Source organism: Brassica napus, chromosome C2 (assembly GCF_020379485.1).
Source record: "Brassica napus cultivar Da-Ae chromosome C2, Da-Ae, whole genome shotgun sequence".
Taxonomy (NCBI): Eukaryota; Viridiplantae; Streptophyta; class Magnoliopsida; order Brassicales; family Brassicaceae; genus Brassica; species Brassica napus.
Genome location: NC_063445.1, coordinates 20,013,180 through 20,085,268, shown reverse-complemented (window position 1 = coordinate 20,085,268; position 72,089 = coordinate 20,013,180). Strand labels below are relative to the sequence as shown.

General features: G+C 36.4%; 3 protein-coding genes and 1 non-coding gene across 4 annotated transcripts; 2 read left to right on the top strand and 2 right to left on the bottom strand.

The window, feature by feature from the left end:
- The first annotated feature begins 32,410 nt into the window (after positions 1-32,410).
- On the top strand, positions 32,411-32,517 carry LOC125582761. The gene has a single exon (XR_007320215.1). It is a non-coding gene; the product is annotated as a small nucleolar RNA R71 (small nucleolar RNA).
- A 9,462-nt stretch (positions 32,518-41,979) lies between these two features.
- LOC111202908 lies at positions 41,980-48,348 on the bottom strand. Its single transcript, XM_048747956.1, has 7 exons — positions 48,211-48,348; positions 43,537-44,060; positions 43,248-43,451; positions 43,085-43,174; positions 42,901-43,008; positions 42,558-42,806; positions 41,980-42,478 (listed from the first exon to the last, which is right to left on the bottom strand). Exons 3-7 carry the CDS (start codon positions 43,398-43,400, stop codon positions 42,371-42,373), a joined length of 708 nt encoding a protein of 235 aa, XP_048603913.1. The 5' UTR covers positions 43,401-43,451; positions 43,537-44,060; positions 48,211-48,348; the 3' UTR covers positions 41,980-42,370.
- Positions 44,068-48,194, bottom strand: LOC111205806. The gene is made up of 6 exons (XM_022702034.2): positions 47,919-48,194; positions 46,171-47,827; positions 45,456-46,081; positions 45,100-45,384; positions 44,907-45,012; positions 44,068-44,833 (listed from the first exon to the last, which is right to left on the bottom strand). The coding sequence occupies exons 1-6, from the start codon at positions 47,945-47,947 to the stop codon at positions 44,234-44,236; spliced, it is 3,303 nt and encodes a 1,100-aa protein (XP_022557755.2). The 5' UTR covers positions 47,948-48,194; the 3' UTR covers positions 44,068-44,233.
- A 590-nt stretch (positions 48,349-48,938) lies between the features above and the next one.
- On the top strand, positions 48,939-49,762 carry LOC106379962. The gene has a single exon (XM_013819804.3). The coding sequence runs from the start codon at positions 48,966-48,968 to the stop codon at positions 49,491-49,493; it is 528 nt and encodes a 175-aa protein (XP_013675258.1). The 5' UTR covers positions 48,939-48,965; the 3' UTR covers positions 49,494-49,762.
- Positions 49,763-72,089: the final 22,327 nt, after the last annotated feature.

The window sequence follows — 72,089 nt, the reverse complement described above, 5'->3', positions numbered from 1 at the left end:
AGCTTCTAAACCGTCGTGCTTCCAAAAATGTTCTGCTTCCAAAAATGTTCTGCTTCCAAAACATCCGTCTGATCAATCTAAGACATCTTCTAACTATGGTCGAGCAACTTATTCGACTCATGGTTCACTCACGATCGCTTCTTAGCTCACCTCGTACTTCAAAACTTCTCGATTGATCCTTATCGCCCGCGACTCGACCACCAAGTTGATGCTCGACCAATCTTCGATTTTCTTCGAATCATGTCAAGTTTTATGTAATCAAAACTCAACATTCTTACAAATATGTCGACTCCCAAAAGCTTGACTTCGGATTCTGACTTTTACTCTCTCGACCATTTTATCCCGAAGGGCGGGGTATTACAGTAAGTGATCAGGTTAGAGTTAGCATTAAGAGCCGGGATGAACGAAGACACAATAGTGTTGCTTATTTATGTTTAGCCTTGCGATTAACACCCTAGAACCCTAGACAAGCTAGCCGACTACTCAGCCATAACACAAGATGAACAAGACATGATAATTGAATAATGCTGCATATAAATCCAAAGATGAATCAATAGGGTTGAGGATGATCTTCTCTGTCAAGAAGAGGAGCCGTCTCCCTTACAATAGCAATTATCCAATAATAGGTTTAGGTCTCTTGCAAAACTAGCGTAGAAACAAAATAAAGATAAGGATGGCTTTTTATATGGATGTGCCATCGACATCAGAGGAGAGAATAGGTGATTAGGGTAAATCATTGAAAGATATGGAAACTTCCATAAATGTCGGGAACAATCGTCTGGCTGTTCCTGGTGGGATCAACCGACAGACTGCTCCGCTCGATTGTTCCGCGGGGAAAGACTCCAATTCTTGCTCCTTTCTTCACGTTTCTTCCTTCAGCTCTCCAGTCTACTCCAGACCTGAAATGACTCTAAAAAAATGGACTAACTCGATAAAACCTTGAAAACATGTTAAAAAACATATACACAATAATGTCAAAAACACCATATATCAACATGCTCGGTCTGTTGAGCCTTTTCTCTTGGCTTTTCCATGTTTTCTTTTAAAGTTATCCAAACTTCAGCTTGAGCTTCTCCCAACTTGATACGCACCTGAATAAACTCTAAGTTCTCTTATATGATCAAAATGAATATTATATAGATGATCCTATCCACAAGGGCCATGAATTAAAACAATGCAAAATCAAGAGACAGCATTATTCGGGGGAGGGGAGAGTTGCAATCATAGCGGGACGTATTATTTTGCACATCTTTTAAGTTGGATTCAAATTTCAACTTTTCCTATCATAAATAGAATAGATTATGAATTCGAACCTCCTAAAATAGATGTTAAGAGCATGATTAATGGGGTTTTTTATGGTGGGGTTCTTAGCGGAATATAAGAAACGGTTTCTTATATTTCGCTAAAAACCTCATCCTAAGAACCCTTCATTAATCATGCTCTAATACTAATAGCAGAAAACTGTTGAGTTTGGAATCCTGAACAGAGTGCTTATTGTTTCCATCGATTTGGATTATTCGTATTAAATGGATCAAACAATCTAATGAAAGTGCAGGACGAGAATTGAATCCACAATGGTGAATTCACAATCCAGTTGACTACATAATATACTTCTTTTTATCTGCAATTGTTTGTAAAGATCTTGAATAGAGTCCAAATAAAGAGATATGTGATTGTAAATTTATATTGGATTATTTACTCAGAGAATGAAAAGAAAAATAGAAAATGGATAGTGGATTTCTTTTCATTCTATTTTATAAATTTTAATAAATTAATTTTTTTCTGTTTTTAAACTTTTGTTTAGATCAAAAGACAAATGCTCCAACCTCGAGATCACAACATGTAGTATTAGTTTTGTCACAACAGTCACTCGATTCGTAAACCTCTGATATATGGTTAAATTCTTTCTAATTAAGCTAAACATATACTTTTAAGTAGAGTTAAAATAAAATTTGTCCAATCATACTCTACTTTTATTTTAAATAGAATAAATATAAAATACTAATTTTAAAATATTTTTTTGTTTTAAATAAAGTAAAGTTGAAATTAGTTGAAATAAAATACTATAAGTATATAAATTTTAAATAATGGTTATACATTATTCAAATTTTAATCATATTAGAATTTGAATATGACGCTTGTCTAATCCTAATTATCAGTTGTTTCACCCGGAAAAAAAAATGATGACCACCCTATATATATGTATCACTACAAGAAAACAGAAAGGATACCGAGGCAAAAAATTGTCGGAATTTCGTCGGAATAACGTTATTCCGACAAAATACCGACGAAACAAGTCCTCGGAAATAATTCCTCGGAATTTCTTCTTTCCTCAGAAATCCCTCGGAATTTTCCGACGGAATTCCGAGGAAACAAATTTCCGAAGAAATTCCGAGGATCACTAGTTTGTCGGAAATCTCCTCGGAATATACCGAGGGAGAACTTCGTCGGGATATTTCCTCGGAAGTTCATCGATCGATGCGTTTTCGGACATATATCCATCGATCGATCGGAATATAACGAGGGACATCTTCCTCGGAATATACCGAGGGAAACCTATCCTCGGTATATACCGAGGAACATGTCCCTCGGTATATCCCGAGGAACATGTCCCTCGGTATATCCCGAGGAACATGTCCCTCGGTATATTCCGAGGAACCGGTCCCTCGGTATATTCCGAGGATAGGTTTCCCTCGGTATATTCCGAGGAAGATGTCCCTCGGTATATTTCGAACGTTTTTTTATAAACAGATCGATCGATGGATTTATGTCCAAAAACGCATCGATCGATCGAGTAAAAAATATAATTAATTTCCTTGGAATGTAAAAAATATTAATTTTTTTAAAAAAATAAAATTTTTGAAATTTAATTTCGAAAATATAAAATTAAAATTAAAATTGAAATCATATTAATTAATATTCAAAGTTTCACAAATAAAAATAAAACATTCCGTGTTTTTGGAAAGAAAAAAAAACTACGGGTCTGGCACGTCCGGGAACACCTCGTTCGGGTACATCCTCTGCATCATCTCCATCATTTGCTGGTTCAGCCTCCTCTGTGCCTCATAGCCCGCCTGTTGAGCCGCCATCTGGGTCTCCAACAAAGATATGCGATCATCCTTGTCCTTCAACTGAGCCGTAAGTACTTCTGGATCAACAAAGGGCGGTGGTGCAGAAGAAGGAGGAACCGACCGGGTGCGACGACCCAAACCGACCAAACGTCCCTTCTTCTTTGGAACCGACTGAATAGAAAATAGCCAAATTTACAAATTTAAACCAAGAAATAAATGAATTGAACTTTAAAAAAAAAAGAACTTACGGATTCAACGATTTCGTTGATTCGAAACCGGGACAAGTTGGTCGAAGCCGTCGAAGCGTCATCCTAGGTTTGAAGCTGATACACTTTGTCTACCACCTGAGTTTGGACCAGGTCGACCAGGTCGACCACGTCCCTCACAAGACCGTCATCAATCTGGCCGGTCTTCTTGTTGGTATACGCCCTCCTCATTAGGGCGAGATCATCAACCGGCTCGCCATCATTTTCTTCCGCCTTGAAAAAAAACATAAATTAAAGAAACATTAGAAATTAGAAGAAATGCACAATAAATTAAAATTCTGAAACTCAAATAATTGAAGAAAAAGCGGTTGAACTTACCATGCGATCTCCCAGAGTGGCAATAGATTGAGCACCCAAGTTATGCTTGTAGATGCCCTTCCCTTTACGGTCGCTCCTGCGGTTGGTGGAGTTGGTGGAAGAAGTTTCTTTCGTCTCTTCCTTATCCCAATGCGCACACAACTCCTTCCAGACCGTGTCGTTCATCGACTTTGGGACCTTTTAATAAAAAAAAAAAGAAAATAGTTTAATAAATTAAAAAATAGTTTAATAAATTAAAAAATTGTTTAATAAATTAAATCGAACCTTATTGATTTCCCACTTCTTCTTCCACTCGTGGATCTGCTTCCCATAGTTGTCCATAACTTTATGGACGAAGTGGTGATAGATAAAGAGCGTCTCATCGGAATTCCAGTTGAACTCTTGCTAAAAAAAACACAATTAGTAGAAAATTTATATTAAAGATTAAAAATATAAGTAAAAAATTAGAATACGTACCGCAAACTGACGAAACCACAGAACCTGCTTGTCGGTAGGGAAGTGAGTGAAAGTCGGATGTCCCCTGTCGAGGGCCGAGTACATCATACGGTTGATCCATGCGCTGATCCCGTTCCCGGATCGGTTGAACCTAATAAAAAGAACAAACTGTTAATAATGAATCCAAATTTAAAGAAAAAAAAATGTTTAATTACCATGTTTGACCCCGTCCATGTGGATACAGAGTAAGATACGGAAGAAGGTCACGACCGGGCTGTTGAACCAACTCCGCAACACTCATCACTCCCGGAGGACCCGGAGGAGCAGGAGCGGATGCAGCAGCGAGAGCGAGAGGAGCAGGAGCGGGTGCAGCAGAGGGAGATGTAAGGTTGGAGCTGTGGGGCGAAGGAGAATCCTGAAAATGGCTGGAATCCCGAGACTGGCTCCCCGTACCACCACGACCACTACGCTGTCGAGGCCGGGTCTGATCATCATGAGACCTGTAAATTAAAAAAATATATTTAATAAATACAGAAATATATAAATTAATTTTTTTTTTAAATTCCAAATAATTTAATCACAAAAAAAGATTTATAGATATTAAAAATATTTAATAAATATATAAAAATAGTTCTAATAAACAAAAAATAGTTTTAATAAATAAAAAATAGTTTAATAATTACAAAAAATAATTTTAATAATATATATATATATATTAAAAATATTTTTAAATCCCAAATAATAGTTTTTAATTACAAAAAAGTTTCATAGATATTAAAAATTTTGTAAAATCCAAAAAATCAAATTTATATACAAAAAAGATTTTGTAAAATCCAAAAAATCGAATTTATATAGAAAAATTGTTTTATAAAGTACAAAAATCGATTTTATATACAAAAATCGATTTTATAAATACAAAAAAAAATAAAAAAATTCTAAATCAATTCAACAAAACAAATTATTCAACCAAATCACAATTCTAAACCTATTATACAACCAAATCACAATCCTAACCAATCACCCTAACAAAAATCTATCAAAACTACACAAAAACCTAACAAATAGAACCTAAGAGAGTGGGATAGGGTCCTTACATGATTTGTGTAAGAGAAGGGGGAGATCGCCGGAGATATCGTTGGATTTCAGGGGGAAATCACCGGAGAGAAGAGAGGAGTCGCGCAGAGGAAGAAGAGAGAAATGGGGAAGAAGAAGGGGCTCGTGGTTATAAAACCTAGGGTCCGACGGACATTATCCGTCGGAATTCCGTCGGAATTCTAATTTCAATTTTCGCGAAATATTTGCCCGGTAAAATGAAAATATTTCGACGAAATTCCGACGGATAGTAAAATATCCGTCGGAATTTCCTCGGAATTTTCCGAGAAAATACCGAGGAACTAGTGTTTGGGGTTTCAAAACATCAATTTTTTTTGCCGTATTTCATTTCTTATACAATTGTAATGCATACCATTGAGGATTCTTTGTATAGATGAGCATAAACCATGAAATAACAAATTTCAAAACTAATTGAAAGTATTTCCTTTACCGTTAATTAAAAGGTATAAGTGTTTCTCTTATGTTGTGGGATTTCGTTCATACAATCGGAAAAGTGTTAATTATACGGTAAGGAATAAATTTTTGACTTCATAATGAACGTAAGACTCTTAATAAGGGTTATATAGGTGTTATTCAAACCGCAAAACGTTGTTTTCGGTTTAAAAACCCTATTTCCTCGGAATTTCCTCGGATTATTCCGAGGGAATTCCGAGGAAACCCTCTTCTTCCTCGGAATTCCGTCGGAATATTCCAAGGAACTAGTGTTTGGGGTTTCAATACGTCAATTTTTTTTTTATAAATGGATCGAGCGATGTATATATATCCAAAAACGCATCGATCGATCACTAAGATAGACCAAAGCGTAACAATGTGATCGATCGATTAGATTATCCCATCGATCGATCGAGAATCTCAAGCGTTCCTCGGAATGTCCTTGGAAAATCTCGTACGTTTTTTTATAAACGAATCGATCGATGTATATATATCCAAAAACGCATCGATCGATCACTAAGATGGACCAAAGTGTAACAATGTGATCGATCGATTTGACTATCCCATCGATCGATCGAGAATCTCAAACGTTCCTCGGAATGTCCTCGGAAAATCTCGTACGTTTTTTTATAAACGGATCCATCGATGTATATATATCCAAAAACGCATCGATCGATCACTAAGATGGACCAAAGCGTAACAATGTGATCGATCGATTTGACTATCCCATCGATCGATCGAGAATCTCAAACGTTCCTCGGAATGTCCTCGGAAAATCGTGTAAGTTTTTTTTTAAACGCATCGATCGATCCATATTTGTACAAAAACGCATCGATCGATGTGTGTGTGGGAAACATAATTATAAGGCAAAACCCGAACTTTTTGGATCAAAACCTCAGAACTCTTATCCCCTCCGATTTCCCTATAATTCGACCCCCCCCCCCTTTTTCTCTCTCTATAATCATCCGATTTGAACAATTTTGGGCTCTATTCCCCTTGATTTTTCGAGCTCTACCTGATTCCTACACTCGTTTTCACCCTAAGACAGGTATACTCCGCGAATCTCCACATTCTGAAATCGTGTTCTTGAGCAATTTTTTGGGTTTTGTGAATTTCTTATTTCCGTGTTGATTCCTTGATCAAATATGCATGAAACAGATGTTTAAACATGGAATAGAACACAATTGTCTGTGATCAACGAGTTTGGAACAGGATTTGAGATGATTTAGGGATTGAGAACTTTTTTCAATTTGGTTTTTTTTATCACAACTCGATTTCGCCTTTCATTTTCATGTTGCTTTGAGTTCTTAATTGATTATAACCATGTTGAGAGCAATGATTCTATTTTGTAGAGAATGAAGCGCACGAAAACATCAGCAAAGAAGAACACACAAGAAGAGGGTTCGTCTCAGCGAGAGAAGCAAAGGCCAAAGAAGTGGGATAAGTCTGATACCACCCACTACAACAACATGAAGAAGGTAGCCGTTCCGGCTACACAACTAGCATGTCCTGAGACGATGACAATATTGGGAATCAAATCAGACATTGAAGGGCTGTTCCAGAACATGGGTCTAGGCCAACTATGCAACCTCAACGAACCCACTTATCCGGAGTTGGTACGCCAGTTCATAGCATCCGCATACGTCAGCCATCCCGATGATAGCCATCAGGAAGGTTTTCTGGCATTCGTAGTGCAGAAAGTATACTTTGAGGTATCTTTCACAGACCTCTGCGGACTATTTGGATTGAGTGCAGGGGAGAGGACATCTGGTCTTTATTGGACTTCAGAGCTGTTGAACTTCTGGGAAACGATTGGCACAGGGGTTTATAGATCTTCTCAGGCAAAGGAGTCACTTATCCGGAGCCCAGTACTGAGATATGCCACACGCCTCATTGGCTCATTGCTATACGGGACAACCACAGCCGCATCAGTCACGCAATGGGAGTTGTGCCTCCTGTACCAAGGTGTGAGGCATTTGCTACCGGCATTTGGAAACTCTACATTCCCACCTGCTACTGCCTTCAACATGGGAGCGGTGCTGGCCGCAAACTTAGCAGGATACAAGGGGAAAGTAACCAAATCCAAGAGCAGTGCATGTGGATTTGGTGCAGTGATTACTCGGATCCTTACACATGTGGGTGTAGACTGCGAGAACCATCAGGTAGCACTGGACAGATCGAACAACATTGCTTGGAACTACCTGGATGTCATTTCTCTAGTAAGTAAGGAGTTCATAGCTGGTCCCCACTCGAGGATCGATCGGGATGGTCCTTACGTCTACGTATTCCAGGACCGAGCGAAGAAAACACTCTACTGCCACCTGCCTCAGATCGGCCTGACTGCTCTACTTTCAGAGGCTGCAGTTGAGTTCCTACCCCCTGCTACCGCACTAGTAGACAAGCCATCCTTCTTCACGCCAAAATATCAGACCAAAGGCAAGGCCGTGGTTGATGAAGAAGGAGAAGATGAGGCTGCACAAGCCATTCCAGATGATTCACAACCCCATCAGCTACTCCCATCAGACTCCAGCCAGTACAAGCTGCAAGAGCTTCCACCGAACGCCACTTCGCGCCAGCAACAACATTGGAGAGATCAGAGCATAAAGACAAACAACGACATGCTACACAAGATCTGGGCTGCCATTTCACGTATCAGGCCGTGTCGTTGCCAAAAGGATGATGTAGTTCATCGGGTAAACTCTCCATCCAGCTCTGGTTCGGGTTCGAGTGGTACACACAGGGTAAGAAAGAGGTCCAAGAGACCCAAAGATGCAGGAACATCTGGAGCAGGAGACGAGGAGTAGGAGCTATCACTGGCCAGTATTGCCATTTGATTTCCGACCGCGCTATTTTATTTTCTTTTCTATTCTAACGTTTTATGGTCTTATTTTCTGTTAATTTTGAACTTAGTTTTTTTTTTATTTTTTTTTATTTTTTTCTTAATTATGAGTTCGTATTTCTTTTACATGGTTTCTTCATTTTATTTGGTTTTTTTTTGAGTAGTTTTTAATTCGTATTCAGCTTTGCCTTGCTAGATAAACCAAATAACTAATATCCGAGGAAAGAGGTTATATCAAGTGTTCCTCGGAATTTCCTCGGTATTTCTTAAAAAAAAAAAAAAAAAATCAATGGTAGTCTGTTTCCGAGTCATCATCACCAAATGAATCTGAATCTGGATCTTGGTGAAACTCTCCAATCACTGGTTCATCCTCTACGTGAACGACGGCTTCCTCTCCGAAGTCGGTTAAATCGACTACAAGGCCAACTCCAGCTAAATCTTCTGCTGCACTTAAGTTGCCGGATGTGCTTGGTTGTAGTGGGTCTTCCAGCTCAGAACTTCCCTGAACTCGGCCTCTCGGGTTGAGTCTTGTAACAGTAACCCATGGATCATCTCTGTTCCTTACCCGGGGGTACTTGATATAACAAACCTGTAACATTTAGAAAAATTATAAATTAATACACATGATGATGAATCATTCTGAATAATTAACATTTAATTACCTGATCGGCCTGAGAAGCAAGAATGAAAGGATCATAATATTGCAGCTTTCGCCTCGAATTTACTGATGTAACACCAAATGCATCTGTTCTCACACCTCGATCTGGAGTGTTGTCGTGCCAATCACAATAGAAAACAGTACAGCGCAATCCAACCATGCCCAAATACTTGATTTCCAAAATCTCATGTATGTGTCCGTAGTATACATCATCTCCTGATGCAGAACAAACGCCAGCATCATAAGTCGTACTCGAACGTCTCCTCTTCTGAGTTGTGAATGCATATCCTCGAGTACAAAATCTCGGATATGACTTCACAACAAAGTTTGGTCCAACGACCATCTCACGTATCCAATCGTCAAATGTTTCACCTCTGGCCAAACCAGCAGACACCTATTAATAGCACATATATATATGTTATATCAATAAATGTGAATTAGTATAAATATGTGATAAAATATATTTTAATTTGTTTAAAGCACTCACATAAGTAAACATCCATCCAGTAAATTCTCTCTGCTTCATTTCTTCTAGTTCGTCCTCTGTGGCGTATCTATACTCGAACCGCTTTTCTGCCATGAAAATCCTGTATATGATGACAATAATGTAATTAATTAAGATTTAAATTTCAACTTGTTAAAATAAAAATTTGTAAGCTCATTTATTTACCTCTCATATTGAAGAACGTCTTCGCAGTTGGTGAGCAAATATGTTTGCAAATGACTGCGCTCCTGCTCAGTAAGTCGACGGTCCTTTGGTTTTCCGCTAAGTCGTCCAACGTCTGTGAAAATGTCTGGAACCGTAACATGATATGTTGCCCGTTCGCCTCTATCATCATGCCGAGCAGGTCTTCTGTTTTTGGTCTGAACTTCTGCTGGAAAGTAGTACTCGGCAAAGTTTGAAGTTTCTTCATTGATCATCTGTGCGACTATAGAACCTTCCACCCTACTTAAATTTTTCACCATCTTCTTCAAATGGAACATATACCGCTCATACAGATACATCCATCTATACTGCACAGGACCACCAAGTTCCAATTCTCTTGCCAGGTGAATAACAAGATGCTCCATAACATCAAAAAATGAGGGAGGAAATATCTTCTCAAGGTTGCACTGAATCACGGCTATGTTAGTCTTCAAATTTTCAATACCTTCAAGAGTCACTGATCTCGTGCATAAATCGCGGAAGAAACCACTTATCCCTGCAATTGCTTCATGAACATTTCGTGGTAATAGTTCCTTGAAGGCGAACGGAAGGAGGCGCTGCATCATTACATGGCAATCGTGGCTTTTCAAGCCAGTAAACTTTCCTTCCTTTCTGTCGATACAGTTACGCAAATTTGATGCGTAACCGTCTGGAAATTCCACATCGTTTGAAATCCAATCAAAGAACGCATCTTTTCCCTCTGCATCAAGTCGGTATATGGGAAAAGGAGCCCTACCATTCTCATCAACATGAAGTTCTGAACGAGCACATATATCGACTAAATCCAGTCTTGACTTCAAATTATCCTTTGTTTTACCTTGAACATTAAGGATCGTGTTCATGAGATTGTCAAAAAAGTTCTTCTCAATATGCATGACATCTAAATTATGCCTTAGCAGATGATCCTCCCAGTATGGCAGATCCCAGAAAATATTTTTTTTGTGCCAGTTATGTAGTTCTCCAACAGCATCTACCGGAAAACGCTCATGTCCACCGACGTCTGGCGTCCTTTCTGCACCAAAATCTCTTAGTTGTATCTTCAAATCTTTCCCACAAATTTCCGGAGGTGGACTGTCAAACACCCTCTTGTTCTTCGTAAACAAATTCCTACTCCTACGATATGGATGATCAGGTGGTAGGAATCTCCTGTGACAGTCAAACCAACACGTTTTCCTTCCGTGTTTTAGTTGGAAAGCATCAGTGTTATCTTGACAATATGGACATGATAGCCTTCCATGCGTTGTCCATCCAGACAACATACCATATGCTGGAAAATCACTTATTGTCCACATTAGTACTGCCCGCATTTGAAAGTTTTCTTTACACGAAACATCGTATGTTTCAGCACCTTGAGCCCATAGTTGTTGCAACTCATATATTAGTGGCTGAAGAAACACATCAAGTGATCTCTTAGGATGCTCTGGTCCGGGAACGAGAATCGAGAGAAACAAAAACTCTCGTCGCAAGCACAAGTTTGGGGGTAGGTTGTATGGTGTAAGAATGACGGGCCATAGAGAATACTGTCTTCCACTCTTGCCAAACGGACTGAAACCATCAGTACATAATCCAAGGTAGACATTTCTTCTCTCATACGCAAAGTCGGGATACTTTGATTGGAAATGCTTCCACGCTTTTGCATCTGAAGGATGTCTGATCTCACCATCTGTTGAGTGCTCCGCATGCCATCTCATTGGTTGCGCTGTGCGTTCAGACAGATACAACCTCTGCAACCTTTCCGTCAAAGGTAAATACCACATCCTTTTATATGGCACTGGAACTCTTCCACTCGTATCTTTATAACGAGGCTTTCCACAAAATTTGCATGTAACCCGCTGTTCATCCGCCCTCCAATAAATCATGCAGTTGTCGCTGCATACATCTATTACCTGATACGATAAACCAAGACCAGCTACGAGTTTCTGAACCTCGTAGTATGAACCAGGAGCTACATTATCCTCGGGTAGAATACCTTTTACAAAATCAGCAATCGCATCCACACAGTCTTCAGCCAAATTATAATCTGTTTTAATGCCCATCAATCTTGTAGCAGATGATAAAGCTGAATGACCATCTCTGCAACCTTCGTACAATGGTTGCTTTCCAGCATCCAACATATCATAAAATCTCCTAGCTTGTGCATTGGGTAAATCTTCCCCTCTAAAATGATCATTTACCATCTGCTCAGTACCTACACCATAATCTACATCCGTTCTAATTGGTTCTTCTAATCTAACCGCTGGCTGAGGTTCGCTAGTACTACCATGTTCATAATCAGTTTCCCCATGATGATACCAAATTTTGTAACTTCGTGTAAACCCACTCAAATATAGATGAGTCCAAACATCCCACTCTTTAATAACCTTTCTATTTTTACAATTAGAGCAAGGACATCTTAACATACCTGTTTTTGCTTCCGGTTGTCGGTGAACTAACCCCATGAATTCGGTTATACCTCGTTGGTATTCTTCCGTAAGCAATCTCGTGTTCGGATCCAAATGAGGTCGATCGATCCAAGAACGAAAATAATTTGAAGAAGACATATTTTTTATGAATCAAATTCGTGTGTAAATAGAGTAAGAGGGAGGATGAAGATATGGAGTGAATGAAGAGGAAGAGGAGTGCTTGTATTTATAGTTTAAATCCTGTCGACAGACCGAGGAAATTCCGACGGAATTCCGACGGAAAAGGCTAGTTCGTCGGAATTTCCTCGGAATTTCCTCGGAATTTTGTAAAATCCCCCAACGGCTCTCCAACGGCTATAATATTTCCTCGGAATTCATCGGTTTTTTCCGAGGAACACATTTTTCCTCGGAATTTCCTCGGAATATTCCGACGGATTGATATTTCCTCGGAATTCCGTCGGTATATTCCGAGGAAATTCCGAGGAAACCCAATTTTGTGTTTCCTCGGAAATTCCTCGGGATATTCCAAGGATTTCATTTTCCGTCGGAATGTCCGTCAGAATACCCGCTGTTTTCTTGTAGTGTATATATATATTGTGTTTTGAACATATCAAGTTAAATAAATATTTTAAAAATATTTTTATTCACCAACATACACTGGGTGGATTGAATATTAATTGCAATACATACATTAGCACGAATCATATATAACTATTAGTCAAACCCCTAAAATACTTTTAAAATATATTAATATTTTCGGGTTTTGTATATTTATAGTATATTGTATTGAAAAAAAGAGATAATTTTTTTAACAACTAAAATAAACATTTCTCTGTATATATGTACTGTGTATCCTGTATTTATATTGTACTCTTAACATCCAAAAACTATTAATATATATTTTTTTCCAAGATATTATAGTTATATCTGAGAAGTACTGAAATGGTTGTGAATTCGTCGGGACAAAGGGGCTAACGTTAACTATTAATATATATTTTTTTCCAAGATATTATAGTTATATCTGAGAAGTACTGATCATGGTTGTGAATTCGTCGGGACAAATGGGTTAACGTAATGATGTTACATGAATATATCCATAACAAAAAAATAAATATAGTTCAAATAGAAGGATAACATTATCACATTTCCATTCACATCTCTTTTTCATCATACCAAACATTTAATATCGGCCTCTCCAAGACTCCAACCGAAAGCTACATAGATAGACATACACACAACACGTATATGGCACACACATGTACGTGTGTTCATGCAATTAGGACATTTATCCGTTAAATTTAATTTTATTCATTATTCGTTTCTATTTGATTAGAAATTTTTTGATATTAACAAACTTCCAAATTAAACCAAATACCAAAATTTAATTTTCACTAAAATCTAAATAAAATCACAAATATTAAAATTTTGATAAGCAGTATCCCCTCAGCTACAAAACATGTATAAAACACATGTATATCTTGATTAAATTTAGAGTTTTAAATGTATAAATTTATATAATAATTATTCTAACATATAATTTAATAATTTGTATTCACATTATTAATTATAAATGTATCAAATCATAATTATAAGTTTTGTCATATTATTATTGTTAACTGAGTTTAAAATTTACAAAATATGTAGTTTCACTGTTTCTTTTAATTTTTTATATCATGTAAAATAAATATTTTAAAGAAAAAATTTGCATAGAATTTTCTAAATTATTTGTATTAAAATAAATGAAATATTTGTAAATATCCGCAAATATCCATATATTTTTGGATATCTATAAATTTTCGAAACAAAACATTTCAAAAAGTTAAATATCTGTAACATACGAAGCAAATCACTGATACCGAAAATTATGTTAGTATTCATTATATGCCCACCTCTACATGCAATGTATACCTGATCTCCCAAGAAATTAAAAGAAAATCTAAAGAAAGAATGGGTAAACATTTGGGACTGGAAATTCGATATTGGCCGGGCAATTTAAAAAGGTATAATAGAGTTTAATGACAAGAAGTTGATATATCGAGGCATGACAAGTTACAGTGTGTGCTGCTCTTCCAGAAAGGCCACAAGATGCCCCCAGATATACAATACAGTATATGAATGAGAGGATCACCATCTTACCAAAGTAGATATCAGTCCTCTTATTGTATAAGTTGTTGTCTTCCTCTGATCTAGTTATGTTGTTTCAACAACCAAACTAGTAAGTAGTGGCGGAGCCATAGTGTTGGCACATGGGTCAACTGACCCAGGTGGATTTTCTGTTAAAACAAAAATTTACTGGTATAATTCTATTACAATTATGTAACTTTTGGTAATTTTAGCTAGAATACCCTTGTAAAATATGTTACTTTTTAGAGATTGATCCTTTCAAATGAATTTTCTAGCTCCGCCACGCTAATAAGATTATGAAGTATCCTCTCAAGCTTAGCAACAACTCAACCGCAACCTATATTCACCAAATCTTCACCTTCATCCTAAACCATCGATTTGTCCTTTAACCGATAAGAAGTGAAAAAAGTGGGTGGGCTAATAAAGTAAACGAAAGGACAAAAAGAAAAGCAAGACACGAAGAAGTGTATAAAGAAAAGAAACAAAACAAAACCCACTTGGGTAGCCCTACCTCGAACCATGTATTCATCATCTCACCAAGTCACCTCCTCTTCTTTGCTTGTTCTATTTCTATATTCTTTTTTTTTTGTTCAAGTTCTATTTCTATATTCATATCTCTGTTTAATTGTATTTGCTATATTCCCATCTGTATTTTGATTTTAAAAATGGTAATAAGTCGGTTAGATTAAGCAGAACTTACAGCAATTATATTTTAAATTAGATGGAAATATAGGTTTCATTGAAACTAACAAAACTTCGTGAATTCAGTTATTTATTAAAATCAGATATAAATTTGCATTTAGAGTTTTTTTTTTTTCTTAATGTTTTATTTCAAGAAAAGTAACTTCAAAAGTTATTCAAATAGAATATAATATTTTCTTATTTGGGTAAAAATAAAAAGTAACTTTTTTTTGGATTTTTCAAAAAAAATAAATTAATCAATCTGTTGATTTCTTTGTATTCGATAGGCCTGAGCATTTTAACGTGGACCCGAAGATCCGAACCGGAACCGATCCAAAAATACTCGATCCGGAACCGGACCGATAATTTACAAGTACCTTTTGGGTCTAAATTTTTTTTACCCGAAAGAACTGGAACCGATCCGAATAGACCCGGACCTGAAAAGAACCGATCAGAATAGACCCGACCCGATAAGAACCGATATGTACCCGACTTAAAAACATGTATATCTAAAACTATGATGTTTTTGTGTTCTATTTTATATATATTATTTTATGATTTAGTTGAAATATCTTTTGTTAACAACATTTGTTATTATTTTTTAATATTTTTAAAGTAATATAAAGCTTTAAAATGTAAAATTTAGAGTTTAAAAATGTTTTATTTTAATTATTAATAGTTTCATTTAAGTTGTTTTGTAAAATTTTAGATATATATGACAAATATTCAACTAAAGTTGATGGAATTGGGTATATCATGTTATTTTCAGATCCTAAATACCCGAACCCGACCCGGACCCGATATGGACCCAAAAAATTACGGGTATTTTATGGGTATTTTAATTATAGACCCGAACTGACCCGAATCCGAACCAAAAATTTCTAAGTACCTATTGGTTCTAAATATTTAGGATCCGAAAAAACCCGAATCCGAAAGGAACCGACCCAAATCCGACCCGAAGACCCGAACGCCCAGGCCTGGTATTCGATCAGTTGATTCTTCATACCAAAGAAAAAAAGAAAAAGAAAGGGAAAAAGCGTGCCGACGTTGAAAACAGAAGTTTCGTAGACATGTTAAATAAAAAGATGTGTTCCATTGATTCTAGAAATGAGATTATTATTCGCGTCATCACCAAATAAATACCCTAGCAAATGCAAAAGTCTTTTTTTTCTGAAAATTCAAATAATTTTATACGAAGATAAATTATATTACGAAAAAATTGTCCTTTATATCCAAACGCCGTTGTGATTAATTTTGTTTGCTTATAAATTTAGCGAGCCAAGTTTAAAAAAAAAATTAGCTAGCCATAAAGAAAAATCATTTAGCGAGACATATATTATATTGTTATAAACCAAGATCCGGTGGAAACCCATATTTGAATGCTCATATTTTTATGTTTTTGTATTTCCTAGTTCATATTTTATTAGGGTTTCATACTTATGTAATTCCCTATAAAAAAAGCTACTTATTGTCTAATAAGATACAAACTTTCCTCTTATTTTCATAACATATATATATATATATCCTTTAGTCTTCTTTTTTCTTGCCAACAAACAATGTATATCCTTTAGTCAAAAAGACATTATATTATATATATATATATATAAATACAACGACCAATTCAAAGACGTTTGTTAATAATCTGCGCCTTGCGTGGAATAAAATTATATATAAATTACATTTACGTATTATATATTTTTTACTTATTATAAAATAATAACTATATATTAAATAATAAAAAAATTCAGTAACTATTACATATATAATTAAATTGGTGCGAATATATAAATAAGTTTTATTAATCCAAACAAATATTTTTTCTATTTTATATGGTATGTAAATGATACTCTCTCTGCTTCTTATTACTTGATGTTTTACTCTACTGCACAAATATTAAGAAAAACTATTTTTTATCAAAAGTATCACTATATTACAATATAAAATTAGTTTATTTAATTATAAATAAAAATAAAAAATATAATTGGTTACACAGTTTTTGATAAAGTTAAAATTACATAGATTTGTGCAAACTTCATCTATTATAAAACAACAAAACTTCTCTAAAACATCAAGTATATTGAAACAGAGAGAATATTAACATAGATATATAGTGCATTTTTAATATTGATATCTGTTAAATAATATTTTATGCTCATATTGTTTTTGATCATTTGTAGTTTGTTTATAACAAAAAATTTAATTCACTGATAACAAACTTTTTGTGAATGTTTAATAGTTTTAGTAATTTATAATTTTGAAAAAAAAAATCCAATGCAAATTTTAAAATCTAAATATTAAATTGTCAAAATTTGTTCAAAGCTTTTATCAAAAAATTTCAAAGCAAATTTTGAAAATAAAATATTTATATATTTTATATGGTATATAATTTATTTTAAACGATACTAATATATTTATTTTTCTTTTCTTTTTATATATATAAATTGTATACATATATATATATATATATATATTAATATTTATTAAATGAGATTTCCAACTTATATAATTTTGTAATAATTTTATCTTGCCATAACAGAAATTTTTAAAAATGGATCACAAAAATTTCAATGTGTGATTTTTAACAACTCTAGTCATTTATAGTTATTTTTAAAAATACAAAATATAATATAAACGGAAAATTTTAAATTTTTATATATAGTTAGTGAGTTTGTTTAGTTTATTTTAATAAGTTGAAAATTTTTAAAAAATGATAGAGGATAGACTAACTTTTATCAAATCTTTATTATTCAAAATCATTAATTTTCATATATACTTTAGCTATATTAAGCAATTCCGTAATTTTTATTTAAGAAAACAATGAAAAATATTAATAATTAATTTATGGTTAGTTTAATAAAAAGCTTATTATATATTTAGATGATCCAACATATTTTTCTAAAGATTCTAAGAATGATTTTAGTGATGACACGTGTCTACAAAAAATGTTGTAATACTTCTGTTTTAATATACAGGGAATTATGGGGAACGTTTCAGAGCTAATATAGTTGCGTTCTTTTGTTTTTTTTTTTCCGCCGAAGCCGAAATAGTTTAGGTGATGATTAATATGCATCGTCCATGTAAACGATCAGTATCTGTTTGGACAGAAAATAAATCGATGAGAGCTGTCTGTCACTTTCCATGTACAAGCCACAGACGTGAAACCACGATCCCTCGTAGTTTACAAGCTGCTTCTCAAACGCTAATCAACGGCAGATGACGCAACCAAATATATTTACCAAATCTCCATATCAACAACTTATTATTATTACTTTTCTTTCTAAAAAAAACACATATTACTTTTTCTTTTGTCTTTCTTACCATCTAAGTATAAATAAATAAATTCAACTGAAAACTAAAAAATGAAAAATCAGTTGTTGCAAAAAAAATAGTTTTAAAACAAGGAGTATCTTTCTTTGATTTTTATATCTCGTTTTCTTACAATTATTTGTAAGGCAACGGCAGTTCCATTTTACAGACCACACTGAACAATTTTTCTCAACAGTACTTTCTATTTACGAGCTTTTATTATATTTGTCGGAAGTATCTACTTCATAATTTTCGTCCCAAATGTTGAAAAAAAATTAAAATATATTAAACAATCCGAAAATTCGAGAATAAGGCTCCGGTTATGAGTCCATTAACACAAAAGCACCAAATTCAAATTGTTTTCAGTCTAGCTTCGCTCGACCTATAATCTCGGGCGTTCCGCTAAACCGAATCTAATATCCTCGAGCATCAATCTCCGTTCTCGGCCATTGACGAACCCACGGAAAGAAGAGATTCTCTTCATTTCCTTGGATGATGGGTCTTCTCATGACGTCTCCGAAATAGCTAGTTATCGACAAGTTTATCTAAACTTATAATCATCACCCAAAGATGAAGCACGAGATGATCTTGAAGAGAGGGGTCAAGGAACACTAAACATAGGAAAGTACCAATAAGCCGAGTATACATCCTCTCCTCCGACGTCGTTAGCTGCAAGGACATAAATGATAGGAGAACGACCTTAGCCAACAACGACCTGCAAAAAACGGGCCTGAGAAGGCCGTTGTACTAGAACCAAAGCGGCCCAAAAACCTGCATAAAATAATTAGACAATGACACTATCATGAATCTTCAAGCGAAAATTCACAGTACTAGGATGAACCGAAGTCCGATTGGAGTTACCGGTGAATGCAAGGAATCACATACCACGTGATATCACTACCCTTATAGCCAAGTGCCGCCTCCAAGGACCAAAGGACGGTAATCCATAATCTCTCTAGAACGTTGAAGCTGGTTGAAAAAGTTCACTGATGAAATTTGGAAACTACCACCAGAAAAGAGAGAGTCAAATGAATAAAAGATCAAAAACGTTACAATTAAGGAGCCCGTGGATGACACCGGCGAAACATAACATCACAAAACTACACACAACACCGTTAAATTCAACACACACAAAGCCCAGAAGCTAAAAATGTGCCGTCGAATTAAAGAGAGCCTCCAAGGCATTCATGAAGTTGATTGAAATCCGGACAGGCTCACCAAGACACCGAGGACAAACCACGACACCGGTAACCGTCGCCGTACAGGGAGACTAAGAGAAAACATTTCAGAACCCGCAACCTAGAACCGCCATGAGCTTGACCTCCACCTCCAGAGTCGTAGACTTAGCGAACAGACAAAGTGTAAAGCATCCTCTGAAACCTTGAAAAGACGACTCCGCAGAAAGAGACCACGCCTCCTCTGCGCCAAGACTCCATAGTCACCAAAGACCATTGATATTACGTGTATACGAACACCAATTAACCTAATGTGCACACTACCACAATCGAATGGTATGTCGATGTAGCACTTTAGGATCGAATCCACAGAGACCAACTATTACACTTTATCTTTATGGGATCAATATCAAGCTAAAACAATATGGGGGTTTAAAGATTTGAGGGTTTCGTGAGAAACAAGTAACAAGATTAATTAAAGTATTCAGATAACTAAAATGCTAGCCTAGGGTGGTTTGATCGGGTGTTAAGCAAGCGTGAGCCAAACAATTATTCAAGTTCAATTAAAAGCAAGTCTAGAACTCAGATCACTCAAATAGAACAGTCCACTGTCGTGGTACTGCCCCCTATGCTGATCGATCTTGATACCTAAACTCTCGTTTGGATCAAGACGTGACAGCAAGCAATAGAGATCAAGTCCGATATGTTCACAAAAAACTCTAACATCTACTTTCGCTGGTTAGGGATATGATGCTCATTCAAGTTATGTCTAGCAACCTATAACACTTTTGATGAATAGATTAAACCTAGAATCAGGCACTAAGTGGTTAACTTGATGCAAGCCTTAAGAACAACAGTGAATGAAGACAATCGATTTATAACTTATTTATGCCAAGCTCACGGATCTAACACCCTAGACTAAGCAAGTTGACTACTCAGCCATGGAGCAAGAAAACACAGAGACAAAGATATAAAGCAACATGAAATATGACTGAAATAAAGTAATAGGGTTCAGGGGGTTCTTCTCTAAATCGAGAGAGATGGCCTTCTCCCTTTACAAAGTAGCAAAATCTCAAGTCTCCAACTCTAAGGTCTGGTTTCTTCTCCAAGAAATTAGCGTAGAATGATAAAGAGAAACAGAAAATATGATATATCAAAGCCACAGGCGGCTGGGAGAGAAAATAGGGATAATTAGGGCAAATCCCGTAATGATTGTAGTTTCCTTAAAAATCTCTGCCGCTGGAACACTCACTCGGAACAGTCACTCGGGTTGCTCCGCTATCTGACTGTTCTGCGTGAAAACCACCAAATTGCATTTTTTTCTGCCTCTTTTGTTCCAGCTGGTCCATCTCCCATCCAATGCAACTCCAGACCTGTAATGACTCCAAAAGGACTAGAAAGACTCGATAAAGACTTAAAAACCAATTTAAAAACATATATACAAGATGTATAAAACACCATATATCAATTCCCCCAGACTTAGATCCTTGTTTGTCCTCAAACAATGTCAAGTATCAAGAACATGGAGAAAGGTTTGAAAGTGTGGGAACTCTCCTATTCTCAGCAACCATACTTTAACCACGAATCTCTGAACCATACAAGCAGTAAAACTAGGACAACACACCCTTACCGGAACCCCACTGACTGTTGTTCAAAAATCGGCTCCATACTCTTCATGTCAAACCTGAAAAAGCAACACTATCGAGACAGAACTCCCTACATTCATTTTAGAGTAGCGTGAGCTTCTCATCACAGGCATCATTCAGGGTAGACGGTCTAGGTGTGGAACAGGCTATTTAATGGTGGAGTTAAAAGTGTTTAGGGGCTACCATTTCATTGAAGAGGATGCAGGATATCACACAAAATGACAAGAGAGGATAGATCCATTGATGTCCACAGCCTCTACTCGTTTTTGCTCTATCTGGTGCGACTGTTCTGATCACGGAACAGGCAACTGATTGTTCTGCGTTCCACTTTCCTTTTGGTACCCACTCCTTTGCTCGATCTTTCCAGTGGCTCATATTTCTTTGATCTCACCCCCTTCTCCATCACCTTATTTTGGTTTTTTTTTTTTTTTTTTTTTTTTTTTTGAAGACTGATATGGTGATGTGACAAAGAAGGGTGTCATACATGATGGTTCTGAGTGCCACTGGTGGTTCTGATTTCGCAACCATCCTGGTTCTCCACCCCTGCTCTTGCGCAGTTCATTGGTTATGGAGCGGTTGCTCCCTTAATCTGCTTGTTCTCCTTTCTGCCATAATTTCTGGAGCAGTAACGAGTAGGAGGCTGCGTTGATCATTTCCTCTCCGACCTTTTTGCACATATCTGCACATATGACACTGAAAAACAAATGCATGAAGGTGGAATAAAGGCTAAGGTACAGGTGGGAACTAGCTAAAGATGAGTTAGCCACTCAGGATCAGCAAGATGGATAAAAAGGATAAGAAGTCCTGAGTGTGTTCTCGTTTCCCTGATCTAATGCCCATAACAAGAAGAATTTCAGTTAAGATTAGGTTCAAGTAAGGTGGAGTTAAGTCTACCCAGTGTAACCTGATCGGCTGAGAACTTCTGGAGAATCAAGTGAGATATGTCAGCGTGTTCCAGGTCCACATGTGTGTCTTTCGCCACTGCTAAGGTCACTGAACACTACAAGAAAACAGCGGCATACTGAGGGAAAAAATCGTCGGTATGTCGTCGGAATAACGCTATTCCGACGATATACCGACGAAAAAAGTCCTCGGAAATAACTCCTCGGAAATTCATCTTTCCTCGGAAATCCCTCGGAAATTTCCGACGGAATTCCGAGGAAACCCTATTTCCTCGGAATTTCCGAGGACCACAAGTTCGTCGGAAATTCCTCGGAATATTCCGAGGAAGATGTCGTCGGAATATTCCGAGGGATAAACTTCCTCGGAATATTTCCAAAATTAAAAAAAAAATTATAAATTTATTTTTTTAAATTGAAATTCGAAAATATAAAATTAAAATTGAAATAGAAAACATATTTAAAATACAAAAAATAATAAAATAGTTTTTATAAATAAAAAAATGTTTTATAAATACAAAATTAGTTTTAAAAAATATGAAATCATCTTTTTATAAATACAAAATAGTTTTTATAAATAAAAAATAATAATAAAATAGTGTTTATAAATAAAAAAATGTTTTATAAATACAAAATTAGATTTATAAATATAAATACTTTTATAGATATGAAATCATCTTTTTATAAATACAAAATAGTTTTTATAAATACAAAAAATAATAAAATAGTGTTTATAAATAAAAAAATATTTTATAAATACAAAATTAATTTTAAAATATGAAATCATCTTTTATAAATCCAAAAATCGAATTTATATACAAAGAACGGTTTGTATATTTAAAAATAGTTTTTATAAATACAAAAATAAAAAAATAGTGTTTATAAATCAAAAAAATGTTTTATAAATACAAAATTAGTTTTAATAAATATAAATATTTTTATAAATATGAAATCATCTTTTATAAATCCAAAAATCAAATTTATATACAAAAAACGTTTTGTAAAATCGAATTTGTATAGAAAAAACGTTTTGTAAATACAAAAATAATGAACAATTTATAAAAAAAGTTCTAAATCAATTCAACACAACCAAATCACAATTATAAACCTATTACACAATAAATCACAATCCTACCCAATCACCCCAACAAAAATCTATCAAAAACCTTCTAAAATCATCAAATCTACTTAAAAACCTAACAAATAGGACCTAAGAGAGTGGGATAGGGTCCTTACATGATTTGTAAGGGAATGGAAAGGATTCGCCGGAGAGTTCGTCGCGAGAGAAGATGGAGAACGCCAGAAGGAGAGAGAGATCGCCGGAGATGAAGAAGAGAGAAATGGGGAAGAAGATGCGTTTGGAGTTTATAAAACCTTGGGTCCGACGGATATTTTCCGTCGGAATTCCCTCAGTATTTTCAATTTCAATTTTCCCGAAATATTTGGCGGCTTGTTTGCCTGGTTAAATAAAAATATTCCGAAGAAATTCCGACGGCCACTTAAATATCCGTCAGAATTTCCTTGGAATATTTTCATTAATTCGAGGAAAAAGAATATTCTGTGCATGTATTTCTATTAATTTATATTGTTCCTCGGAATTTCCTCGGAATATTCCGAGGAAATACCGAGGAACTAGTGTTTGGGGTTTCAAAACATCAATTTTTTTTGCCGTATTTCATTTCTTATACAATTGTAATGCATACCATTGAAGATTCTTTGTATAGATGAGCATAAACCATGAAATAACAAATTTCAAAACGAATTGTAAGTATTCCTTTTACCGTTCATTAAAGTGTATAAGTGTTTCTCTTATGTTGTGGGGATTTCGTTCATACAATCGGAAAAGTGTTTATTATAGGGTAAGGAACAAATTTTTGACTTCATAATGAACATAAGACACTTAATAAGGGTTATATAGGTGTTATTCAAACCGCAAAAACGTTGTTTTCGGTTTAAAAACCCTATTTCCTCGGAATTTACTCGGAATATTCCGAGGGAATTCCGAGGAAACCCTTTTCTTCCTCGGAATTTCCTCGGAATATTCCGAGGAAATTCCGAGGAACTAGTGTTTGGGGTTTCAAAACGTCAATTTTTTTTTAAACGGATCGATCGATGGATATATGTCCAAAAACGCATCGATCGATCACTAAGATGGACCAAAGCGTAACAATGTGATCGATCGATGAGATTATCCCATCGATCGATCGAGGATATCAAGTGTTCCTCGGAATATTCCGAGGAAATTCCGAGGAACTAGTGTTTGGGGTTTCAAAATCTCGAATGTTTTTTTATAAACGGATCGATCGATGGATATATGTCCAAAAACGCATCGATCGATCACGAAGATGGACCAAAGCGTAACAATGTGATCGATCGATGGGATTATCCCATCGATCGATCGAGGATATCAAGTGTTCCTCGGAATATTCCGAGGAAATTCCGAGGAACTAGTGTTTGGGGTTTCAAAATCTCGAATGTTTTTTTATAAACGGATCGATCGATGGATTTATGTCCAAAAACGCATCGATCGATCACTAAGATGGACCAAAGCGTAACAATGTGATCGATCGATGGGTATATGTCCAAAAACGCATCGATCGATCACTAGTTCGTCGGAATTTCCTCGGAATATTCCGACGGATTGATGTTTCCTCGGAATTCCGTCGGTATATTCCGAGGAAATTCCGAGGAAACCCAAAATTTGGGTTTCCTCGGAATTTCCTCAGAAATTCCTCGGGAAATTCCAAGGATTTCATTTTCCGTCGGAATGTCCGTTAGAATACCGTTGTTTTCTTGTAGTGGAATAAGATAACTAAAGCACAAGGTGGTCAGTGATCAACACAGAATAAGGTCCTAATTCCCACAAAGTTTTGACTGACTCAATAAAAACTGATTCAAATTGACCCAAAAGAAAAACAGAAGAAAGAAACGAGTTAGTAAACAACGAAAACCCTCCCCTAGACTTACTTCACAACGTCTCTGGTGTGAAAATAAATCAGAGAGAAGGAGAAAACAAGAATAAATTTTTTTTTTTTTTTTTTTTGGTTGAGATACTTACTTGAGTGGAGCAGGCGCTCCATGAAAATTCTGGGTGTTCTATCGTCAGATGATCGCCTGGAACAACCGCTCTTTTCAGGGGGTAGGTTGTTCCGTTTCTGCAACCAAGAATTTTTGAAGTATCTCAGATTTTTTTTTTCTTTTTGACCTGAGACTCAATAAACTAAAACGAAAATAAGTAAACAAAAACAAAACCAAGTTATATTTACACGTACCAGTGGGTTGCCTCCCACCAAGCGCTTGGTTTAAGTCTCTAGCTTGACTTGGTGACTGGGATCAGTCGGGTTGAGCAGGAGGACTTGTTCCAAAACAAGCACCACAATCAGACATGTTCAACTTCAAAACTCTGCTCAGCAACCCTTTCACAGCAGCTTCTCCTTTCTCTTTCAGCTCATGTGTGAGCATTACTCTGAATTTAGAGAAAGGTTTAAAGGTACCCTTGCACTTTACCTCATACTCAATGGATTTCTCATCACACAAGCGAGGTATCAAAGTCATCATAGGATCACCCTTGACCCTTTTTTCTAAACTTTCTGTTTCACCCTTGAATTCTCTCTGAATTTAGTAGGATCAGTGTTAGGATCTTCATCAGATAACAGCCTGCTCTCACCCTTATCACCATGCTCCTTCTCTGGAACAACCTTCAGCTTTTCTACATCAAACACTGAGATGCGAGAGGCGTGTGATGAGGAAGATCTGGTGGGTACAGCCTTGTAGAAAACTTTCTTGTTGATGTTGGAGAAGCAGACTCTCTTGGTGGGCATATCGATGGTTGCTCCAACAGTAGCCATGAATGTCCTTCCAAACAATCCTCGTAAATTTGCGTCGAGTTTACGACGAATTTACGTGAAAAACTAAAGTCATCGTTATTTCCTCGTAACGTAACGACAAAACTGTTTCGTCGTAAAGTGGATGTAATTTTACGAGTATTTTACGAGGAAAAACTATTTCCTCGTAAATACGACGTAAACTTTGCGTGGTATTTACGAGGTAATAGTTTACGTGTATTTAGCGAGGAAATTTTTGAATCCACCAACTTTATAGGTGTTACACGTTTTTTTGCCCACCTAATTAATTTTCGTCGTAAATTCATAGCAAAATTACAACTACCAGATTCGAATTTTCCTATAAATATGGATGTTTGAACATCATTTTAAACACACCAACAACAAAAAACGTGAAAGAAAAAAAATGGCTGGCTCCGGGACTATTTACGAGTTGCGGAAGTGGATGTATATGCATAGAGATGCTAACGGGAGAGTGACGAAAGAATACCTTGCGGGTCTGGAGACATTTATGCATCAAGCAGATTCAACACCGCTCGCCCAAGAAAGTGGTAAGATGTTCTGTCCTTGTCGGAAATGCAACAATTCGAAACTGGCAAATCGTGAAAATGTTTGGAAGCATTTAATAAATAGAGGTTTCACGGCAAATTACTATATCTGGTTTCAACATGGAGAAGGTTTTAATTATGATCAGAATGAAGCAAGTAGTAGTAATAGCAATTTTCAGGAAAAAGAACCGGTTGATCATCATTTGCATAATGAACATAGTTACCATCAGGAGGAGATGGTAGATTATGATAGGGTTCATGATATGGTTGCTGATGCATTCGTAGCTCATGATGAAGATGAAGAACCTAATATAGATGCAAAAAAGTTTTACGAAATGTTAAACGCGGCGAATCAACCACTTTACAGTGGTTGTAGAGAAGGTCTCTCTAAATTGTCGTTAGCTGCTAGAATGATGAATATTAAAACTGATCACAATCTACTTGAAAGTTGCATGAACGAATGGGCGGACTTGTTTAAAGAGTACTTGCCGGAAGACAATGTGTCTGCTGATTCTTATTATGAGATTCAGAAACTGGTTTATAGTCTTGGGTTGCCTTCGGAGATGATAGATGTTTGCATCGACAACTGCATGATCTATTGGGGAGATGATGAGAAGCTAGAAGAATGTCGATTCTGCAAGAAGCCACGATTCAAGCCGCAAGGACGGGGACGTAATAGGGTACCGTACCAAAGAATGTGGTACCTACCAATTACAGATAGATTGAAAAGATTGTATCAATCAGAGCAGACTGCTGGAAAGATGAGATGGCATGCCGAGCATACTCAGACGGATGGTGAGATGACTCATCCATCATATGCAAGAGCCTGGACACATTTCAACAAAGTACATCCAGATTTCGCTAGCACTATCCATGTGTATCTCGGATTATGCACAGATGGATTTAGTACGTTCGGAATGTCAGGGAGACAATATTCATTGTGGCCAGTCTTTCTTACTCCATACAACCTGCCACCGGAGATGTGCATGCAACGGGAGTTACTATTCTTGACCATATTAATACCTGGTCCGAACCATCCAAAAAGGTCCCTGGATGTTTTCCTACAACCACTGATAAAAGAGTTGAAGGATTTGTGGTCAACAGGGGTGAGGACGTATGACTGTTCAACGAAGATGAATTTTACGATGCGAGCGATGCTTTTGTGGACCATAAGTGATTTTCCTGCCTATGGGATGTTGTCTGGATGGACTACACATGGGAGATTAGCTTGTCCATATTGTAATGGAACGACAGATGCGTTTCAACTGAAGAATGGTAGGAAGACAAGTTGGTTTGATTGTCACCGTCGATTTCTTCCCATTGGCCATCCTTACCGAAGAAACAAGAATTTGTTTAGGCACAAAAGGGTTGTGAGAGACACTCCTCCTCCATATCTAACTGGAGAACAAATTGAAACGCAAATCGACTTCTACGGAGCTAACGAAACAGTTCGTTGGGGTGGTAATTGGCATGTCCCTCGTAATATGCCAGATTCTTACGGTGTTCATCACAACTGGCACAAGAAGAGTATATTTTGGGAGTTGCCATATTGGAAGGATCTTCTTCTGCGCCACAACCTCGATGTGATGCATATAGAGAAGAATTTCTTTGAGAACATCATGAATACAATATTGAATGTCCCAGGGAAGACAAAAGACAACATAAAATCAAGGTTGGACTTGCCGGATATTTGCTCAAGAAGCGAGTTACATATTAAAAGCAATGGACAAGTTCCCATTCCGATATTCAGATTATCTTCAGAAAAAAAGTCGGTGTTGTTCAACTGGGTGGCATCAGAAGTGAAGTTCCCCGATGGGTATGTTTCGAATCTCTCTAGATGTGTTGAAAAGGGTCAAAAGTTCTCCGGGATGAAGAGTCATGATTGTCATGTATTTATGCAACGACTACTGCCCTTTGCATTTGCGGAGCTACTTCCAACAAACGTACATGAAGCACTTGCAGATACGTAGTGTATTATATCACAATAATTTACAAAATAATATATGACTAACAATGTGTTTAATTTTTTTTTGAATATAAAAGGCATTGGAGCATTTTTCAGGGATCTGAGCTTACGCACTCTTAAAGAAGAAGTTGTGGAACAGCTTCAGGAGAACATTCCCATCTTATTGTGCAACTTGGAGAAGATATTTCCTCCCGGATTTTTTGACGTCATGGAGCATCTAGCTGTCCACCTCCCATATGAGGCATTGCTTCGTGGACCTGTACATTACGGATGGATGTATCAGTATGAGCGAGCCATGAAATATTTGAAGGGAAAAGCAAAGAACCTCGCCAAAGTTGAAGGTTCTATAATTGCTGGAAGTTTGACGGAAGAAGTTTCTCACTTCACATCGTACTACTTTGCGTCAAAAGTACGTACACGGAGAAGAGCTCCAAGAAGATATGATGATGGTGGTGTTGCGCCAACATATGCAGTTGCTGGTGTTCCAGACATCTTTAGCCAGATTGGGCGACTCGGTGGGAAGTCTAAAGAGGTTTGGTGGTCGAGTGAACAAGACGCTCATAGTGCACACACCTATATTCTACTCAATTGCGAAGATCCATTGATTCGTTATTTTGAAAGGTAACATATATTGACACTTCGAAACACATATAAGTATAATTAATTGTATAATTGCGAGAGATTCATTCCTATAAAATGTGATTTTACAGCCTATTTGTTTCTCAAGTCGAAGAAACATTTCCTGGTATATCCACAAGTGGTATGTTGCATTAATTTTTTTTTTAATTCGTTTAAATTTCTTTTATAACATTAAAAAATAATTTATATTTTAAATTTGTATTTTCCAGGTGGGGGGTTGACGGATGTCTTGCATCGGACGTAACCGACACGATCAAGGGTTACTTCTCCATGCCACATCCAAACTGGAGTAAGACGCCTCACTACGTCAGAAAGACGTGGTTCAAAATTTACGCAAGTTTCTATTAATTAATTATATATACTTTAATTTTTTCATGATTTATATATATACTTTCTAAAAAACTAATTGTTAATTTATTTTTCCAACAGCAAAAATATACTTGGGCCTTGGGGATCACTGAGAGGGTGAAGAAGAAGTTTAACGCGAAGGCGAAAGTTCGCTTGTTGGACACGGTCTCCAACTGGAAGGGTGACTGGATCGTGAAGGGGTATGAGCGTGGCAAACCCGCTGAGCTCACCACGGATGTGTGGGATGGCCTCATCCGTTATTGGCGCCTTCCTGATTCCATTAGAATCGCCCAGGCTTGCTATAACTCCCGTAACACGGTCGATGAGCACGGGAACGGGCCGATGCTTCACACTACGGGCCAAAAACCCCACGCCGGTGTCCGTTTGGAAATGGTAATTAAATATTTTATTAAATAATTTTTTTAATATATATATTAATTTATTCTAACTTTCTTAACTGTTTTTTAGGCCAAAGAGACGGGACATCTCCCTTCTCTTATGGAACTTTACGAGAGGACCCACAAGAACAAGGCGGGCGTATTTGTAGATGGCAAGTCCGAGCAAATCTACAACGACGTAGTTGCTCGGGTTGAAGACTGCCAGACTCAGCTGACCCAGCAGTCTACCGACGGATTACCCGTCACCTTATCCACACTTGACGTGGATAAGATTTACGAGGAGGTAAATTTTCAAAAAAATTAATTTTTTATTATTCATTTAATTTAACTTTAAATTTTTACTTACAATATTTATTTTTGTTTTTAAGGTTGTCCCTAAAAAAAAGGGACGGACGTTGGGTATTGGTTCCGTCAACGATGTTCCGAGAGCGACATCGTCTTATGGTCAGCGACGGGATGATGAAGTCACTGAGCTGCGTAGAGAGTCCGCTCAGCTGCGTAACGAGTTGACCGCGACAAAATCTCGTATGGGTGGAGTCGAGGGTTTCTTGGATGTTATTGCGGCCACAAATCCGGAATGGGAGTCCATGTTGAGGAACATGCGACAACAACATCCCATTCAAGGCGAGTCATCCGACGTACATAACGAGGCGGATGTTACGAGGAGGAGTGATGAATTCTACCGGGCGATGAACGACCCTTAGTTTTTTTTTTGGTTGTTGTATTATATAAATTCAAAACTTATTTATATATAAAATATTTTCATTTTGATTTATTTTTATTTTAAATTTTAATTTATTATTAAATTAAATAATTTTAATTATTTTTTAATTATATTTTTAAATTCTGTAAAAATAATAAAAACGAAGTAAATTCGTAGCTAATGTACGACCTCTTTACGTGGAAACCTTACGAAGAAATGACGAGAAACAATTAACGACTATTTTACGAGGAAACATTTGCGAGGAAATAACGAGGAAAAGTTTACGAGTATTTTACGAGGAAATCGTTTCGTGGTTGTTACGTGTATTTTGCGAGGAAACTCTTTCAAGGTATTTACGTGTAGGTTACGAGGAACTCATTTCGAGGTATTTACGAGGAATTGTAGCGACGTCTTTGCGTGGAATATTGACGTGGTCTTTACGACGAATCGCCCTACTTCGTCTTTACGACGAAATATATTCCTCGCTAAGTTACGACGAATTAGCGAGGAAATATGTGTTACGACGGACGAGTAACGAGCAAACGCGCTTCCTCGCTATTTCGTCGTAAAGCCTCTTTTACGACGAAATAACGAGGAAAACCGCCCTCGTTAAGGTGATGTTTTCTTGTAGTGAGGCATCTCATGATCCTTGTTCATCTCAACAACTTGAAACTCAGCAGGAACAATGCATTCCCCTACTTGAACATGAAGGCTGCGGATGGTTCCATATGGGACTGCTCTAGAAGAGTTTGCAAAGGTCAGGGTCAGCTGAGAGCACTCAACATCAGCAATACCCAAATCGTCTACAATAGCCTTTGAGACGAGATTCACACAAGAACCAGAGTCACAAAGAGCATCCTTGAAGGTTGTTCCTGCGATGGAACATGGGAAAACAAACTTTCCAGGATCATCAACCTTAGGCAATACCTTCAGTGCTGGTGTAGACAGAGCTTTGGCATAGAGGACCTTGATCTCCTCTTGAGTCTCTCTACAGTTTCTAAAAAACTTGAGCAATGGACGAATCTGCAGAGCATCTTCAAATGCAAGTTCTTTAGGAAGCCTTTTCACCATCTTGTTAAAACCTATCAGCTGCTCTTCACTAATGGGATCCATCAGATGTCTAGGTGGAATTGGATAGGGAACCTTGGGAACATAGACTCGAGATGGTGGAGTCTCAGCAGGTTCGCTAGGAGCAGTCACTCCAGAGCTAGCAGACTGCTCTGCTCTCTCTTCTGCGCCTGGAGCAGTCTCAGCGAACGGCTGCTCTATTGCATTACAGTGCTCAGTCCTAGGATTTTTATCAGTTCTTTCAGGGAGCTTCTCTTGTTGCCTCTTGACACTCTCAACTGTTTGAGCAAGCTGAACATCGATCTTTCTTATATGGATCGCAGTCATACTTGTTATTCAGCTCAGTGAACATGTTGCCCATCTTGGTGTCTATTTCCGTGGTTACCTGATTCAACGCCTTGGCCTGAACCTGCTGACCCTGCAACAGTTGTTGCATCATCATACCCAGACCCTTCAGCTCATCTGGTTGACTGTTCCCATTAGCTGGAACAGCTTGCTGATTGCTCTGCGGTTGTCGCTTGTTCTGGTTCTGAATATGCCCGGCCGTAGCTTGCTCCATGTTGAAGACGTGCCCTTGGCTATTTTTCAGTAGCTGGTCAACCTTGGCAGTCAGCTCATCTATTTTTTGGGTGTCAGAACTGTTCCCTTTCTTGGAGCAATCACTCTCCTCTTTCTTATTAGCTGAGCTAGCAGCCATGTTCTCAATCAGCTTAAACGCTCCATGAGTGGTTTGAGTCATGAAGTCTCCATTGCTCGCAGAGTTTAGAGCACCTTGGTATTTCCAGTCCACTCCATCATAGAAAATGTCCAGGAGGTAATCATCATCAAATCCATGGTGAGGACATTCTCTGCGATAGTCATTGAAGCGCTCCCATGTGTCGCAGAAAGGCTCATCAGTGAACTGTCTGAAGGAGGTGATCTTGTTCCTCAATGCAGCTGTTCTCGCCTTAGAGTAGAAATGGCTGAGTAACGCTGATCGGACCTGTTCCTATGAAGTGAGAGAGCCGGTAGGGAGAGAGTTCAACCATCGTGCAGCTTTTCCATCAAGAGAGAATGGGAATAACATGCACGTGATGTAGTCTGGGGGAACACCATTCACGCGAGTGAAACGGCAGACTTTTTCGAAGCTCTCAATATGCTCCATTGGAATTTCTATAGAGAGACCAGAGAACACCTTTCTCTGTACTAGACCGATCAAAGCAGGCTTGATCTCGAAGTCCTGCCTGGTGCAGAGTGGAGGAACAATGGCAGAGCGCGTAGTAGGGATGTTGCAAGGAATGTTTCTCTGCCCGATTGGAACAGTCTGCGCTTGTTGTTCCTGCCGCGCGAGAGCAGCCTGTTCAGCAGCATCCTGCTGAGCTTGGATGGTCTGCTGCATTTGTTGCATCTGCTGCTGCATGAGTGCCATAGCCGCAATGAGATCATCCTGATTGGCGTGATCACCCATAGTGGTGTCGGTTTGCCTTGGCTGTTGACGATTTGTTCTTTCTAACCTTGCTAGCTCCTGGTTGGTAAATGTAACTAACTCTCCTTGTGCATTTCTCCGAGTATGTCTACTGGTAATGCACCTGAAAAATTAGCTGCAACAAAAAGGATAGAGCAAGTTAGAGGTCTTAGACTAAATAAATAACCGAAAAATAAAGGTAAAAAGATGGTCCCCGGCAACGGCACCAAATTGATATTACGTGTATACGCACACTAATTAACCTAATGTGCACACTACCACAATCGAATGGTATGTCGATGTAGCACTTTAGGATCGAATCCACAGAGACCAACTATTACACTTTATCTTTATGGGATCAATATCAAGCTAAAACAATATGGGGGTTTAAAGATTTGAGGGTTTCGTGAGAAACAAGTAACAAGATTAATTAAAGTATTCAGATAACTAAAATGCTAGCCTAGGGTTAGTGCTGGGTTCGCGGGTCAACCCGCCCCGACCCGCCCCGCCCCGCCGCGGGTCGAATCATTTTTTCGATTCAAAAACTCGACCCGCATAACCCGCAAACAAAAACTTTTATATCCGCACCCGCCCCGCCAAAACCCGCGGGTAACCCGCCAAACCCGCGGGTAATATTAATTATATTAAAAATAGTTATTTTAATTAAAAATGATTATTTTCTAATTATATAATAATTATTTTAATTAAAAATAATTATTTTTTATTTATATAATAGTTATTTTTAAAAAATACTATTAAAAAAATATATTTATAATTAAAATTATACAAATATTTATTGTTTTTTATATATTTTACGAAAAAATGTTTTTTTTTTTCAAAAATGTTTTTTTTTTTTTAATTTGCGGGTTGGCGGGTACCCGCGATTCAAATTCGGCTGACCCGCACCCGCCCCGCTCAAAATAATCTCGACCCGCACCCGCACCCGCGATTTAAAAATTTCAAATGGTTCGACCCGCACCCGCCCCGCGGCGGGTCAAACGGGGCGGGGCCCGCGGGCAATGATTAAAATTTCCAGCTCTACCTAGGGTGGTTTGATCGGGTGTTAAGCAAGTGTGAGCCAAACAATTATTCAAGTTCAATTAAAAGCAAGTCTAGAACTCGGATCACTCAAATAGAACAGTCCACTGTCGTGGTACTGCCCCCTATGCTGATCGATCTTGATACCTAAACTCTCGTTTGGATCAAGACGCGACAGCAAGCAATAGAGATCAAGTCCGATATGTTCACAAAACATCCTAACATCTACTTTCGCTGGTTAGGGATATGATGCTCATTCAAGTTATGTCTAGCAACCTATAACACTTTTGATGAATAGATTAAACCTAGAATCAGGCACTAAGTGGTTAACTTGATGCAAGCCTTAAGAACAACAGTGAATGAAGACAATCGATTTATAACTTATTTATGCCAAGCTCACGGATCTAACACCCTAACACCCTAGACTAAGCAAGTTGACTACTCAGCCATGGAGCAAGAAAACACAGAGACAGAGATATAAAGCAACATGAAATATGACTGAAATAAAGTAATAGGGTTCAGGGGGTTCTTCTCTAAATCGAGAGAGATGGCCTTCTCCCTTTACAAAGTAGCAAAATCTCAAGTCTCCAACTCTAAGGTCTGGTTTCTTCTCCAAGAAATTAGCGTAGAATGATAAAGAGAAACAGAAAATATGATATATCAAAGCCACAGGCGGCTGTGAGAGAAAATAGGGATAATTAGGGCAAATCCCGTAATGATTGTAGTTTCTTTAAAAATCTCTGCCGCTGGAACAGTCACTCGGGTTGCTCCGCTATCTGACTGTTCTGCGTGAAAACCACCAAATTGCATTGTTTTCTGCCTCTTTTGTTCCAGCTGGTCCATCTCCCATCCAATGCAACTCCAGACCTGTAATGACTCCAAAAGGACTAGAAAGACTCGATAAAGACTTGAAAACCACTTTAAAAGCATATATACAAGATGTATAAAACACCATATATCAACCATATCGGAATCGTACCTTCCCTCGAGTGAAGGACTAACTAAACACATCTTCAGAGACAGAGACGTGAAAAATCAAATAAAGGAAAAGACTACATAGAAATAAATGTAAAATAAGAGAAGAGAGGAGAAGGGCGACGCCTTCAGTGCCCTGACGCCAAACTTACAAGTCCGATTTTATACAAAAACGCCGAGTTTAAATTATTTCCTATCTAGTTTCGCTCGATCCATAATCTCAGCTTTGATCCCGAATGTTATATAAGTAATAATACACACAATGACACAAAAACAGATTGAGTTAGCAGGAATGCCTAGTTCATCAATTTTAAACTAGTTCGAGATTGTTGCCTTTACTTTTTGGTTCAGAGTTATTTTGTATATTGTTTTACGTTGCTAGCTTTTCTACATAAAAGGAAATAAAAATATAGTAATCGGTAATTTGGACCTATTAAGTGACAATCTATTGATTTTAGCTGATCAAGTTTTTGTTATTTGGTCATAACCGAGATACCTTGAGTGATTATGGCCGCCTTGTAAATCCTTTTTCTTTTTGGAATAAAATGTAAATCCTTATTTTTATTTTTATTTTTATTTTTATTTTTATTTTTATTTGTTCAAATGCAAATCATTATTTAAAAGAGAGATTATAAATTATAAGTACTATATGTATTAGATATATAAACATAATATGTTAGGATTACTAAGATTGCTCTCATTACAATCACTCTCCTATCATCACGTCATGTATATTCTCTTCCCATATTTGTACATCTCTGTAACTATATATGTAGCCTTATGGCTCTGTCAATATACGTACAATTCAATACCATAACATGGTATCAGAGCAGTGATCTCAATGACCTAATATTTTCTCTCTCTTATCTATTCTTCTTCTTCTAGCCGCACTTATTCTCTATAGTTTCTTTCTTCTCTTGATCTCCATTAATCATGTCGAATGAAAGCACATATCCGTCTTCCTCCGCTGAAATCACCACGGTTTTCAACGCTAGAGATCCGGCCACTACTCTCTTGTCTGTAAACATGGCGAACATTACCAAACTCACCAACAACAATTACATCATGTGGAGTAGACAGATCAAAGCCCTTCTGAAGGACATGAGCTCCACGGCTTTATTGATAACTCCATCACAGTTCCAGCTGCCACGATTGTTGTTGATGGTCAGACCACACCGAATCCAGCTTTTCCACCATGGCACCGTCAGGATCGTCTTCTCTATAGCGCTCTCATCGGTGCAATCTCAATTCCTCTTCAATCGGTGGTCACCAGTGCTACTACGACGTGTGAAGTCTGGGATCTACTTACCATGATGTTTGGCACTCCATTGCGTGGTCATATTCAACAACTGCGATATCAACTTAGAACTTGTGTCAAGGGAACCAAAACGATCAGTGAGTATCTCAGACTTATCAAACCAAAGGCTGATGATTTAGCTCTACTTGATAAACCTATGGATCCGGAAGATTTCACCGAAAATACTTGATGGACTGCCTGAAGAATACAAGTCCGTTGTTGATGCAGTAAATGGCAGAGACACAACGATCTCCTTCTCTGAGCTACATGAGAAACTTCTCAATCGTGAGGCAATGGTTCTCTGCAATGACACAACTCCGGTCTCCCCTGCTTCAGTCACACCTAACGCTGCCGGGTATCGTCCAAAACAGAGTGGACAGAACAATTAGAAGCCTCAACAAAATTGCAACAACAACTCTGGCTACTACCAAAACAACAACAATTGCTCCTCAAAGCAGTACATGTGACGTTGCCAAGCGTGTGGTGATCAAGGACACAACGCCAAATATTGTCCTGGATACCGCATCATTCGAGGCTCTTCTGCTCAGCCATGGTCGACTCCTCAACAGAACCAGATGCCACACAAGATACAGAACCAGAACCGGCGTCCTCCTACCTCACAACAGCCATGGCATCCAATAGCAAATGCAGCTATGGTAACCGGTGATTCAGCCACATGGCTCCTGGACTCTGGAGCCTCACATCAGATGACCTCGGATCTTACCAATCTTTCGCTTCATGCACCTTACAATGGAGGTGATGATGTTATACTTGGTGATGGCTCAGGTCTACAGATATCACACACTGGTTATTTTTCTTTACCTTCATACAAACACCCATTTTTCCTTAACAATGTTCTCTATGTTCCATCACTTGATAAAAATCTTATTTCGGTTTTCCAATTATGTTCAACTAACAATGCTTCTGTTACATTTACACCCACTTTCTTCAAGGTAAGGGATTTGATTACGAGGGGAACTTCGTCTGGAAGGCAAGCCTAAAGATGACACTTATGAGTGGCCACGACTCCGTTCTTCTAAACCACCATCTCTTGCTTTTGCTTCGGCTATTAAGACTTCTTTCTCTGACTGGCATGCCTGTTTGGGACATCCAGCTTTATTTATTCTTAAAACTATGATCTCTAAGTTTAATTTACCATTGTCTTCAAATTTTTTGCTTGCTAAGCCTTGTAGTGCTTGCTTGATTAATAAGATGCATAAGCTGCCTTTTGGTCGAACAACTCTTTCTTCTTCTCATGTTCTTGATATAGTATTCTCTGATGTGTGGACTTCACCCTTAGTTTCAGTTGATGGTTTCAAATACTATGTGATTTTTGTAGATCATTTCACTAGATATACATGGTTTTATCCATTAAAACAAAAATCTCAAGTTTTTGAAACCTTTACAAAGTTTAAGGCGTTAGTTGAAAATAGATTTCAATCAAAGCTTAAAACTCTTTATACTGATAATGATGGAGAATATATTGCTTTAGCTAATTTTCTATCAACTCATGGTATATCTCATTTTACTACTCCTCCACACACACCCGAGCACAATGGTATAGCTGAGCGTCGTCATCGACACATAGTTGAGACCGACTTAAGTAACCCTCTTGTCGCAAGCCTCTATGCCTAAGTCATATTGGACTTATGCTATGACTACTGCCTTGTACTTAATAAATCATGTGCTAACAGCTAACTTGTCTATGAAGTCGCCATTTGCATGCTTGTTTGATAGACTACCGAATTATTCAAAGCTTAAAGTGTTTTGTTGTTTATGTTTTTCTTGGTTGCTCCCTTATGCATCAAATAAATTGGATAATAGATCAACTCCATGCACTTTCTTAGGCTATTCTACAACACAAAGTGCTTACTTTTGTCTTGATAGAACTACTACACGAATTTATACATCACGCCAAGTCACTTTTCATGAGTGTATGTTTCCATTTGCTTTGCCTAACGAACTCACCCCTGCTTCTGATGATGATGTAACATAATCATCTCTTGCAGATAACCCTTTAGTCTCCAAGTTACCACTCTAACACCGGGTCCTTCTGCCTCTGTTCCATTGGTCTCTAACACAACTCCAACACCGCAAGTTTCAACTCAGACTGCAGTTGAACCACTTCCTCAGCCCTCTGTTCCTATACCACCGTCTGAACAACCACAAATATCAGCTGCAGACGCTACTACTACTCAGCCAGAGAATGAGAAAACCATTTCTGTTTCAACAAGAACTTCTACAAGAGCTCGCAAACCGGTTCAGAAATTAAATCTTCATACCACTATCACTCCTCTTACCGAAACCATCCCAACCTCAGTTAAGGAGGCTTTAAAAGATCCTTGGTGGCGTCGAGCAATGTATGAGGAGATTGATGCTCAGCTCAAGATCACACATGGGATGTTGTTGATTTTTCAGGACACTTCAATGTTGTGGGCTGTAAGTGGGTCTTCACGATAAAGAGGAATGCTGATGGCTCTGTCGACAGGTTCAAAACTCGTCTTGTTGCTAAAGGCTTCAACCAGCGACCCGGAGTGGACTACACTGAAACATTTAGCCTTGTAGTGAAGCCAGCCATGATCAGAATGGTCCTCAGCACCTCTGTCTCCAAGCAATGAGACAGTTTGATGTTAATCATATGTTTCTTCAAGTCAAACTTGATGATGAAGTCTACATGATGCAACCTCCCGGTTTTACAGACAAATAGAATACTCATGGCGTGTGCAAGCTACGCAAAGCTGTCTACGATTTAAAACAAGCTCCTCTAGCGTGGTACAATGAGTTGAAATCATTCCTCCTTCAATGCGGTTTCAGAAACTCTCTAGCTGCTGCAAGCTTGTTCATCTACAACAACAACGAGATCCTCTTATACATGCTTGTATACGTCGATGACATTATTCTTACCGGGAACAACAATGATCGCTTCAAACTCTTCATTGATCAACTCTCAACTCGCTTCTCTTTAAAAGACTTGGGCAATCTTTCTTATTTTCTAGGAATGGAAGCTCTTCGTACTTCTAAAGGTTTATTACTACACAGTCTCGTTACATTTCAGATTTATTGGAGAAAACAAAGATGATTGGTGCTAAGGCTGTAGTTACTCCCATGTGTCCGAACAGCAGCTTAACACTCAATAGTGGCTCACCTATGGCAGAACCAACACAGTATCGCACAGCAGTGGGAAGTTTACAATATCTTTCTCTCACTCGCCCTGGCATCTCTTTCGCAGTCAACAAATTATCTCAGTTCATGCACAGCCTACTGAAGAACACTGGCAAGCCATTAAAAAACTTCTCTGATATCTCAGCGGAACACAAAACAAGGGCATCTACTACTCTGCCAGCAACACACCATCTCTACACGCATATACTGATGCCGATTGGGCCGGGAACAAGGATGATTACACATCAACGGGAGCATACATTGTATACTTTGGTCGCCATCCCATTGCCTGGTCTTCTAAGAAACAAACAGGTGTGGCACGATCATCTACGGAAGCTGAATATAGGTCACTAGCCTCTACGACAGCTTAGCTATGTTGGATTATTTCTCTCATGTCCGAACTTGGCCTCAAGACTACACAAACTCCAGAAATTTACTGTGACAATATCGGGGTAACATATCTGGCTGCAAATCATGTTCTCCACTCAAGAATGAAGCACATTGTCTTGGATTATCATTTTGTTCGACATCAAATTCAGACAGGACATGTCTGTGTATCACATGTTGCATTGGCTGATCAGTTAGCGGATGCACTAACCAAACATCTTCTTCGTCCTCGGTTTCAAACTCTGAACATCAAGATTGGTCTAGCTGAAAGTATCTTGAGGGGACATATTAGATATAAAAATATAATATGTTAGGATTACTAAGATTGCTCTCATTACAATCACTTTCCTCTATCATCACGTTATGTATATTCTCTTTCCATATTTGTACATCTCTGTAACTATATATGTAGCCTTATGGCTTGTAACTATATATGTAGCCTTATGGCTCTGTTACAATTCGATACCATAACGATATGCGTTAAGATCTACAAATTATTTTAATAAAAATATTAAATCGATGCTAATATAATATAAATACTCTTGACCAGATGATAAGTGTAGAGTCGACTATTTATATTATAATCACTACAAGAAAAATGCTCATTGTTAGCGCGGGTTATATGCTATGTTAGAGTTTTGATAGCGAATTCACAATTGCTGTGTATACGGCAGCCATCATATGTAGCCCCCTTACAATAGCGTTTTTCTTTGATGCTACGAAATGTTCGTTTACGATAGCATTAATTAGCTGATGTTATTAATGAATCTACGGCACAATTATTTTTTGTTACAAATTGATTATGATACGTATTGCGTGCCATGGTAGCGACGTCTACAATAGCAATAGCTTATTTTGGTAATTGCTGTGGATAAGTGCTTTACTAAAGTTTTTAATAGCTTAGAAATATATTATGATAGTTTACATTATATGAAATATTTAATGCTATGCTTTACAAGCATAACTGTTTTTTTAGCTATTGTTATTTGTTCACGAGCTATGAATTTGCATTTTCGAAAATTTGTAATAAAAAAAGCAGAAACTTCATAACAAACTAACCCTTTCATAAAATAAGTTTGACATACATAAGTCATTACACATAGGTGTTACTGATGCAGTTCTAAAACACAAACCAAAGTCATAAGCAATAATATCATACATCAAGTTCATTAGCCTAACTTAAACACTAGCTAAATCTGGATCTAAGTTCTTCATTCCCTTAGCTGCTGCAACAATGAAAACTCTGATCAGTTATGCAATTACATATGCAGGTTTAAACACACAAAACAGAATACTTACAGCAGCTTAAAATATGACCAATTTATCAATTGGCCATGCAATTGATGAACCGTGTGCATCTTTCAAACTCTCTATTTCATCTGATTTCCTCCAAACTTCTGCATCATCTACGAGCACTACATCTACCCACACTCTAGCTGCTTTCGGACCCAAGCGCACAAAGTGGACCAGTTGAGTTGGGTCTGTTGAATGGATACGACCTTCAGCAACAACTTGTTTCCTCTCACCAATGTCCATCAATTTGCACTTCTGATTCTGTTTCATTGTCTGAGATCCATGCTTAAGCTGACACTTTACAATAGACATGCACACAATTCAAAACACAGATATTAATCTGAGCAGATGATTGAACATATAAGTTAAAAATTTACCTGATCAGTTGCAGGAGACTCCTCAGTATGAATTGATGTTGTTGCTCCTGATTTTGCACCTTTTCTACCACTTGTATCAGTAGGCGACTTATAACCAACCGATGTAACTTTCATACCCGTAGGAGATTGTCCTCTTGTTGCTTCTGGTGGATTGTCAAAGACAACTTTGCTAGCAGGCCATGACATAAAAGAATGTAAGCAGTCCTCCAGGTAGGAATGATCCATCGTAGGCCTCCATAAATATGTTTCATGCTCGTGTACAACATCCAAGAATACTTTAACTGCTTTAGGTCCTAGAGGAAGTCCATTAACCAATGCTTTTGGTTCTTTTCTCTGCCAACGCCCTTCACCAACAACTACACTATCATCACACAAATCCAGAAGTTTGCATTTGTTGAGAGAATTTGCTCTTGAGCCCTATCAAACACATTCGGAAAAAGAAGTTATCATAGGCGAAATCATGACCTTATTAACTATGTAACTGCAAGAATGAAAAACATTTACCAGTGGTGCAATGTCTTCATGTTCAAGCCCCAGACCTAGTTCCACGCATTTTTTCTTCGGCCATGCAATAATATGACCAACAGCTTCCTTAATTGTGCACATGTTAGTCGCAGGTCTCCAGAGGAATGCTTCAGGTTCAGTAGCTTCATCAACCAAGACTTTAACATCATTAGGACCTAATCGACTGTCATTCACTATGTCTTCAAGGTCAGAAGAAATGATACGACCCTCAGCAACGTTTCCATCTTCATCAGCCCAGTCAATGAGAAGACACTTCTTTTGTGGTATCTTGTTCACACTCCGTTAAATGTTAGTTGTTAAAGTATAAGAGTAGTGTAAAGTAGAAAAAAATTCCATTGATCTCATATAAATTGCTTACTCTTGCAGCCGAGTTTTCCCCCACTTCATTGTCATCTCTCTGTAACATAAACCCAACACAAAGCTTATTATTATGTGATAAGCACTTATCTTTATGTATTCTTGGAGATGTAACTAACCTGGTTTTTTACTTTCGTAAGTTCAGACTGTAGCTCATTAACCTTTTGCATGAGATGAATTTGTGTCTGTTGCATTTCAGAAATTGACTTCTGGTTGACATTGAAGCAAGCTAATTTCGTCTTACTAATATTCCTCCCCATTGCTCTCATACGACCAGGATTATCAGGTCCTAAGACCTGGATGAGCGTATCTTCATCCAGATTTTTTCCACTCTGACTACCACCCTTAACAATCTCAGCTGCCTTTTGCTGTATACCACATTACAATTAACAGAAAAAGTTATAAGCATATCTATCTACCGACCAGGATTAATAGGAGGAACAGATTATGTTATAAACTTACAATCTTCTCAGCAGCATTTGTGTTGATGGGAGTTCCATCTTTTCTTTTACGTGACCTCACCCAGACTTTAAGTCTCGACACTTCAGATTTGTCTTCAGAACTATTTTTCTGTTGCAAAATTATATGTCAACAGCCTTGTCTACAGATAAAAAAATGAAACCAAAATCTGAGATAATATGCTTACCATCTCTTCTGCTAGTCTAACCATTCCCTTTCTACTACAAGTGTGAGGAATCTGTTTGCTTCTCCTCTCTTTGTAGCTATCACTCAGAACCTATCATTTCGTAATAACGATCTTATTAATCTAGTTAGTAATAGCGATGGGAGTTCCATCTAAGAATGTATACCTTGAATTCTTGGCTTGTTTTTAGCTTCACAAATTTGCGCCACTCAATTGGATGAACATTCTTAGGTCTGAGATTCATCCTTTGTTGGTTATTTTCAGCTTCATTGATTTGGGTAACAAGACGTGACTTGGATGATCTCCACAAGGCTCCCATATGCTTAAGAACTGCAACCCTTTGGTGGTCCTCATCAAGTTCAAACCTTGCCTGCACACGTAGTTAGCCAACCAATAATCAATAACTTGATGTCTGTTCAGAACTATACATGCTGTTATTGTTTAGAAACTGTCACCTGGACTGATTTCCAAAGCACTGTCTTCACTTCTTCAGTAATTTTTTTTCCAATTTTCAACTGTAACAGGCACGTGCTCCCTTACCAACGGACCCAAATATGAAGATAGCTTGACTGAACCAGGACCATAAGCTTCTCCCATAAAAGTGAAATCGACATGAACTCTGGTATTTGGATCTTTGGCTAGGTCTCTCATCATTGTTGGACCACGCTTTCTCCTACGGGAGGTTCCACCTTCAGCCTCCTGAGTATGTTCTATCTCACCTTCAGGCTCGTCGCCATTATGTTGCTCTGGTTGACGCTCCTCTTCCTGTTGTTGCTCCTCCTCATGTTCCTCTTCCGGTTCTCGTTCCTCCACATGTTCCTCTTCATGTTCATGTCGCTGCCCACGTTCCTCTTCATGTTCTTCTTCATGTGTTTGGATAGTACAAACGAACTCAACTTCGTCATCATCTGCCTTTTTTGACTTCTTTGATTGTCTCCTTCCACGTTTAGTCTGCTTTGCACGTCCCATCTTAATTCACCTGAAACATAATAAGAAATACATAGTTAACTTCATACTCAACAGAACACTGAAACAATCACACTACAACCTCAAAACAAGAAACAACCAAACAAGCAGACAATGACCAAGCAAGTACCACAATCAAAAACAAAAACAAGCAATGATATCATCAATGTCAATAAGGCAACTTCGTCACACATATATCCCTTCACAATCAGTTCTGACATTCTCAGCATCATCAATGTCAACATCCAAGTCAACATTCGACGGTAATGGCCCAATATCTGCATTTCCCTCTTGAATATCTTCCTTACTGTATCTTCTAGAAGGACCTTTCATGACAATATACCAGTTTGATGACTCATCTTCTCTGGAGTAAAACACTTGCTTCGCTTGAGATGCTAGAATGTAAGGGTCACTTGCAAAGGAGGCTTGACTTTGATTCATGTTCACAAGTGTAAAACCATCTTCGATCTTTACTCCATTACCCTTAACTGCCCATTGACATCGGAACAGAGGAACATAGAAGACATTGTAGTCGATCAAAATGATGTCTGTCACCCTGCCGTAGTAAGATACTAAATCTACCACCTGTGATGTATCTTTTGCACTAGCTCTACACACTGCTGTAGCCTCATAATAGACCCCACTATTCTGACTTTTCCTATCAACTGACACTGTGTGAAACCTCTGCCCATTAACAATGAATCCTGTATATGATCTCGCAGAACAACGTGGACCATAAGCTATCCACTTAAGTGTGTCGTCATGTTCTGCAGAATCAAGAGGCACCTGATAAATAAATAACAAGTCAATAACAAGTAGGCAGTCTATAAGAGGAGAATTGTATAATGTAATTCAGTACCTTCTCTTTTAGCCAGGAAGCAAAATTCTTAGTATGCATACTCCATAACGTTGATGCATCTCGCCGACACCTTCCATCTGTGTCTTGTAAATATTGTAGATGCTCACTAGTAGCAGATCAAAATAGAAATAAATTAGAAAAAGTTGTTGATTGTAAATAAAAACTATGTAATGAAAGATAAATTTATACTTACTCTACATAAGGTTCGACCATAGCCATGTTTTGGATGATAGCAATATGAGCAATCCTCTTTTCCGTTTCAGTGAGAGTTACTGAAGTAGCAGTGGTTATTGGACGACCCTCTAAGATAGAATTGTTCTCATACTCTGTGTTTCTATCCTTTTTCTCTTGAACATTTGTTGTTTTCTTCAGGAACTCACTGCAAAACCGGATACATTCCTCAGCAAGGTAGCACTCAGCTATGCAGCCCTCTGGTCTTGCAGGATTTCTAACAAAGTCTTTGAGGACTTTCATGTACCTAAATCAAATCAATAAATGTCAGTTTTGGATATGTTTGTAACAGAATGAAAAAAAATCATATTTATCTACCTTTCAAACGGGTACATCCATCTAAAGTGGACTGGTCCACCAAGCCGAGCTTCTCTTCCTAGATGGACAGTCAAATGAAGCATGATATCAAACAAACTTGGAGGAAAGTATCTTTCAAACAAGCACAGAGTCTCAACAATCTCAGCTTCCATAACCAGAAGCTTCTCCATGTCAATCACTCTCTGACACAACAGATTGAAGAAAGAGCATAATCTAAAAATTGCAAGCCTCGGTCCTTTTGGCAGCAACCCTTTAAGTGCAATCGGCAGAAGTTGTTGCATCAAAACATGGTAGTCATGTGATTTCAGACCAGAGACTTTACAGTCATCCAACGAGACACCTCTTGATATGTTAGAACAATATCCATCTGGCCCTTTGAAGTCAAATAGACGCCTGCAAAATATCTTCTTTTCTTGCTTGGACAAAGACCACGGTGCTGGAGGGAGATAGGTTCTTTTTCCTTGCACTCTAGGGTGCAAATCCGGCCTAATACCAAGCTCCTCCAGATCCTTACGAGCGGCAAGACCATCCTTAGATTTCCCACAGTGCAACAACGTTGAAACTAAGCTTGCAGCAACATTTCTCTCCACATGCATTACATCTAAGTTGTGCCTCACCGGGAGTTCCTACACATGAGAAATAAAACATCATATTTAAGTTAAGAAAATAACAGTGATGAGGAAAAAAAAATTAAGCAAATGAAATAATAATCTACCTCCCAATAAGGTAGCTTGAAGAATATTGACCTCTTCTTCCATCTAGATAACTCATCCTCATCTACTAGTACTTCTTCCTCTTCATCTGATTCACTCGACATACCCTCAATATCAGACCCTAAATCAGTTGAACCCTGCATCATTTTTCTCTTACTGCCAGACCGTTTGAAATTTCCAAAATCATTGTGAAAATTTCTCAGATTTTGAGAAATATCACGCCCAGTAAGTATTCTTCCCCTTCTCCCTTGTTCTACTTTTCCATCAAACCATTTCTTCTTTCCTCTAAAACTGTGAGTTGGTGGCAGACCCTTTCTATGACCCATATACACATGCTTTCTGCTGAACTTCAACCACATGCTCTCTGTATTTTTTCCACATAACGGACATCCCATTTTTCCCTTTACTTTGCAGCCTGCTAGATTCCCATAAGCTGGAAAATCGCTGATTGTCCAAAGCAGCATCGCCTTTAGTGTAAAAGCTGATCGAGTAAGAGCGTCGTATGTTACCTCTCCAATGCTCCACAGAGTGTTAAGATCGTCGATTAGGGGTTCTAAATACACGTCTATGCTATTACCAGGCTGATGTGGACCAGGAATCAGCAAAGAAAGCATGATATTCTCCTTCTTCATGCACAGGTCTGGAGGTAAGTTGTAGTTAACTAGCAGAACAGGCCAGCAACTGTACATCGAGTTCTTCATGTTGAATGGATTGAATCCATCTGTTGAAAGTCCCAGCCTCAGGTTCCTTGCTTCATCTGCAAACGTAGGGTATTTGGCATTCATATGATCCCATGTCACATAATCAACAGGATGACGCAGCTTTCCATCACTGCTTTTGTTGGTAAAGTGCCACCTCAAATCCTTGGCCATTTCTTCAGACCGGAACATTCTCTTCAGTCTTGGTATTACAGGGAAGTAACGGAGAACTTTCTGTGGGACGCCTTTCTTCGTCTCACCCGTGTGGACATTAGTCTTCCACCTTGAAGCCTTGCATTTAGGACACTTATCGAGTTTCTTGAACCTCTTTCTGAATAGGCAGCAGTCGTTGCCACAAGCATGGATCTTCTCGTAGCCCATGTCAAATGATTTCAAGAACTTCTTCACGTCATAGAGTGATGTGTGCAAGACATTTTCTTCAGGTAACATGTCTGGCAAGGTCTCTAGCAAATCATTGAAGCTCTTGTCAGACCATCCATTCTGAGTCTTCAATCTGAACAACGAAACAATTGCAGATAACTTGCTATGGCTTGAACAGCTCGGATACAATGGTGTTTCAGCGTCAGCTAGCTTTGCCAAGAACTCATCTTCTTTCTTGTCCTCTCCCTCTGCCATATCAGATAGATTCCCCATACCAGCTAACTCTTCATCAAAACACTCAGCAGCTCTGAACAACCCATAGATCTCATCGTTCCACTCACTTCCTTTGCTTTCATCAGCAACCTCTGCGTTCAACTCTCCATGTAGATACCAATCAGCCCGCATCTTATAACCCTCCTCCATACCCCTAGTAACAAGATGATCAAGTACCACACTTGCTGAATGTCGAACTATGTTACGGCAGTCAATACACGGACATACAATAACATCAACCCCTCCCATTGCTGAAGCCACATCCCGGACAAACTTTGAAGCCCCTCTCTCATATCCAGGATCAACTCTGCCATTAACAATCAAAAGAAAAACAAAATTAAACAAGTTAAGTCAGTAATCACCAAATGAAACATGAGATACACGCTTAAGCTCATTACCTGTTTAGATGTACCCAAGCTTTGTCCATAATGCTGTGTTCGAACCTAAGTTGAAACCTTTTTTAACAAAACGAACTTATAACATAACACATAAGAGTCAGAGGATGTAATGATATAGCAAAAATATTCAGAGCATGAAACGATACCAACCAAATAAAAAGATAACTGGAATAAAACAGGAAATTAAAGCAACCAACATATCAAAGCAACCAAGAAATTAAAGCAAAAAAAAAATAAAACTTCGATTTCAGCTTAACACTGACAGAGATATCGAAATTGTGACTTCCTATACCTAAGAGATGTAGAACAGGAGTTGAATCGGAGCGGGGAGAAGCGGCGATGAAGGAGAGTGATGGAGAATCGAGGGGGAGATGGAGAATCGAGGAGGAGATGGAGAATCAGAGATGGAGAATCGAGGCGGAGATGGAGAATCGAGACATAGATGGAAATAGAGAGAGAACGATAGAGAAGGAGATGGAGAATCCAGATTGATTTCTCTTAGAGTTTTGTCGAGAAAAGGGGAAAATGAGAGAGAAGAGAGGGAACCCCGATTAGAGAGAGGGAAAACAGAAAATATTAGCTAATTTTTACTAAGTGTTTCGTGGAAAAGCTAATTTTAGCTTCCCGCTTAGCAAAACTCTATCATAGCATTTATATAATGCTAACCTATATTAAAAAAAAAAATTCACTCATCAACGACAGCAGTTCCGTGAAACGTGCTATAACAATGTTCTATGAATAGCAACTTTTTTTGTAGTGAATTTCTGGTTAAAAAGTAGTATTATAATTTCTCTCCGGGTTATGCGAAAAGGGGAAAAGCATTTCACGTGTCTGTCTCCTGACATACACGAACCTTGAAATTACTGAATATTTTATGTTTTAACACTAAATCACGTCATTACATAAAAATACCATTTTAGCCACAACCTTTCTCTATATAAACATTTTTACCCTCCGCCTCTCTCTCATCAAACCACAGAACACCTCTCACAAATTTTAAAGCTACACCTCTACTACACCTTTGCAATCTCTCCCTATCTCCAAAAAATGGCAGAAACAGCAACATTATCGTCACTGAAACGTCACAGAGACGAGCAAGAACAAGAAACCATACCCCAAGAAGATACAAAAAAACAAAAGCCTTCTTCATTTTATACTTCATACAATCAAGTTCAATTTTTCTTAGATGATGCCGAAGCAGGCAATGATTTAACTTCCCTAATCACCACACTGCAGCAAGAACTTTCTACGGAGGAGCAAAACGCTGTCGTCTTCGAGATTCCTGCTCTCTCTTCGTCTTCTTGCTCCTCGTCCTCTTCGTGCGCTTCAAAAGATGAAGAATACGAGAGCGATAAGGAGAAGATGATGAAGCATCTTTTAGAAGCTTCCGACGACGAACTAGGAATACCTAACATTAAATTTGGCGAGAGTAATTATGAGGTGGTTAAGAATGAAAGTAATCAGGATTACGTTAATGGGTTTAGTTTATTAGATGGGTTTGGTGATGGGCTTTGGGAGCTCGAGGATGAAGCTGCTAACTATTACACGTTGTTGCAGTCAGAATTGTTCATGTAGAAGTCCATATAACGGTAAACTAGGGTAACAAGAAGGGTGGGTAAAAAAGAGAGAGTAAAACCAAATATGATGAAAGAAAATAAAATTATGAAAGAAGAAAATAATTGAATATTTCTTTATCAATTTTATTTTTTCATTGCTGGGTTTCTTTTTTTCATGTGAATTTACAGGTGTCCTCTTTTATTTGTTTTAGCTATTATATTTATATTTCTTTCTTTAATGTGTGTAATTTTCAGTGGGACTAATGATAATGATACTATTTTGTTGTTTTTGTCTTTAAAATCATTTTGTTACGTTATTAAAAGACATAGACCCTAATTTGATTCAAAGGGTTAATCAAGTACAAAATACAAATCTAATTCAAGTGGCCTGTACTGGTCCCATTCTAGGACCATGGTATTCATCAAGTTAATTAGCCGTCATAAATTTCTCCAACATATATGTCAAGTTAGATTCAAAGTCTTACAATTCTGTACACTTATTGACATAAGCAAATTAAAAATGTATTAATCGATTACCATGTGCTATAACTTCTTACAATAAATGTTTATTGTATATATTTTTTGGAACCGAATAATAAACATTTTGATTTGTGGAAGAGGTAAAATTATTACTAGATAGCATAGAAGTTTCATTAAACGTCCACTTTCAGATTCGTAACCGATATTTAAATTGGAAATTTGTGAAAGTTCTCGAGATTTCGCATTCAATAAGCTTCCAAAAATATGTATATAAATCACGTATCTATTTTATATACTTAATTTCATGAATAAATAAAAAATATATTTTTATTTTATATAAAATACAAAATTAATAAAATTAAAATAGAGAGAATATATATGAAAATATCAAAACTAATACTATAAAATTATCGTTGTGCATAATTTTTTTTATAAGTGATCTTGCATATATATATTCAAATATTTTGTGACAGATTTTTGTGAACTATTAAAATTAATTAATTTGATATTACTGAAAATTACCTTGTAACCTAGGCATCTCTGTTTCTCCGATTTACCGGATGTGTTTTACTGTTCCCGATGTCCCTATGGCGAAGATTAGGCCTGGGATTTTTATCCGAGATCCGGATTCGATCCGAGATTCGATCTGGATCCGATCCAAAAATCCGGATATCCGGAGGGACCGAATCCGGATCTGGATAGTAAAATGTTGGATTCGTCAAAGCTGGATCCGGATCCGGATATCTTAATTTTTAAGTCCGGATATCCGGATCCGTAAGTTTTATTAATAAATATTTCAAAAATAGTAATATTTATATATAAAAATTAATTTTATTTAATATATTTTTATTTTTATAATAGTATATATAAATTTTATGTAAATTTTATAATATTATACATAGAAATAATTAAAGACATTATATATATTTTTTTAAATTATTGTTAATATTTTATATATATATATATATATTAATATTATTTTTTATTTATTTTAAGGATCCAAATCCGGATCCGGATATCCGCCGGATATTACAATTTTTAGGAGGATATCCGACACCCGGATATCCGAAAACCCCGGATCCGGATAAGGATAATAAAATTATGGATCCGCCGGATAAGGATCCGAATCCAGATACCTTAAGATTTCCCGGATACCCGATCCGTCTTAGGCCTAGTGAAGATGCATGAATATACTATATTAATTAATTAAAAATAATAATAATCATCACTGACAAAAGGGGTTGTCGGAGTGCACTATAGTCGGTCATATGCGATTGTATACTATAGTATTACACATGTTTTGCCTCTTCTATTTTTTTTTCCGCTAATAATGTAAACTAGGTGACCGGTCCGCACCCTGTGCGGGCATAAGAACATGATCGGTGTGCATCCTATGTTCTCTCTCGGCCCGTACCTCACGAGAGGGAACACAGTAACGTCAATATGAAGAGGCAGATATTGTGTGTATGTATAATTGCAACGTCACAAAATATTTTGGGTGTTTACGAAGATACTTTCATTCAAAAAATGGAATAAATAGTGTATAGTTTTAGAAGTAACGGATTTTATATTATCATTAATTAGAATTGTATTGTATATGTTTCGTAATTCTTTATTTTAGGTGAATAATATTATTTTCCCATAAATAATAAACAAACATTTATGTAGACATATTAAAAGAAAATATAATAAAAATCAAAATATTATCCATAAATAATATAAATTATAAAGTACATTTCTCGATAAAAAAGCAAATTCAATTAGAAACTTGCAAAAAATTAAATAAATTTTGTAAGCAATTTGACGGGTTAACATTATTTGATAGATTTATAAATTTCTAAATTTTATTGAACATGAAATAATATTAAATTGACATACCGTCATCGGTCTCTTAACTCATCACAATCCATCTAGCAAATACAAAAAATAAATAATTGCAACAGTTTATTCATTTTAAAATTTGTATTTGAAAAAAAAAAGTAGATTAAAATTACGTACCGTGACTACGAAATATTCTGAAAAACTTGTTTGTAGACAACATTCAATATTTTTGTCTGCGGCTTCCCTTCTTTACCAGTTATTAGGATTTTTAATTCAGATCTCGACTTAACTCTTGAAAGTGCAACTTTGCCTTACATTTTGTAAGCATTTTATAAATTATTTTAAAGTTATGATAAATTTATTCTTTAAACAACGATAAATAATTTAAAAATAATATTAATAAACATTTTTGGATTTTGTAATATTTAAAATAGTTATTATATAATTATATTCGAATACAATTCATCAAGTAGAGTATAAAACTATTATAATTATCTTATATAAAATTTTGTTCATTGTATTTTATAGTTTATAAATATTAAAAGTAATAAATAAAACATTATTAATCTTTCTATAATACTTCCAAGGTAAAGTGGGTGGCAGAGTCGATGAAAGTGGGTGGCAGAGTCGATTCATCAAGTAGCATATAATACTTCCAAGGCAAAGTGGGTGGCACAGTCGATGAAAGATGAGGAACCTTTGCGTCTAAACACATTTTTCTTAGCACACAAGCAGCATCGTCGTAATACCTTAATAGTATGAGAGGAGAGATTTGTGAATAATACTTTAAAGAATGAAAAGAGAATGTTTGTATTTTAAAACCTTGGGTGTCTCATATATATATACAGTCGATTATTTCTCATATTAATGACGCACAATAGTTTGCACAATAAATAATGAAATTGTTTAAAGAAAGATATTAAATGTGTATTGTCAAAAAATGATTTGCATATGATATGATTTTAACTTGCGCAAGTAATCCATATTAGAAAGGTAAGTTATTAAAAACAAACAAACTAATTAGAAACATTAAAATATTTTGTAAGCAATGTAATAAATATGATATCAACATGCGCAAGTTTACCGTTTGAATAATAAGGAAAGTTTTTAATATTTTTCTTAATTCTAAATCTTGCCCAAGGGTAAACTAAATCGATAATATTTAATGATTTCAACTTGCGCAAGTAATCCATATTGTAAATAAGTGATTTGCATATTTAATGATTTCAACTTGCGCAAGTAATCCATATTAGAAATGTAAGTTATTAAAAACAAATTTTGTCAATAAGTTATTTGCATATTTAATGATTTCAACTTACACAAGTAATCCATATTAGAAAGGCAAGTTATTAAAAACAAACAACCTAATTAGTAGGGATGGGCACTTTACCCGATATCCGAAGTGGCACCCGAACCCGATCCGAAAATGCATGTCAAGTTTTTTATTTAAGAAATTAACAAAAAATTACATCCAAATTTTTTTAAAAAATAACTAAATTAATGCCTTTTTAGTTTTAAATTTTTATGTCTAAATCTATTAACCATTCAATCTATTAAAATTAAAAAATAGTTAACTGAAAGTTATATTTTTAAATATAAGAAACTTGAGAAATGAAAATTTTAATTTTTTTTTTTCAAAATATAAATATCCGAACCCGATCTGAAATAACCGAATCCAAACTAAAAATACCCGAACCCGACCCGAAGTACAGAAATACTCGAACGGGTTCTACACCTCTATACCGAAATACTCGAAAATCCAAAATACCCGATCCGAACCCGAACGGGTACCCGAACGCCCACCCCTACTAATTAGAAACATTATAATATTTTCTAAGCAAATGTAATTAATATGATATCAACATGCGCAAGTTTACTGTTTGAATAATAAGGAAAGTTTTTAATATTTTTCTTAGTTCTAAATCTTGCTCAATGCTAAACTAAATCGATAATTATTATCCCCTAGCTATATATGGGCTTAACGAAATCGACAATAGTTTTGGGCTTGTCTACATAAGCGATTGATTAAAATAAATGAAAAATAAAATTCAAAAAAATCGACCAATAGAATTATAACAATTTTTCTAAGAAGCTCTATCTTAATGACATGTCAGCAGAAATCACTAAAGTGACTTCTCTTTTAATGTATAGGAGGATTGTATATGTGTCGTAATTCTTTATTTAGGTGAATAATATTATTTTTCCATAAATAATAAACAAACATTTATGTAGACATATTAAAAGAAAATATAAAAAAATCAAAATATTATCCATAAATAATATAAATTATGAAGTACATTTCTCGATAAAGAAAGAAAATTCAATTATAACGTGCAAAAAATTAAATAAATTTTGTAAGCAATTTTACGGGTTAACATTATTTGATAGATTTATAAATTTATAAATTTTATTGAACATGAAATAATATTAAATTGGCATACCGTCATCGGTCTCCTAACTCATCACAACCCATCTGGAAAATAAAAAAAATAAATAATTGTAACAATTTATATATTTTAAAATTTGTATTTGAAAAAAAATAGATTAAAATTACGTATCGTGACTACGGAATATTCTGAAAAATTTGTTTGTAGACAACATTCAATGTTTTTGTCTTCGGCTTCCCTTCTTTACCAGTTATTGGGATTTTTAATCCAGATCTCGACTTAACTCTTGAAAGTGCAACTTTGCCTTGCATTTTGTAAGCATTTTATAAATTATTTTTAAATTATGATAAATTTATTCTTTAAACAACGATAAATAATTTAAAAATAATATTAATAAACATTTTTGGATTTTGTAATATTTAAAATAGTTATTATATAATTATATTCGAACACAGTTCATCAAGTAGAGGATAAAACTATTATAATTATCTTATATAAAATTTCGTTCATTTTATTTTATAGGTTATAAATATTAAAAGTAATAAATAAAACATTAATAGTCTTTCAATAATTTCGAGAATTGTTTCCATAAATTGTTATTTGTAATATTCGTTAGATTATATGGCAAGTGATGTTAAACGTCAATAAGTTAAACAATTCTTCCATATTTGGAAATAATATATATATATATATATAACAATGACAAATTAAATGGTAAAGTATGTAAACACCTATTTTCTACCAGCGTGAGTTAGAACTCCGCCGTATTTAAGAATCATAAGGGCCTCTACAAGTCTTTATTCTTCGCCTTCACCATCCCACTTCAGCGGCTTCAGTGAACCTTCATGTATATCCCTGAGAAAATTCCTCCCTGCGCCATTCCAAAAGGTTCTCTGCTGTGAGAAAATGACCCCATGAATTAAATAAAAAATGCATAATGCTAGCTTACTTATAAGATGATATAAGATAATATTACTAAATGATACTATGTAATACTTTTCCGGACAATATTCAACAAAGAGAGAGAAAATACTAAAGAACCTCTTCAAGAACTGCTTTAACTTGGCGAAGCTTCTCAGCATGTTCAATCAAGGTTTTCTGGATCACTATCACTATCACGACCTGGTCTACATATAAAAAAAGGAAGACCATATTGTCGTTACCAGTATTCAACACATGGAAAAGATAGACCAGAGATGCTTTTTGGAGACAAGACACAAAGAGTTGAGTTCAGGGTTCTAAAGATGAGGAGCCTTTGCGTCTAAACATATTTTTCTTAGCACACAAGCAGCATTGTCGTAATACCTTAATAGTATGAGAGGAGAGATTTGTGAATAATACTTTAAAGAATGAAAAGAGAATGTTTGTATTTTAAGACCTTGGGTGTCTCCTATATATATACAGTCGATTTATTCTCATATTAATGATTTTAATATTTTGCACGATAAATAATAAAATCGTTTAAAGAAAGATATTAAATGTGTATTGTCAAAAAATGATTTGCATAAGATATGATTTTAACTTGCGCAAGTAATCCATATTAGAAAGGTAAGTTATTAAAAACAAACAATCTAATTAGAAACATTAAAATATTTTGTAAGCAATATAATAAATATGATATCAACATGCGCAAGTTTACCGTTTGAATAATAAGGAAAGTTTTTAATATTTGTCTTAATTCTAAATCTTGCCCAATGGTAAACTAAATCGATAAAATTTAATGATTTCAACTTGCGCAAGTAATCCATATTGTGAATAAGTGATTTGCATATCTAATGATTTCAACTTGCGCAAGTAATCTATATTAGAAAGGTAAGTTATTAAAAACAAATTTTGTCAATAAGTTATTTGCATATTTAATGATTTCAACTTGCGCAAGTAATCCATATTAGAAAGGTAAGTTATTAAAAACAAACAACCTAATTAGTAGGGGTGGGCACTTTACCCGATATCCGAAGTGGCACCCGAACCCGATCCGAAAAACCCGAACTGAAATCCGAACCGAAGTAGCAAAATACCCGAACGGGTATTGAATAAGGAGAGATTGGATACCCGAACCCGAATGGATATCCGAAGATAACCGAACATATGTATAATTAACCTTATATTTCTAGTTTACATCTCTCATTTTATATAAAATATTTATATTGATACTACACATACTTTAAGTTCATATGATATACATACAATTATGAAAAAAATGATTTGCTACTCACTTAAAATGTTTGTCAAGTTTTTTATTTAAAAAATTAACAAAAAGTTACATCCGAAATTTAAAAAAAATAACTAAATTAATGCCTTTTTAGTTTTAAAATGTTATGTCCAAATCTATTAACTATTCAATCTATTAAAAATAAAAAAAAAAGTTAACTGAAAGTTATATTTTTAAATATAAGAAACTTGAGAAATGAAAATTTTAATTTTTTTTTTCAAAATCTAAATATCCTAACCATATTCGAAATAACCGAATCCGAACTAAAAATATCCGAACCCGACCCGAAGTACAGAAATACCCGAACGGGTTCTACACCTCTATACCAAAATACCCGAAAATCCGAAATACCAGACCCGAACCCGAACAGGTACCCAAGGCTAAACTAAATCGATAATTATTATCCCCTAGCTATATATGGGCTTAACGAAATCGACAATAGTTTTGGGCTTGTCTACATAAGCGATTGATTAAAATAAATGAAAAAGAAAAATTCAAAAAAACCAGCCAATAGAATTATAACATTTTTCCTGAGAAGCTCTATATGAGTGCCACCTCAGCAGAAATCACTAAAGTGACTTCTCTTTTAATGTATAGGGGAATGTAATTACTAAAATGAAGGTTTGGTTACGATGTTTTTTTTTTCAACATTACAGACTTATATTGACTCTGTAAACCACACCGGGAGATATTGATCCATGTGAACGACGAAAGACGTTTGTTTCCTCACACTGCGTGCAAGGTTATCCGCCTTTGTATTTTGCGTTCTTGGTACATGTATAATCTCTGATCGTTTGAAGCTCTCTTTCAGACTCTTGATATCTTCCAAATAACTTGCAAAAACTGGTCATTCTTCTGGTTTCAAAACCATCTTCACTAATTGAGAACAATCCGTTGCAAACGTAACCTGGAATTATCGTAAATTCTTCATACATTCCATAGCCCATAGTAGCGCCTCCATCTCTGCACGCAAGGGAGTTAAAGAAGCCCGTACATTCCTTGCTCCCATCAGACCCTCAAATCCTTCTAAAGTACTGAACCAACCCTGACCAGAGAACATATCCCCCTCTTTCCATGATCAATATGTAAAACATCATCTTCCACGAATTGACGTAAGAGTCGTTGCCTGAACTTGTGTTCCCATCTTCTGGTCATTCAAAAGTTGTGCCTCTGCCCAGAGTGTGGATTCCGTTTCTGCCAATTTAAGAATGTCCCTAGGATCCATATCCAGATTACTAAAAACTTTATTATTTCTTCCTTTCCAAATGTACCAAAGTATCCAAGCAAATTGATGATCCTCCATCGGTGGAGCAACTCTCCAGAATAGGTGATCCATATTTGTAAATAGAGAACTTTTTGGTAAAATAACTGGATTTGTTGGTATCTTTGACAGAGTCCAAACCTGAATTGCTGGAGGACACTCAAAGAACACATGGTTAATCGACTCCTCATCCGCTCCACATCTTGCACAACATATATCTCCTTGCATCCCTCGCGCCTGCAAATTCTTTTTAACTGCTACACACCCTGAAACCAATTGCCAAAGAAAATGTTTTATTTTTGGTGGGAACCGTATTTTCCAACAAAATGCCTTCAGAAAAATGTTTTATTTTTGGTTTGGTTACAATGATATTGAACAAGAATCTGCTGTTAAGCCATTCTGTTCTTAAAAGCCGCAAAAAAAGTTTTTAAAAAAACTCTAAAAAACTGAAAATTAAATCCAAGCAAACCACCAAAGGTGAGCATTGAAGATAATAATGGTACTAGAACAAAAGACAACATTTTATTTCCCAAACAAACCACTTCTCAATCACCAGGAGGAATCGAGAGAATAGCCAAAAGAGGGTAGTTTGGTCGGACACTCACCCGAAGGTGGCTCAAGGTGGCTTCAACGGAGACGACTGGCAACGGCTCCGGGGCACCACAAGAGGAGGACACCGAGCAAACAAACTCATAGCTAGAACGGTCATGGACAAAAGTTCAAACCCGACATGACACCGCTGAAGATGAAGAGCAAAAACACTGGTCAAGCGCAGGCGGTACAAAACGCTCCCTCACCGGCTACGCGACCTAAAGGATGCGGCAGAGACATCAAGAGTAGGAACAGAAGCTACAACCGGAGGTATGCAAGGAGGGAAAAGAAACACAAAGAGAGTTGGAGACTCTCCATCAGCAGGCTGAACAAAAGGAGAGCAAGAGCTCGACCTCCAAGCGAGAACACCACCACGGCAGGACGTCCTCAAAACCCTAGGCCACGGTATCATCAAGCGAGGAAGGGAACCACTAACTTCCGCTGTAATAAGCCATGGTAGTTGTCTGATGGACTAAGGGAAAGAGGTCCTCAGTGGTGAGCCTCGACACCACCTTTCACTCAAAGAGAGAGGAGAAGCTCTAGGATACCTTGAGACAGACCGGAGAAGAGAGCGACTGGAGCGAGACCAATGAGCAGGACCGGCGACAGCAGCGACGCATCACACAGATCCAGTGGTCTCGGATCTTAGATCTACCAGATCCGAGGGAAATCGATCCAACCAGAGCCGTTTCGAGGTCTCTGAGAGATCCTAAGGTCGTCACACCTCGCCAGTGCTCCGGAGAAACCTAGGACTCCCTTGGTTTCGGCTAGATCTGGAGGAGAAATCCAGAGACACCAAGCAAAGAGGTTGAGACGAACTGAGAACCGAAACAGAGAGAGGCGAGAACCGGAAACGAGATACCGACGGTGGCGGAGAAGACTCACAAGGCAAGCTTGCCGACGATTTCCTCCACCGGACAGAGATCAGATGTTAGCGGCGCTAGGGTTAGAAAAGAATTTGGGAGAGAGACTCTAGAGAGAAAAAGCTTTCTCTCTCTCTTAATTTCAATACTCTCTTCTTCTTTTCTTTTTTTTTGTTAAAAGATTGTATGTTTTAACAAAATTAACAATCAGTGCATTTTAAAAAGTAGTTAAGACTTATATAATAATTTTGGAACACAAATGATGATAGTCTAACAATTCCAAATCTAATTGATATATATCCAATGTTCTCTATCCTAGACGGACATGAGTCTGTTTTAAAATGGACACTAGATCTCGACCCGTGCAACTGTGCAGGTTTTTGTTTTCATTTTTTTTTATATAAATATTTTCTTTTAATTTTAAATTAGTATATATTATAATATATATGTATCTATCAATTTTTAAAACATAATAAATTTACGGTATATTTTTTTCATTGAATAGATTGTTTCAAACTTTCACATGTATTTGTATCTTCTTATATATATATATTTTCGGATTATTATTTCATTATTAAAATCATAACTATATATATAAGGATTAGTAAAATATTATTTTATTGTCATATTCAAAGATATTGTAACATTTCACAAATTTAGAAAGTTTTTAAAAAATTAAACTTTTCACTTCATAGATTTATATTATCGAGTAAATAATTAAACATTTAGTTTTTGTTTAATTTTTAAAATAAACTATATAGCTTAAAATTTGTTTTCATTGGTTTAAGGTAGTAAAGATTAATCATTGTTAGATAATCTGATTTTTGTTATTTAAAAAAAAATCTTTATAATTTTAAAAGTTAACATCGACAAATATTTAAATATTTATCTATAAATCCAATAGATCATCTATTGTTTAAATCCAATTATTGATAGCCCAATAAAAATTTCTATTAGGTCCAAAATTTAAATGATAAGATAAAAGATTAAATGTAACATGACTTTATAGGAATATGTCCATTAAATCTATTTTTAAAAAAATCACACATGAATCAAGGTATTGACTTCTCTTTTAATATATAAGATGAGTCTGTTCTCTGACAATAGTGGTTAAATTTTATAGGCTTAATCTGCTAATATTCTTATAATAAAAATATGAAATCAACTAAATAGAATCAAATTAATTATTTTTAATAGTTCACAAAGGTCTATAATAAAATATTGAATATATATGCACGGTCTCTTATAAAAAAATATTATGCACCACGATAATTTATAATATTAGTTTTGATATTTGCATATGCATTATCTCTATTTTAATTTTATTAATTTTGTATTTTAAATAAAATAAAAATATAATATTCTATTTTCTATTTATTCATGAAACTAAAATTTTAAAATGGAAGCATGATTCCTAAAATGGAAGGGTAAGTTTTGAACATATTTTTAAATACATATTTTGGAAGCGTATTGAAAACAAGACTCTGGAAACTTCCACAAGTTTCCGTTTTTTATTCTGGTTACGAAGTGGAAAGTGGACGTCAGATGAAGTTATCTAGTAATAATTTTACCTATTTCACAAATCAAAAAGTTCTGACTGGTACCATTTGAGAAACAGTAGGAACAAATAGGAAAGGAATGAAGAAAAATAAAAATAATAGGAATAAGCGAGAATGATTGTTCCTTTCCAAAAAGGGTAAAGAATATTTTTTTCTATTACTCTCTACAAAAAAAAAGAACGGGAATGAATATAAAGAAAAAAATAAAAATAAATAAAAAACTCTTAACGAGAATGATTGTTCCTTTCCAAAAAGGGTAAAGAATATATTTTTTTTTCTATTATTCTCTACAAAAAAAAAAGAACGAGAATGAATATAAAGAAAAATTAATTCCTTACGAATGGCGTAATTTAGGAATTGAATATTTCTTCTCATTTTTTTGGTCACTAGTCACACCCTTAAATGTTTATTGTAGATTCGGTTCCACGAAAATATATACAATAAACAACATTTATTGTAAGAAGTTATACTACATGGTAATCGATTAATAAAATTTTAATTTGCTTATGTCAATAAGTGTACATAATTGTAAGACTTTCAATCTAATTTGACATATATTTCCTCCGTTTCACAAAGATACATATTTTAGAAAAAAATGTGTTTCACAAAGATATATATTTTGTGTTTTGTACGAAAAAATCGTAAACTTCAAAAAAATTAATTGTTTTTATTGAATTACTATTGATTAAAGTTATTGAAAATTGATAATTGCAGAAAATGATACATTTATTATAGTGATTTAATGTATTTTCTTAATATGTGTGAAACGCTAAAAAATCTATTTTTGTGAAATGGATGGAGTATTTTGGAGAAATTTATGACGGCTAATTAACTTGTTGAACAGACATGCCCGGGTTACCTTACTGATTCTACTGAAAATTTAAAAAATGTTCTAAATTTATTAATTTAATTGATAGCTCTATGTTGAACAAAAATAATTGATAGCTCTTACTATAACGTACGTTAATTATCGATAGTTTTTTTTTGTCAACTATTCACTACAAGAAAACAGGGGGATTCTGATGGCCGAAATCGTCGGAAATTCGTCGGAATCGGTCTATTCCGACGAATTTCCGACGAACCCGTCCGTCGGTATCGTTTCGTCGGAAAAAAAAAATTCGTCGGAATTTCGTCAGAAATTCCGACGACTTTCTGACGAATACCGAGAAACGTCATTCTGACGAACTTCCGACGATATTACGATGCGGCTACACGAGACCAGAGTTCATCGGAAAACTACAATTCCGACGAACGTGGTTCCTCGGTTTATTCCGACGAACTTTGGGCGTCGGAATTTACCGACGGACATCGGTCGTCGGAATATACCGACGAACCACGTTCGTCGGTATATTCCGACGGAAATGAGTTTGTCGGTAAATTCCGACGGATATATGTCCGTCGGTATATTCCGACGACCGTTGTCCGTCGGTATATACCCTTTTTTTTTTACAAATTAATTTTGCATTTTTATATATTTTTTGATATTAATAAATTTAAAAAATTGGAAATTTAAAACTAATAATATTATAAAATTTAAATTCATAAAAACCGAAATAGGAAAAAAACATTCATAAAGTTTAAAATTCATACAAACCGAAATAGAAAAAAAAAACATTCCGAAAGTTTTATAAAGCCGAAATAAACTAAGATGAACTCGAAGACATCAAACGATCTAGCTTCTGCATAATCTCGGTGTTGAACTTCTTCTGGGATGCCAACTCAGCAAGGATAGTGGCATTCTCCGAACGGATAGTGGCATTCTCCGAAAGGATAGTGGTGTTCTGCTCCTCCAATGCCCCAATCCGTTCATCTTTGTCATGTAGCTCCTCGAGAATCATGGGATCGGCATACGGAGCTTGCGAAGAAGATGCCGGATACGAAGAAGCACGACGGGCCAACCCAACTAAACGGCCTCCTTTCCTTTTAGGAACCGCCTACAAAAATATTTAAAGTAAGTAAATATGGACAAGTAAGTAATCGACATTATAAAAAAAATATATTAATAAAAAAAATTACCTTTTCAACCATCTCATTTATTTGCAATAGAGACAGGTTGGTTGAAGCTCCCGTGGAGTCGCCGTCATCAGAGAGAGGCTGAGATTGAGAAACTATCTCAGCTTCCACCAAATCAACTACACCTCTGATCACGGGGTCCTGAATTTGACCCGTCGTCTTGTTAGTGTGAGCCACCTTAATGAGTTGGAGACGATCAACGGGATTACCGTCATTTGCTTCGATCTAAAAAAACCGCCATTATTAGCCAAAAAATATATAAAATATTTATTTAAAAAATATAAAGATAAATAATAATAAAAAACTTACAAGTTCATCCTCCTTAGTAGACATGGAGCAAGCGCCGAGGTTGTGCACATACATACCTTTCCCGCCACGATCGCTCTTCCGGTTCCTGGAGTTCCTAGAAGACGTCTCTGCAGTGTCTTCCCTCTCCCAATGAGCTATCAACTGCTCCCACACCCCCCCGTTGATGAACCGTGGCTTCTTGTTCTTCTGCCAAACTGTCTTCCACGCGTTTATCTGCTTTGTGTAAGAGTCCATGGCCTTTTCGTTGAATTTCTTACGGACTGTTTCCGTAAGATCGGAGTGCCAGTTGAACTCTTGCTACAAAACAAACACAATTTAATAAGTAAATATATGTAAAAAAATGTAAAAACTTAAAAAAAATGAAGGGTTACTATACCGCAAACTGACGAAACCACAACTCTCGTTCGTCGGAAGGGATCACACTCCACTTTGGATATCCAAAACGGAGCATGGAGTACATCATCTGGTTGATGCTCCGGCTAATGCCATTTTTCGACTTGGTGAACCTTTAAAAAAAAATACAAGTTAGCAAGTTAATTAAAGCAAAAAATATAACGGTACAAATAAAAAAAAATACTAACCAAGTGCTATGGCCTCGTCGTGGGTTGAGTTGGAGAAACGGGAGATGCTCTCGACCTGGTTGTTGAACCAATAGATGAACCGGCATGACCCCCGGATCCTGTTGAGCAGCAGCGTGAGGGGCAGCGTGAGGGGCAGAGGGAGCTGGAGCGGGAATATATGCGGGAACCGAGTCATGAGACGATACCGATGCACGGGAACCGCTCACCGAACTACGTCGAAGACGGGCTGCGGGGCGGGCTTCATCCTCGGCCCTAAAAAAAAAAAATTAACCCATCAAACATATTTTCATTTATATATTTACAAAAGGTTTTATAAACGTTTTAAAAAAAACTATTAAACCTTTTATATATATATATATATATATATATATATATATGTATACAAAATTATAAAAAATTTATAAATATAGAAAAATGTTGTTAAAAATTTATAAATGAAGAAAAATGTTGTTAAATATTTATATTTTTAAAAAAATGTTGTTAAATATTTATTAGTGGAAACTTAAAAAAAATATAAAAAATTTTAAAATTTTAAAATTTTTACTATACATGATTTACATATATATATATATGTATACAAAATTATAAAAAATTTATAAATATAGAAAAATGTTGTTAAAATTTATAAATGAAGAAAAATGGTGTTAAATATTTATATTTTTTTCAAAAAACGTTTTTAAAAATCAAAAAACGTTTTTAAAAATCAAAAAACGTTTTTAAAAATCAAAAAACGTTTTTAAAAAATATAAAAAAAACGTTTTAAAAAATCAAAAAACGTTTTTAAAAATCAAAAAATGTTCCAAAAAAAACTAAAACAACAATCCTAACTTATATATCCTAAACTATCCATTCAATCCTAAAATGTTCAATCAAACAACCTAAAATCCGAGATCAACTTCCAAAACCCTAAACAATTGAAAAAAAAAGGTTTGGGATGATTCTTACATGATTTGGGGTTTGGGGAAGAGATAGGAGGGTGAGGAGAGGATTCGCCGGTGAAGAGAGGCCGGAATCGCCGGAGAGTCGCCGAAATCGCCGAAATCGCCGGAGAGTTTTGAGAGAGAGAGAGGCCGCGGAGATAACGAAGAAGAAAGGAGAAGGGTTTTTATTTCCGTGGATTCCGACGGACACGGGTTCGTCGGTATTCCGTCGGTATATTTAAAATATACCAAATGCCGATTCGCGAAAATTTTCAAGCGGTTTGGTTCTCCCGGGCTAATTGAAATTCCGACGGAACGTGTCCGTCAGTATTTTCCGACGGACACATTCCGTCGGTATATTCCGACGGAATTCCGACGACTTAGTGTTTAGGGTGTTCTTTTCAAGTTTCTAAATGCAAAATCCAAACCTTTGATAATATATATAGTATTTGCATAAAGATTTAACAATAAAAATGTTTTATAACACGATTTTACACAACAATATTTTTTGTAGTGTAAGCTTATATAAATATGATTGTATAAGTACATAATGTTAAGATGAGATGTTATGAAAACAATGATATGCATACATAAATATTTTAATGAGTTGTTATATTTGAACGGTTGCGATCTAATACTATACTAAACACTTATTATGTGTTATTTTCATAGTTTTGGCATCTAAATTTATAGATTTTTATGATTGAAACTTTATAGAAAAACATGTCGTCGGTATTTTCCGACGAAATACCGACGACCTTTCCAATTTTCAATGAAACCCGTTGTCGTCGGTATATTGCGAGGGATTTCCGACGGACCATTAAAAAAAAAAAAAAAAAAAAACTAATCAGAATCTTCTGAATCTTCATCAAACTCCCCAACCTCGGCTTCCGGCTCTGAATGTACGACAGCATCATGTCCAAACACAGTCAAATTCTCAACGAGTTGAACATTTTCCAAATCTTCAACTGCCTGGGCGTTGCTGGTAGACTCTGGTTGCAATGGTTCATCATCATCAGAAGTTCCATCCACTCGTCCTCTTGGGTTGATTTGCGTTACAGTAACCCATGGATCGTCTCTGTACGTCACCCGAGGGTAACTGATGTAGCACACCTATACATATCAATTATACAAAGTATTAGTTCAATATATAACATTAATTAATTATATTGGTAAAAAATTATGAATATATTGACATACCTGATCAGCTTGCGAACCAAGAATGAAGGGATCATAATATTGAAGTTTCCGCCGCGAATGAACTGATGTAACACCAAACGCATCAATCTTCACTCCTCTATCTGGGGTGGTGTCATACCAATCACAATAGAATACTACACAACGCAATCCAACCATTCCAGGAAATTGGATTTCCAATATTTCTTTTATGTTGCCGTAGTAGACATCGTCACCAGAAGAAGATGAAACACCAGCATCATATGTTGTCTTAGAATGACCTTTCCTTGTGAATGCATATCCTCGCGTACAAAATTTAGGATATGATTTGACCACATAGTTTGGTCCCTGCACAAATTCGCGTATCCAATCATCGAACACAAGACCTCTGGCCAAACCATCATTCACCTATAAAAAAAAACATATATGATTGCAAAATTAATTAGTTTATATATATTAAATTTAAACTAATCATTTGCATAGGGTAATAGGATATATGACTCACATAACTACGAAGCCACGCAGCAAATCCGTTATCTCTAAGTTGTCGAAGCTCATCTTCTGTTGCATGCCTGTGAGTCATACGCAACTCCGCCATATATACAAAAATATTATCAATATGAAATAAATTTATTGAATATTAATCTAACAATAAATGAATAAATATTTTTACCTCTCATATTGTAGAACATCTTCACAGTTGGTGAGCAAATATGTTTGCAAATGAGCGTTCTCAGTGTCCGTAAGTCTCCGCTTCGTGAATTTTCCACTAAGTCGTCCTATTTCCTTGAACATGCTTGGGACAGTAACATGATATGTTGCTCTCTCCCCTCTATCATCATGCCGAGCAGGTCTTCGGTGTTTTGTTTGCACTTCTGGTGGAAAATAATTTTCAGCAAAGATTGCAGTTTCTTCATTGATCACCTGTGCCACTATAGATCCTTCCACCCTGCTTTGATTTTTGACCATCTTCTTCAGATGATGCATATAACGCTCAAAAATATACATCCATCTGTACTGCACAGGACCACCAAGTTCCAATTCTCTTGCGAGATGAATAGCAAGATGTTCCATTACATCAAAGAATGATGGAGGAAATATCTTCTCAAGGTTGCACATGCTGACTGGTGCGTTTGTCTTCAAATTATTAATACCCTCTTCAGTCAATACTCTGCTGCATAAGTCACGGAAAAAAACACTAATCCCTGCAATTGCTTCATGAACATTACGTGGCAATAATGCTGAAAAGGCAAACGGAAGGAGGCGCTGCATAATTACATGACAATCATGACTCTTCAAGCCAGTAAACTTTCCTTCGCTTCTATCAACGCAGTTCCCCAAATTTGATGCATATCCGTCAGGAAATTTCACTTTCTCTGTAATCCAATCAAAGAACTCTTCTTTTCTAGCACCATCTAGCCGATAAATGGGAAAAGGGGCCGTACCGTTCTCATCAACGTGAAGTTCAGAACGATCACAAATATCGACTAAATCCAACCTTGACTTCAAATTATCCTTCGTTTTACCTTGGATGTTAAGGACTGTGTTCATCAGATTATCGAAGAAGTTCTTCTCAATATGCATGACATCTAAATTATGCCGCAATAGATGACTCTCCCAATATGGTAGATCCCAGAAAATACTCTTTTTGTGCCAGTTATGTAGCTCTCCAACCGCATTGACTCGAATGTTTTCATGTCCACCTACATCTGGCGTCCTTTCTGCATCAAAATACCTAAACTGCTTCAACAAATCTTTCCCACTAACTTCCTCAGGTGGACCATCAAACACCTGCTTGTTCTTCGTAAACGAAGTCTTACTCCTGCGGTATGGATGATCAGGTGGTAGAAATCGTCTGTGACAGTCAAACCAACACGTTTTCCTTCCGTTCTTTAGTTGGAAAGCATCTGTGTCATCTTGACAATATGGACATGATAGCTTCCCATGTGTTGTCCATCCAGATAACATACCATATGCTGGAAAGTCACTTATTGTCCACATAAGTACTGCCCGCATCTGAAAGTTTTCTTTGCGCGAAACATCGTATGTCTCAAAACCATGCGCCCATAGTTGTTGCAACTCATATATTAGTGGTTGAAGAAACACATCTAGTGATCTTTTAGGATGATCTGGCCCGGGGACTAGAATTGAGAGAAACAAAAACTCTCGTCGCATGCACAAGCTCGGCCGTAAGTTGTACGGTGTCACAATAACTGGCCATAGAGAATACTGCCTTCCATGCTTTCCAAATGGGCTGAAACCATCAGTAGATAATCCAAGATAAACATTTCTTCTCTCTTCCGCAAATTCTGGATATGTTGACTGGAAATGTTTCCAAGCCTTTGCATCTGAAGGATGTCTAATCTCACCATTTGTGGAATGCTCTGCATGCCATCTCATTGCTTTTGCTGTGCGCTCACACTGATACAACCTCTTCAATCTTTCCGTCAAAGGCAAATACCACATTCTTTTGAATGGGATCGGAACTCTTCCCCTCGTCTCCTGATAACGAGGTTTCCCACAAAATTTGCATACATTCCGTGTCTCATCCGCTCTCCAGTAGATCATGCAGTTGTCAATACATACATCTATCACTTCATACGGTAGTTGAAGACCTGCAACAAGTTTCTGAACCTCGTAGTATGAACCCGGTGCAAGGTTATCCTCAGGTAGAATACCTTTGACAAAATCAGTAATCGCATCCATACATTCTTCAGCCAAATTATAGTCTGTCTTAATACCCATTAATCTAGTTGCAGATGATAAGACTGAATGACCATCTCTACAATTTTGATACAAAGGTTGTTTTCCTGCATCCAACATGTCAAAAAATCTCCTAGACTCGGGGTTTGGTTCTTCCCCTCTATAATGATCATGTACCATCTGCTCAGTACCTACACCATAATCTATATCCGTTCTAGATTCTTCTAACCTAATATCAGGCTGAGGTTCACTAACAGGCTGAGGTTCGCTAGTACTACCATATTCATAACCAGTTTCCCCATGAAGGTACCAAACTTTATAATTACGTGAAAACCCTTTCATATACAAATGAGTCCAAACATCAAATTCTTTTATAACCTTATTATTATTGCAAGAAGAGCAGGGACATCTTAACATACCACTTTTTGCATCCGGTTGCTGTTGAACAAGCCTCATGAATTCTCCAATCCCTTGAACGTATTCTTCCGTAAGCAAATTGGTGTTCGGATCCAAATGAGGTTTATCCATCCACGAACGATAATAAACTTCTGAAGACATGATTTTCACGGAATTGTTATGACTAAAGAGAATGAAGAGAGAATGAAGTGTGAATGAGTTGAATGAGGAGGGGTTGTATTTATAGGAAATTGCTTACGGACCTCCGACGACTTTCCGACGAAATTCCGACGGATGTAAAGCAGTCCGTCGGAATTCCGTCGGTATTGTCCAATCTCAAACGGCTATACAACGGTCATATATATTTGTCGGCAACGGTCACATGGTTCGTCGGAATTCCGTCGGAAAATACCGACGGAATTCCGACGACTTTGCTGTTAATCGGAATGTCGTCGGAAATTCGTCGGAATATACCGACGAACTTCCGACGACTACAACGGTTACATTTTTTATCGGAATGTCGTCGAAAAGTCGTCGGAAAATTCCGACGAACCCTATTTCGTCGGAATTCCGTCGGAAATTGCCGACGGAATTCCGACGACTTAGTTTTTTTGGATTTGGTCGGAAATTTGTCAGTATTCCGTCACAAATATCCGACGACCTTGGTGTCCGTCGGAACCTCCGTCGGAATTCGGTGTGTTTTCTTGTAGTGATTTATTGATAGTTATATATCAAAAATTGATAGCAATGAGTTTCATTACTTTGAAAACTTTTTTTTAACTAATGCATGCTCTAAAGTTCAAAAAAAAAAACAAATGCATGCTTGCTCTATTTACGCGGTGAAGTTGTCGGTCAGTCCACTTACGCGATGTTCCACTGACGCTATGTTCCACCAGTTCCTGACATCGACAATTTAATACTAGTTATCTCGTTTAGCAGATCGATTGTGTGTTAATGATTCATTTATGTATCATGTTTGTCGGGTCGTAGACATATTCTGAGTTAATTATTGAACTATTTGTGAATAAGTACGTTTACAAACTTACTTAAGCAGAGATATTTTTATCTTAATAATCCTCTTAATTCTTAGTATACATTAAAGTAATATTATATTTCATATTACTTTTTTTCTATTTAATATAGAATATTATGCAAATAAAGTGGCTCTAATTTTTTTTTTGAACGTCGCATTTTCTTGCACCGCGGTTAATATTAACAAAAATCTCTATATATACCTATGTGTCTATATATTTTTGATACTATTAGAATTACACCGCAATCACTCTGTTATTGTATTTTCTTTCCGCATATACCTATGTATTTATATATTTTTAATTTTCTGGAGAGACATTGGTTTACTTATTATTTACGTATCAAAATAACTTCACGAATCTTGTGAAAAAACTTGCGTACTTTGTTCACTATTCCCAAAAATGATTTTAATCCAGAATAAACTTACATCAATGATTCTTTTCAAAAAAAAAAAAAACTTACATCAATGATATAACTTAATATCGTAGTATCGGTTTTATTAAAGTGACATGACGTAAAAATTATATCAATTAGTCAAAGTGATGTTAAATTAGTTAATAATGATGCTAAACTATAAACTTACATCAATGATGCTAAATTATCTATATTTTGTGTCATTTACAAATAAACGATTGAAAATTGTATCATTAAATTTTTGATACAATTTAAGTGATACAATTCACATCTTTTTGTAGTGTAGGGTTCATTACCCACGCCCTTCATTTCTCATATACTGTTCACTATAATTTTTTTGTTGCTAAAACTGACTATAAATTGTTACTATTTTATGTGGTATTCCTATTTGTACACCACTCATTGTCATCCATACATTATATACTAAAAATCTATAAACAATGTTCAATCGTACATGTACAGCCTGAACCAACTAGATCAATAATCAATATAACTATTTCCAATAATTACTGTATTACTAAACTAAACCAATCTGGTTAGCAGCTCAATAATGAGTGTACTTGTCACGTAGGAGTAAACTATTCATTGTATTTTGCTATTTATAAATTATTTAATATCCATCATCCTTTCAATTTTCGCAATCTATGTAGAGTACATATTTCGAACATATACATTAGAATAATGGTTAAAATGGATAACTAAATAATAAAGTTACGTGTTCAGCAAAAGTTCAAAAATCTATGTATTCGGTAAACTAAAAGCTCTCCTATCAGCGAATTTTCTGTTTAGTGTAACTGTTTTGATAAAGAAAACAAATATGCTTTATGTGGATTTTAGTTCCACTCAATACTGTTGTTCTTTTTACAACAAAAAATTACTTAAAACTCAAATAAATTCGGTACGTAGTACAAAATTAACATATAACATGATTGAATGTAGATTTTGAATATCATGTTCATGCATATCCGTTGTAGTATTCTTTGTTCTTGGTATATATTGAATTATTACATCACTGAAATTTTTTTATGTGGATAGTAAAAACCGGCCAGTTCTATGGTACATATACAATTTTTATTAATTGAGAAAAGTCGATTGCAAATATTAGTACCATTACACTATGTGATCCATATCAATGCTTCACTTTCCGCATGAAATAGTGACTGACTTCCATGCATATTTATAGCCCTCTTGACATATAATCTTAAGAGTCCACCTTTCTAAAAACCATGACCTGTTAAATATAATACCAACTCCCACAGGTTGGTTCAACTGAGTATGACCATTACTCTATGGGTTTGTGAATTCAATAATTTATGCCTCACTTCATATTGTATCTTCTAGCTACACCCAAAATTTTTAGAGAGTTTCCATTTCTACTCTTAATTTTTTTATCATTTTGATTTTTCTAAATATACCATCACCACAAGAAAACACTCCGAATTCCGACGGAGCTTCCGACGGACACCAAGGTCGTCGGACATTTGCGACGGAATACTGACAAATTTCCGACCAAATCCAAAAAAATGAAGTCGTCGGAATTCCGTCGGCCATTTCCGACGGAATTCCGACGACATACGGTTCGTCGGAATTTTCCGACGACTTTTCGACGACATTCCGATAAAAAATGTAACTGTTGTAGTCGTCGGAAGTTCGTCGGTATATTCCGACGGAATTCCGACGACATTCCGATTAACAGCAAAGTCGTCGGAATTCCATCGGTATTTTCCGACGGAATTCCGACGAACCATGTGACCGTTGCCGACAAATACATATGACCGTTGTATAGCCGTTTGGGATTGGACAATTCCGACGGAATTCCGACGGACTTCTTTATATCCGTCGGAATTTCGTCGGAAAGTCGTCGGAGGTCCGTAAGCAATTTCCTATAAATACAACC

Coding starts and splice junctions, on each gene's coding strand:
- LOC111205806 (XM_022702034.2), bottom strand. CDS start 47,947: ATGGACAAAGCTTGGGTACATCTAAACAG. Junction 47,828..47,918: donor GCTTGGGTACATCTAAACAG/GTAATGAGCTTA, acceptor TGTTAATGGCAG/AGTTGATCCTGGATATGAGA. Junction 45,385..45,455: donor TGGATGTACCCGTTTGAAAG/GTAGATAAATAT, acceptor GATTTGATTTAG/GTACATGAAAGTCCTCAAAG.
- LOC106379962 (XM_013819804.3), top strand. CDS start 48,966: ATGGCAGAAACAGCAACATTATCGTCACTGAAACGTCACAGAGACGAG.
- LOC111202908 (XM_048747956.1), bottom strand. CDS start 43,400: ATGGGAGCCTTGTGGAGATCATCCAAGTCACGTCTTGTTACCCAAATC. Junction 42,807..42,900: donor CAAATGCTGCTGAGAAGATT/GTAAGTTTATAA, acceptor TGTGGTATACAG/CAAAAGGCAGCTGAGATTGT. Junction 42,479..42,557: donor TTACGAAAGTAAAAAACCAG/GTTAGTTACATC, acceptor TTTATGTTACAG/AGAGATGACAATGAAGTGGG.